At 40.6% G+C, this 71,693-nt stretch overlaps 3 protein-coding genes, 2 long non-coding RNA genes and 1 pseudogene across 7 annotated transcripts in view; 4 read left to right on the top strand and 2 right to left on the bottom strand.

Annotated features, from left to right (window-relative positions):
- LOC133722851 (cyclic nucleotide-gated ion channel 1-like) overlaps positions 1–4,045 on the bottom strand; it is a 4,722-nt gene extending 677 nt beyond the window's left edge. The window contains exons 1-7 of the mRNA XM_062149716.1: positions 3,165–4,045; positions 2,547–3,009; positions 2,180–2,377; positions 1,798–2,096; positions 958–1,069; positions 490–738; position 1 (exon numbers count right to left, since the gene is read on the bottom strand). The exon at position 1 is cut by the window's left edge and continues 677 nt beyond it. Of these exons, the coding sequence (XP_062005700.1) occupies position 1; positions 490–738; positions 958–1,069; positions 1,798–2,096; positions 2,180–2,377; positions 2,547–3,009; positions 3,165–3,208 (1,366 nt within the window). The 5' untranslated portion in view covers positions 3,209–4,045. The remainder of the gene's footprint in view (positions 2–489; positions 739–957; positions 1,070–1,797; positions 2,097–2,179; positions 2,378–2,546; positions 3,010–3,164) is intronic.
- Positions 4,046–4,054: 9 nt separating this feature from the next.
- LOC133722860 (uncharacterized) lies at positions 4,055–7,172 on the top strand. Its single transcript, XR_009852903.1, has 3 exons — positions 4,055–5,013; positions 5,263–6,228; positions 7,087–7,172. It is a non-coding gene; the product is annotated as an uncharacterized LOC133722860 (long non-coding RNA).
- Positions 7,173–33,891: 26,719 nt separating this feature from the next.
- LOC133726687 (uncharacterized) lies at positions 33,892–34,307 on the bottom strand. Its single transcript, XR_009854910.1, has 2 exons — positions 34,167–34,307; positions 33,892–34,078 (listed from the first exon to the last, which is right to left on the bottom strand). It is a non-coding gene; the product is annotated as an uncharacterized LOC133726687 (long non-coding RNA).
- Positions 34,308–44,026: 9,719 nt separating this feature from the next.
- Positions 44,027–49,516, top strand: LOC133722880 (uncharacterized). Its single transcript, XM_062149742.1, has 16 exons — positions 44,027–44,234; positions 44,384–44,507; positions 45,411–45,480; positions 45,660–45,778; positions 45,985–46,023; positions 46,126–46,251; positions 46,334–46,456; positions 46,587–46,893; positions 47,005–47,163; positions 47,391–47,497; positions 47,632–47,722; positions 48,070–48,211; positions 48,320–48,479; positions 48,597–48,713; positions 48,815–48,941; positions 49,066–49,516. Exons 2-16 carry the CDS (start codon positions 44,395–44,397, stop codon positions 49,324–49,326), a joined length of 2,061 nt encoding a protein of 686 aa, XP_062005726.1. The 5' UTR covers positions 44,027–44,234; positions 44,384–44,394; the 3' UTR covers positions 49,327–49,516.
- Positions 49,517–61,841: 12,325 nt separating this feature from the next.
- On the top strand, positions 61,842–69,079 carry LOC133722866 (probable rhamnogalacturonate lyase B). Of its 3 annotated transcripts, XM_062149732.1 has the most exons (17): positions 61,842–61,962; positions 62,066–62,240; positions 62,391–62,577; positions 62,793–62,914; positions 63,138–63,191; positions 63,281–63,409; positions 63,496–63,615; positions 63,702–63,837; positions 64,023–64,193; positions 64,311–64,469; positions 66,496–66,602; positions 66,710–66,800; positions 66,932–67,073; positions 67,373–67,532; positions 67,643–67,762; positions 68,439–68,565; positions 68,669–69,079. In XM_062149732.1, the coding sequence occupies exons 2-17, from the start codon at positions 62,101–62,103 to the stop codon at positions 68,918–68,920; spliced, it is 2,217 nt and encodes a 738-aa protein (XP_062005716.1). In that variant the 5' UTR covers positions 61,842–61,962; positions 62,066–62,100; the 3' UTR covers positions 68,921–69,079. The 3 variants fall into 3 exon arrangements, with proteins under 3 accessions (XP_062005716.1, XP_062005711.1, XP_062005719.1); XM_062149727.1 differs by lacking the exon at positions 61,842–61,962 and having other exon boundaries at positions 61,997–62,240; XM_062149735.1 differs by lacking the exon at positions 61,842–61,962 and having other exon boundaries at positions 61,997–62,240; positions 67,646–67,762.
- A 361-nt stretch (positions 69,080–69,440) lies between these two features.
- LOC133721814 (probable mannitol dehydrogenase) overlaps positions 69,441–71,693 on the top strand; it is a 4,191-nt pseudogene continuing 1,938 nt past the window's right edge.

Raw genomic sequence — 71,693 nt, forward strand, 5'->3', positions numbered from 1 at the left:
CCTACACATGTAGCACCTGATTAGATTATATTAATTATTTGTCATTACATAAGAATAAGTTTCACCTTAACAAAAAATGTTTCATTGAGAAATTCATTCTTGTTCCTTTTTTTTTATTTTTTTTAATCTCCAATGTTTAAAAATTAAGTAACTGGGGAGTTATATATATAGTTTTCATCTTTAACTTCTTCCTTGAGCTTCATTTCAATGGTATGGATCAATATTGTTAAACAGCAACAAGCGTTGCCCGTGACCCACCGTTGTATCGATACTGTCCCAACTTAACCACCTGATAGGTGTTGGGTTTTAATTACAAAAGGTCTCGGTACAATTGGATGAGATCCACCCACTTATAAGTTATATTTTATTTGTCACTTTTCCAATGTGGGATATTTCCTCTCCAACAAATATCATCACTGTTAAATATTGTAATATTCAAATGATCAACAATCAAATTCTAATATAGAAAGAGAGGATAAACATACGTACATTTTTAAGCATTTCCATGCAAATATGTTCCTTCAGGACTTTTCTGGTTTTTCCCGGAAGAATAGAGAATAAATTCTCCATGTCAGCATCTTTGATATCTTCCCAATTTCGTTTTACATGTTCCTTCATTTCCAGCTTCATTTGATCTGTGAAACCGTGTTTGTTCATCCAAACTTGTATACCTAGCTTTTTCATTTTAAGCTTCTTATCTCTCTCCTCCGATTTTTGAGTTCGCATCGAGATAAATGTCTGTTGCATGAACACAATAGCTTGGTCAGCTTCTCAGATATCTAGCTAGCTAGCTAGCTAGCTACAAGGCATATATCATTGAGGAAACAATCTATGTGCCATTTTAGATAAAAAAATCATCTGCACTTTTAGCAAAGCCAAAAGAGAATTTGAGCGATTAATGTCATTATGTCAAACTAGTCCAATTGTAAGTGGATGAATAGGAAGACACGTTATTACATGCACCTTCCCAATAAGATATAGAAATAGTAGCAAGCCAATGACAGAAATAAGAATAGCGAAGCAGTTTTCCCACACGTAAGTACTTGTTTCTAGATTTGTGCCAAAATTACTGTAGAAAAAAAAAGGTAATTAAAGGATATTAGGATATAACATGCATTTGAGATAATAATCAATGGTTAACTAGCAAAATGTTGATTTCCCTTAATTTTGGAGTTGAGTGAATTAAATGCATAATAGATTTAAAACTAAGGTTTCTATAGTTAAAATTTAATTTCTTACACTCAATTCACTCTCCCACGTGTTGTACTTTTATTTTATGCAGTAACATCATCAATCCCCTAGTACTTACCAATTTTTTTTTAGAACAACTGAACAATTCGACCAACGATATAATTGTGGAAATTTGTACTACGTATGGTGTTATACATTAAGATGAAGTCTTTCTAATGAGGATCTCAAATAAAGAATTTAAAAAAAAAATTAATAGTTGAATAAATATTTTAAATATTTTTTATTTTTTTGAATTTTTAAATTTTATTTGATATTTAGCTTTTCAACATAAAATTCATCAAACGATTGATACATTATAAGGTCTTTATTAAAGAGGTCCCCTATAATCAAGATTTGGGGTTTAGGGAAATGTATAAAGATTTGACACTAAATTAATTTTATAAACAATTGAAAATCAAGCATACTGTCATAACTGAACTACATTTTGAATTATCTCTACTAAGCCTAAACAAGTAATGGGTATTAAGGATTTATAGTGCACTCCAATTTCTTTAGTTTGCACTCCTAAATAAAAAAATATACTAAATGAAATGTGTGTGTATATACCTTAGATTTCGTAGACCCCACCAAAAAGAGTACAAAAACTTTTTTCTGAAATCTATTGACCCCGCATTACCGGTCTTAAGGGAATCAAGAAATATTCCAAAATCGAAGGGTGCCGTAGCATTTTCTGGAACATCTACAAGGCAAAATTCATCAAGAGAATTGATGAACGTCATATTTCTTGATGCCGTGTCTTCATCACAATAATAATTACATCTTGTGTTACTATGTTTTATACATGCCCGGTGCCAACATGACGTCTCTCGTTGAATAGAGAAGAAATACCAAAAGGCTCCAAGTACCTAAACCATACAAAGACTAATTAATTGGTGAGAGAAATAAAGACCAAGTAAAATGAAAATGACAATATATAAGAAAAACTTACGTGACTGGCAAGGATGTATAAGAAAAAATTGAAGGCACCTTTAGTCCATATTCCAGTCTTCCTCCTAAGTTCTATAGACGAATGGTGCATTCGGTAGACCCTTGGCAAATATTGAGCTAGAAGAAAGAAATTCAGAGTCTTTTTTTTGTCTATATATTTAGAACTTCTCATTTTGGAAGCAGCAGCTACTATTAGCACCTGGCCAAATAATTAATAATGGGTTAGGAAGTTATTAATAATTAGTAACTTGCACAACCAATTAACCAGCTAATAGTCTAGTAATTAATATTTATCTCCATGAGAATGGATGAGAAAATTTCTTGGTAACTTTGACATAAACTATTAAAGTTCAATATATTCATCTTACCTGAGGAATCGGAAGAACAGCAAAGAAGTCGATTATGATTGAGCGCCATGACAACTTCTGAGCTAATGCCTTGGCAAATGGAACTATCTCGTTCCATTCGCAAACTGACTTTCCACCTGCTTTTTTATCCTTCTTTCCTCTTGTTTGTGCCTCTTTTTTCTTCTTTTGTTCGTCTCTTGATTTCATAGCAGCTTTAATAGCCTTACAAAACTGATATATAATGTTCACTATCAAAGTGACATCCGTGAGTGATCGCAAGACAAGGGCAACCACCTTCAACGTCTTGTCCATTCCAAGGCATTTGTTTTTCTCGTCGATGACTGGGAGGTAGAAGAATAAAGGATCGACTGAAACTGCAATCACACATGAGATTACAAAAATTGGTCGCCAACATGGATATAAAATCACAGGAATTCTCCTTTTTGGCTTAATTGGGTGTGCTGCTGAAGCTCTTGGTGTAAGGCTGAGGAAGAAAAAGAAAAAGAAAAAGAAAAAAGTCATTAGTGACGAGGAAAAAACGGCCAATAGAGAAGTCTTCGGTTAAAAAATTTATCCCAAGAAGTCTTCACCGTATAACATCCACTAAAAACAAAATAATCTCAGGGCAGCAAGAATAACCTTTGTTGAGTTGGATCTTCCAGATTATCTGGATTACTCGTCATTAATGCCCCTTTGCACGTCGGACACTAGGATCTGTTGTCTTAAACTCTCTTACTAGTAGAGTCAACCAAATTCTTTAGGGCATGATTGAGCCCAAAATAAACTCCGAGGCCTACATGTGACCATGAAAAATGAAATATTATGCAAACTGAACATGGTAATAGAAGCCGGAAGGCTTTAGTGCTTGATCTTTAAGTAATATGACAGAGTGACTAACATCTACAGGCTATTCATTAGAGTAACTAACAGTTAAAATGTTAACTTGTTCAGTTAAAAACCTGGGTTTAATTAGTTAATAAAAACCTTACAAACTTGAAAGAAGTTGCATAGAATGCTGGAGATTTCCAGGTGAAGGTAAACATGTGTATTGTAAGAATTTATAGTATTCGAGCATTACAGAAAGTACATGATCACAACAACTTTGCACTACAGAAACATCAGAGTTAATTTGAGACTACGGAGTTCAAGAAGAGGATCTTGACAAAGTATACTTACTTCAAGAACGCATGAACTTCAGAACTTAGTAGCAATATTTGAAATCAAAACTGAAATGGCTTAGTTTTGTAGATCTGCATGGAATTTATAAATTTATTTGGTGTTTGTACGTATTAGATAGTCATTGACTATAAACTTTGATGTGATCCACAAGTCTTTTCCAAATATATATTTTTCTTCCCCAGTTCCTTTATTAATTCCTCACCAACCATTGAACTGGCATACATACAACAACCAATCCTTACCATATATAAAGAAAAGTAGCTAATTGACTATATATAACCTAACGACTCAGACGAGAACTTTTGCTCACCTTTCACTAGGTGACAGATGCAAATTATTGCCTATATCACTACAAGAAATATGGGCTAATACAACGAAGTGATCTGTAAGGACTTGGCAATTCGTTGCATTTAGTTGGATTATATAACGAATTGTACAAGTCTTTGCTTTTGGTTCGAAGGATACGTAAGGAATACAGAAAGTCCTTGCATTAGGTTAGTCAAACTGAGAAAAAATATAAAATCGTTGTATAAACTTTTAATTTCCTTGCATCGACCGAGCGGGATCTTTGGCGCTCACATTATTTGCTTCTTTTAAATTTGTTTTCCTTTTTACTCTCTCTCTCTCTCACTCACTCATTTCCCCATCTCTCCTTAGATCCGCTCACTCTCAAAAATCCAGACCGAAGAACACACCAAACAGTAAACACCAAATAACCAAAATCTGAATCAGACCTCCGCCATCCGTCCCGTCATCCTTCTCTCTCAGCTTCTCAAATCCTGTTTCGCTTCCTTTGAAATCCAATCTGTACCCAAATTCCTAATACCCAAATCATAAACCCTAACACCGCAGCCCCAAACACCTCCTTCAATCTCACATGCTCTCTCTTGATTCTTTAATCCTTTGTCTTCTCTGTTTTTCGATAAGGATTGGGTTAGTTCTATGAGGCTGAGTTAATCATCGGCTCATGACAGATTACCAAAGACTAAATATGGGTTTCCAGATCACCGAGCTGTGCATGACTAGCCATCTCATTCTGGTTACTCTACTTTGCCGTTTTGGATACGTATTATCGGACCTTTTCTGCTTCTCATTGATTTCTTGTCGCTAGTTTGGTATTTTCTGCCTTTTGGTTTACCTATAGTCTATTTTTGGTAAATTGAAGTTAATTTTTTGGTTTTTAATTGTGATTCTGTCAAGAGATTCTATGGGTAGTAGGCTCAGAGCTAATCTGTAGGTTGCAGAGGTCTTTGCTTTGGCTATATTTGCAGGTTTGCCCGTTTGTTGCATTTGTGTTTGGGTCTTAGAGGTACATTTGTTTCTTCTATTTTTTCTTTGCTGGTTTTGTCATTTTCTATACTGTTCGTTACACATTAAGAATACTTTCATATGAGTTGTAATAAACACTAAGATTTGAGCTTGTTGCCTATTAGCTGGAAAAATATAATATGGAATTGATGTTATGATATCACTATGGTGTAGCAATAGATATTTGTTAGTACACAGTAAGTTGATGAAGCTCACAAATGCTAATGCTTTCATATTTGGTCCGGTGCAGGGCCTAGCATACTGGTAATTGATGAGCAGAGAGGAGAGTTTGTTTCCAAGAGTACAAAGTTCGTGGACCGTTTTATTGCATTAGATCCTCTGAAAGAACAAAACAAAGTTATTTATCAAATTTTCAATGTTATTAAGAATGCTCCTCTTTCACTTAAAGCTATAATTTGTTGTATCTTCTTTCACTTTAATGATCGCACACATTAACTTTGCTCAAGGACACATTAGATAAACATACACAGCGTATATTAGTACATGCACTGACTCTTAGTCCAAACTGGCTTTGAGCTTGTTACCTTCATTATGAGCTTTGAATATCTTCTCTTCCTACTTGTTATTTTCAGCGCCTTTGCATGATGGACAAGTGAACTGACCCCAGGTGATGCTATTATGTGCTTGTTGGATTATATGGTAAGGCAATACTAGTAATCCAGTACGTAATACCAAAATTCTCATCCTTACATGTAACCAGTAAGAGTGGGCTAGCACTAAGAAAGTCAATGGAGTTGTCAAGCTGATGAAGCTCTCTACATAGATATGTACCCTAGCTAGATACCTCTTTTTTTTTTCTTTAACTGTTACTGATTCTTTATCTCCTCTGCCTTCTCTCTCCATTAGATCTAATCTTATATAGCTTTTGTTCTTTATATACATGTCTATTTCTTACTATTTTTATCTTTCTAGTTTCTACTCACTGAAAGGATATATGTACATCTGGTGTGTGAGTGCCTTGTCATAGATTTCAACATGCTTGAATTCATATATTTTAAAGAGTATAGCCTTTTTTGTTTGCATCAGATTTTCACTCAGCTATGGTACATGCAAATTTTAACTAGATTATGATGCATGCAGGATAAGTTTTGAGGCAAATTTGTGTTCACTGCAGTAAGCTATAGCTCTGTGAGTGAAGCATCTGCATTAGGCAACTTGGACCCAGATTCCCCTTATTTCTTGATGTTATTTTCAGGTATTCTCTTTTCCTTTACCAAGTTTCTAAATCTTCAATATTTTGTTGTATAACCAGAGTGCTCTCATTCAAAAATGTTATCATAGCTTAGTCCAAGTTTAACATAAGTGCATTCTGTGACTTGTGAAAAATGTATGTTTTGTGGCCGAGCCTACTTTTGATTGAGTTAATTGTAGTTAAGCAGTAAGTTATGTTTTAATGATGTTCCAGTGTGCCATCAGAATGTAAGTAAAGAATGATTCTCTATTAATCCCTTGACCTCGATTTGGCAAAGTAATGATTCTATTGTGCCAAACATGTTCTAGCGCAAATGACAATCAACCATTCCCCTGTACTCGAAGAATATATTCAATCTTCCATTCCTGTTTTTCTCTTTCAACATTTTTTGGAAGTTGACCTCTTGAACAACTAATCTTTCTTTTCTAGTTTAAGAAACTTGTTTTTATGAGTTTTGTATTTGTCCTAACGATTCCTTGTCAAGAATAGCTCCTCACTTTCCTTTTTGAGTACTGAGTCGTGTACAGTTAAGCTCTTGCCTAACTATAACTTGATATGTCGAAAATGAGTATTCTGGAGAAGTTTTCTTACACTTATTTTTATGGCTGATTGTTATGAAGTTAGAACTATAGCTTTAATTCTAAACTGCTGCATATGCACTTTGTTGGTTAGAATATATCAACTTTGGTTTTCTGTTAGCCTGTTATCATGTATACTGTTTCTAATATTAACCAAGTCTATGCCAAACACAAAATAGGTTTGGGTTTCTGATTTTTCTATGATACAAATAGGAACTTGTTTTCTGTGAGGTTGTTATCATGTATACTTCTTTCTAATGCTTGTCATTGCTTGTCTTTGTAGGCTCTATGTCGGACATCCTTTTGTTCACCATTAAATTAGCACTGCTTCAGCTAGAAGTGTTATGTGGTTGTAAACTTGTAAATAAGTCTTTGACATATATCTTTGTGAACGTTTGAGTTATTACTGCTTCGGGAATTTTCCATATGTAATTATTACTCTAATTTATAATAAAAAGTAATTCATTTACTCAAAGCCTCAAATTTTTTTTTACTAGATTTGGTAAGTAATTAATGATAAATTAAATGTAATTAAACTTTAAATAGCATGTTAATTGCTAAAAAGGGCCTTGCATCTACTAAATGCAAGGAATTGTCCTTGTATATTGGTTAACCATAGTTAACCTCAGGTGCTAAATTCTTTGCATTTGAGATTAATAATTCCTTGCATTTGCAAGCTCAAATGCAAGGAATTTTCAAGTTGTTGTATTTGCTCTTTTGCAAGGGCCTCTTTGCAAGGACTCAAATGTAAGGAATTTTCCCTGTATTTGGGTTAATGCAACGAATTTCCATCTTTTTACAAGGAAAAAATTCCTTGCAAAAAGCCTTTTTTCTTGTAGTGTATAGGATAGATTATTAGTATATATTTGACTTGATTCACATTTACGCAAGCGTACGTGTCATTGTCAAGATAGGGAAATATTATGCCCAAAGTTATCGTACCACGGGGATTAGTGGCTAACCCACAATCCTTGGGTGGTCGGAACTAAAGTCACTAAGCAAACAAAAGCAAAAGAAAAAGAAAATAAAATAGAAATGCTAATCTAAGGCACCAATCCTTAGCAATGCTCGGCTTTGGTTTTCACCAAAGCCTAATCAAAACTAAGAGCCTAGCGGTGGATATAAACAAATGAGTCGAAAATTGTAGGAAGTTTTGAATTGTGAATTAACTAAACTAAACGCAACCGAAAAGTAAACTAAACAACTAATTAACGAACTAGAAAATTAAATTTGGGTTTTCAAATTAATGGGAACATGGGAGTGTCGGGTGATTCACACTAACTCTCTTGCAAATATCGATGCCAATTTCACAAATGCATGCATTTCCTATATGTGTCGAGTCCCGTATCTAGTACCGGTTAAGGCTACTAAACCAATTATCCTTTCGGTGTATTGATTATGCCGGTTAAGGCCACAATCAACTGTCTAATTTGGGCATTACGCCGGTTAAGGCCGCAATATCCAAAATTAGAGGCCTAGAGAGCAAGATAATAGAGACCCAAGCAAGCTTAGCTACAATTAAGCTAGCTAATGGTCACCACACTTAAATCCTAGATTCCACAAGACTAATAAGGTGTCAATTTATCAATCTATTCATCACAATTGCCCACAACATAATTTCAAATGTTGACAAAGCCTAGAAACATGCTTCTAAGGACCAATAAATTCGGATTTAAAGCATACACAATGGAAATTGCATTTATTAAAAGTAAAGCATCAAAATTTATACAAGATGAGTTAGGGGTTCACAACCCTAACTCCCAAAATTGAACTACTCACTACCCATAGTCAAATACATCATCAATAGCAAATAAAATTATGGAATAGATAATAAGGAAGAGAGGGGAGAGTTAACGTGGTTACTTCTAGCTATGAGCTAGTATGAACCAAGCAATTTCTTCACCCAACTACCCTAAATAGAGGTGTGGTGCTCTTGATGATGATTCTCTTAAAGCCTTGAGTGAGTCTTTCTAAATTCCCAAAATAAAACTAAAGAAACTAAAGAAAATGAAGAGGGAGTAGGAGAGGATGAGAAAGAGAGCAGCCCAAAGGAGCTGCCTCTGTTTTTGTGGTGCGGCTCTGTTTCCTTCAAGAGGAATAGGGTTGGTTCTATATATACATATCAAGAGAGAGGAGGGAATAGGTTGGATGAGTGGCTGATGTTGGTTCAGAAAAAGGGTAAGGGACACGTGGCTGTGAGAATTGGAAGGATGAAGTCTGGGTTGCGGGGAAAAATAAGAGAGAAGGTAGGGAAAGTGGGTCTGCCACGTTTTACCCTTTAATTGGCTCAAGTTAATAGAACAACTTAATTAAACATACAAACGTGAATATGGCTGTGGGATGTGGCTGACATGATTAATTAATCATGGTTTGATGACTTGATCAATTAATTGAATCAATGATTAATTAATCCAACTTTTTCTTTTCTTCATTTCTCTACCATTTACTCCGATTTTGCATTATTTTCTTCCGATATCTTTGACTCCGCTTATTTTCTACAAAATAAATAAAAATGGATTAATTACATAATAACTGACTTGAGGATTAACTTATTTCTAGTATTTTAGATACAATTACATGCATAAAAATGCGTGTAATCAATATTTAATCTCGCTCAATTGATGCTTTCCTCTTAATCATAAGAAATGCGCTCTCAGCATTCTATATGTACATTGTACCTACATGTACGTTTGCAAAGCATAATTAGCTATAATCAGCCGCGCTCATCGTACCGCCAGAAGTACCAACTCCCACCAAAGTAATGTCCTACGGATAGACAGCCAGGCGGGCTACGGCCTGAACACAGGATCGTCCCCAGATCACCGCCAACGCGCCGCCACACGCTGCACCAAGACAGCATCAGAAGCTACTGAAACTGGAAACTGAAGCACTTCAGTCCCACATCGGAAACAAGGAGAAGATCGGACCTCTCCTCACCTATAAAGGTCCTCTCTTCTCTCTTCATTAAATACGCATTAACTACTCATTTATTATTATGCTGCCTATATGTATCAACTGACTTAGGCATCGGAGAAGTGAAGACCGCCCAACGCGGTCTCCCTCTGACGCCCTGTCTTTCGTTTGGCAGCCAGCAAGGATCATCAAGTATACAGAGTAGCGGTCCGCCCACCGGACCCGCGTTAAACGGAGGTTTGGCTACCGCCAGACTTTGAGCATTAACATTGGCGCCGTCTGTGGGAATCTTTGAGCAAAAGGTCATCCCATCACAACTACCATGACTAGCGGTAGCGGGGGAAACGCCGATGAACAGTCAGACCAATCCGCCATCCCCCAACCATCCAATCCAGCGGTAGGTGTTAACCGCGCACTATTCAACACCCCAACCAACCCCGGCGGTGAGACGAATCCAGGCAGCAGCCGCCCACCAGGCCAGGACCTCGCCGCCATGTACGAGCTGGCACTGGCAGACCTTCACAAGGCAAACAGAGAGCGTGAAGAGGAGCGCAGAGAGAAGACCGAGGCCCAAAAGCAGGTGGCTACGCTGATGTCACGTTTTGATGACCTGAAAAGGACGTTGGAAAGAACCGCCAATCCGGCACAAAGCGAGCATTCGCACAGCACAAGGCGTAGTCTGCCCAACGCTGGTACATTGGTACCAGAACCAGTCGTACAGATGCAGGTTCCGCTGGACCCACCTGAACTATTGGGGATGGGACCACCGCCCATCCCCCAGCTCATGCCGGAGTAGGAGGCAGAGTCGGTACCGCGCACCAACCGCTCGGAAGCTAGGGCAAGAACTGAGGGCGATCCGCCTGCGCCAAGGCGTAGGCAGACCCAGCGGAGTACATACGCCGGATCCGCCGGCGACGCAACAGCCCAAATTCTGGAGAGGATGCAACAGTTGGAACAAAGGTTGGTCCGGGCGGAGTCGGGCGCCACGCCGCCAACTCAAAGTCCACTTTTCACGTCCAGACCAGGGCCCTTCACCGCTGCAATTCTGCAAGCTATCAGGCCTGCGTACGCAAAAACTCCAAAGATGTCGCATTATAGCGGTACATCCGACCCCTTCGTCCACATGGACACCTTCAAGAAGGTCACCAACAACAAGGGATTTGACGACCCCACTCTGTGCCACTTGTTCAGCGAAACGCTGGACGGAGAGGCAATGAATTGGTTCTTCGAATGTCCGCCAGGATCCATTGACTCATTCAACGCACTATCACATACCTTCCTCTCCCGGTTCATCTTATTGTCCGCCGGACATCATAACACGAGTCAGCTGTTCAGCGTCAAGCAGGGAGAAAACGAATCACTAAAGGCATTCGTCACAAGGTGGCGAGCGGCAGCATCTCAGTGCCGCGATCTAGACAAATCGATGGCATCGGCGGCCTTCAAGCAAGGACTCCTCAAGGGGCCGTTCCTCTATCACCTCAACTACAATCATCCAAACGCGGCATATGACCATATCATGAGTGAGGCGGTCATTCACGCCCAGGCGGAATTCATTACATATGGAGAAGCCCCACCGCCACCAGCAACGCCAGCAAAGACAACACAGCCCACCTCCAGTCATCATGAGACCGTTAATAAGGCACCCGCCGCACCGCCGACTGACAAGAAAAGGGAATGGCCACAGGGCCACTACCAGAGCAAGCGGCAGAAGGACCAATACCACAAGGGCAACCGCCCAACCCAGGAGGATAACCGCAACAGGCAAACGGAGTCTTCTCAACGGTATGCAGTGTTTACGGTCCTCACAACCTCGTACGAGGAAATATACAATCAGTGTAAGGATCAAATTCCGCCACCTCCCCCAGCAAAATACCCGAAGACGGGCAAACCTAGAAACACCGGCAGATGGTGCAAGTACCATGAAGACAGCGGCCACAATACCAACAGCTGCAACGCACTGAAAACGGCAATTGAGACCTTGTACCGTGAAGGCAAGATGGAACAGTTCAAGGTGCGCCAACCGCCACCCGTGATTGCCAACGTAGAGACGTTGGGCCGCATCAACACAATCGACGGCGGTGCTCCAATCACGGGCATGTCTCACAGAGCAAGGAAGCGTTACGCACGCATTAATCACCCAAAGGAGGTCTGCCACATCCGTTACGAGAGATCCGCCAAAGTCCCAAAGGTGGGTTGGGAACCTATTACATTCTCGGAGGAGGAGGAGCGCGGGGTGCACCTACCCCATGATGATCCCTTCTTGGTCGACGCCATTCTTGGCAGGTTCTCAGTAGGGAGAATATTGGTAGATAGCGGGTCCGCTGTCAACGTCATCTTTAACGGTTGCTACAGCCACCTCAAGCGGAATAACAAGTTGCTCCAGGACCATGAGCCACTGCTCAGCTTCTCCGGTGACGTCACACAACCGCTCGGTTCTGACTACATGCGGTTGACTATTGGCGCTAGTCCATGTATGGCGGAGGTACATACAGAATTCATAATCGTTGATTGTCTCAGCTCGTATAATGCCATCCTCGGACGACCGGCGCTCAACAAGCTTAAATGCATTATCGCCGGATACATGCTTCTCATGAAGTTCCCCACACCTAATGGCACGGGCAGTGTGAGGGGAAGCCAGCAGTTGGCACGCGAGTGTTATTCAACGACTATGGCACGGTCAACACACCGCCATGATATCCTCACAGTGGGAAACCAGGCACCACCACCAAATATCTTCGAGGACCCTAGGGATGAGGAGGAGATGTATGTAAGGAAGGAGCCGATCAACCCGGACACATCCTTGAAAGTCGTCTGCATCTCAGACGAGCACCCTGAGCGGACAGTCCGCATAGGCGCCCAACTAGACCCAGAAGTAGAGGCAGAACTCATTCAATTCCTACGTCATAACGCCTCCGTCTTTGCATGGTCCTACGCGGACATGCCAGGTATCTCCCCTGAAATTATCACTCATAAACTGACCATCAAACCCTCCTTTTATCCCATCAAGCAGAAGCGGAGGGCCTTCGATGAGGAAAAATACCGGGCAATCGGAGAAGAGGTCGCCAAACTCCAGGACATTGGATTCATCCGCCAAGTCATCTATCCCCAGTGGATCTCAAATTTGGTAATGGTCAAAAAGCCCAGCGGCAAGTGGCGGATGTGTGTTGACTTCAAAAATCTCAACAAGGCATGCCCAAAGGATAGTTTCCCGCTACCCCGTATCGATCAGTTGGTCGATTCAACTGCCGGACATGAGCTCCTCAGCATGATGGACGCTTTCTCCGGATACAATCAGATCAAAATGCACCCCAGCGACCAGGAATGCACCACCTTCACCACCGACAAAGGCCTCTACTGCTACAATGTCATGCCTTTCGGTCTGAAGAACGCCGGTGCAACTTACCAGCGGTTGATGAACGCCATGTTCGCTGAGCATCTGGGAAAAATCATCGAGGTCTACGTGGACGACATGCTAGTTAAGAGCATAAAGGCCGACAGACATGTGACAAACCTCAGGATCATAGTAACCATTCTCTTGGCCTATGGTATGCGCCTCAACCCGGAAAAATGTTTCTTTGCAGTCACCGCTAGCAAATTCCTGGGATACATTGTCAGCGAGCGGGGCATCGAGGCTAACCCAGACAAGGTCCAGGCCATCCTTGACCTGGCGGACCCTGAGTATAAGGTACACGTCCAGTGCCTCCAGGGTAAGTTAACCGCCCTTTCTCGGTTCATCTCTCGACTCACTGATAAGTGTGCCCCATTCTGCAAACTCCTCAAAACAACGCACAAGAAGGTCATCGACTGGAATCCAGAATGTCAGGCGGCGTTCCAGGGCCTCAAGGAGTACCTGGCGGCAGTCCCTCTCCTCTCTGTCCCTGTCCAAGGAGAAACCCTATTCATATACCTAGCGGTATCCGCATCGGCGGTGAGTTGCGCAATTGTCCGAAGGGAAGGCCAAGATGAGCTCCCAGTTTTCTACGCCGGCAGAGGCATGAACGGAGCAGAAACAAGGTATCCTCCCTTGGAGCAACTGGCCCTCGCACTTATCGTTGCCGCCAGGCGCCTCCGCCAATACTTCCAGGCTCACACGATCCATGTGTTAACCAATCAACCGCTGAGCCAAGTAATGCAGAACCCTGAACACTCGGGGCGCCTCAGCAAGTGGGCCATTGAGCTCAGCGAGTTCGACATAGAATACAAACCAAGAACCGCCATGAAGGGCCAGGCAGTGGCAGACTTCATCGCTGAACTCACCGAACGACAACCTGAACCCGGTATAGAGATAGTGCCCGGAGCGGAAGTGGTAACCGTGGTGGAGGCAAGTCACCCCCAGTCAGATTGGAATCTACATGTGGACGGATCCGCCAGCGCCAAGGCCAGCGGCGCCGGAGTCATCTTAACAGGACCCGGGGGACTGAACGCGGAGTACGCGTTGAAATTCAACTTCAAAGCTTCAAACAATGTGGCGGAGTACGAGGCACTTATCACCGGTCTGCTCCTCGCCATTGACTCAGGGGCTGACAGCGTCAACATATTCAGCGACTCTCAATTAGTCGTTAACCAGGTCAACGACAGCTTCCAAGCCAAGGACCAGCAGTTAGCGGCATACTTGGGATACGTCAAAACGTTGCTAAAAAAGTTCAACTTTCACACCATCACACAAATTCCCAGGGAGAAGAACGCCAAGGCTGATTCACTGGCGAGACTGGCAACCGCCCAGCCGCATCAAGGTCCAGCGGACACAAAGGTGGAATGCCTTGACAAGCCAAGCATCACAAAGACCCTAGCAGAGATCTTCAACATTGAAATCAACCCCAGCTGGATGGACGAGATCACTGCATACAAGCGCAGCGGCACATTACCAGAGGATAAGGTCAAGGCACGCCAAATTCAGCGGAGAGCAACCCGCTACAATATCCAGAATGGCAAGCTTTACCGCCAGGGGTTCACTCACCCCAACCTCCGCTGTTTAACCCCGGAGGAGGGAAAGGTCGTGTTGGCAGGAATCCACGGCGGGGAATGCGGAAACCACTCGGGCGCCAGATCCCTGGCCAATCGCACAATGCGACAGGGCTACTTTTGGCCTACGCTTGGTGAGGACGCCCGGCAGGTGTCAAGATCCTGCCACAAATGCCAGCAGTTCGCTGATCTCCCACATGCACCGGCGGAACCACTTTCAATCATCATCGGTCCATGGGTCCACTCTACATGGGGCCTCGATTTAATGGGAAAATTCCCAACCGCTAAAGGACAGTTCAAGTACATCATTGTTGCTATCGACTACAACAGCAAGTGGATAGAGGCAGAGCCACTGACGGCCATCACTACCGCCAAGGTCATTTACTTCCTCTGGAAAAACATTTACTGCCGCTATGGTGTCCCACATACAATCATTACAGACAACGGCACACAGTTCAACAACGAGGAGCTCATTTCATTCACCGCCAATCTGGGCACCAAGATGAGCTTCGCATCTGTCGCCCACCCCCAAACCAACGGCCAGGTCGAAGCAGCAAACAAGATAATCAAGAAGCTGCTAAAAAAGAAGCTCGACACTGCCAAGGGCTTGTGGGCGGAAAAGCTTCCAGAAGTGCTATGGGCCATCAGGACGACTCCATCCTCCGCCACTGGTGAAACCCCCTTTTGTATGACGTTCGGAACTGAGGCTGTTCTCCCTGTCGAGGTAACTCAACCCACCGCCCGGGTCGAGTGCTACCGCCCAGAGACCAACGGCGATGGCATCAACCTGGACTTGGACCTCCTAGAGGAAAAACGACACAAGGCCCATTTGCAAAACCTACAAAACAAGCAACGAGTATCGCGTTTCTACAACGCCAGAGTCAAGGCCCGGAACCTCCAACTGGGGGACTGGGTAATGAAGGAAGTCATTCCACCACCAACAAAACTCCGCCCAACTTGGGAAGGTCCATACAAAATAGTAGAAGTCGTTAGCCCAGGCACCTTCTACTTAATGGGCAAGGATGGCGTCACTACGACCCACCCTTGGAATACCGAACACCTTCGGTATTACTACAAATAGTCATGTCGCTACCCAGGAGCATCTTGACTTAGCTAAATTTTTGTTCAATATTTAGCTAAGGGAAGCTACCCAACGGGTACATCCCCACTTTTGTTAACACTGACCAGTCAGTTATCAATGAAACGAGGAATTATTCAAACCATTGTTACCAAGTCTAGCACTGAGGGCAGCTGGCAACGCCAGTAATCGTCAGCGGACCACATCCGCTACGTTGTGCACTTGGGCCAATCTTAATTCCTTTAATATTTCATTGATTGCAAAACAAAATCCTAAGTCAAAACTCTAGCGGTATAGACATGTCATCACAAAACGTCAAAAATTCCATACTTCATATATTCAGGGCTGGGACTCCACACCCAAAAATGTTCCTTACATTCAAAAAAAAAAAAAAAAAAAAAGTACATATATCTTCGGCCTCAGCGGCTACACAATCATAGACGGCAAGTCCGGCATCTCAGGGGTTGGCCCCGGCGTCGCCTACTTCAGACTGCGGCGGCTGTACGCCGCTTACTTGGTCAGTCCCTCGAGCGGTGGGACTTGGCGTCTCTATGGTCCCATCCGCCGGAGTCTGGTACCCACTGCCTGAGCTGCCGCCTCCTGCTGGGGGACTGGGTACTGGCGGGAGTTTCTTCGTCGGCGCTACATTTTTTGCTTGCGGCACCTTGGGCAGGGACGCCTTCGCCCAGTCAATGGCACCCTTCGCTTGCAGCATCTCCACGTTCGCTAAGGCGCCGGCCTTCGCCGATTCATTCATCGCGTTTTTGTATTCCGCCGACTGCTTGAATTTCTCCACAGCGACGGCGGCGGCTCGTCTTCCCTCGTCCCTCAGCCGGGTCACCTCACCCTCCAGTCTCTTCACCTCCCCTTGCCTGGCGGCAGACTCCCGCTGCAGGATATCAATTTTCTTATCCTTGGCGGCCACCCGCTCTTGCAGCAAGGCCATGTCCTGCTCCAGCTTGGAGACATGATCATTTCGTTCTATGTCCCGCTGGATAGCCACGTCTAGCTTGCCACGAGCGTCCGCAGCATCACAGTCCGCCTTCATCAGGCGTCGCTCCACAGCCGCCAGCCTGTCCTTGGCATCCGCCAGCTCCCTCTCAAGCCTCTTAACCTCCTCCCGTAGCTGTCCCTCAATTCGGGGTTGCTTGGAGGCCGCCAAGAACATTTCGTTCAGCCCAACCGCCAGGTGCCCAAAGGCTGAGCTAAAAGGCGACTGCTCGATCGCCGTTGGCCGCGTCATCCCTGCTAGACCGCCGAACCCCAACCGCTCGCATAGGTGATAGAGAAACTCCTGCTCACTGTCGGTCATGAACTCGGTAAAGGCGGCAAACGAGTCCAGATCGCTCACAGGTCTCTCTCTCTCGGCCGTCACGGGGGCCTTCAACTGGTCCTGTCGGGCCTTCTTCTGCATGTGGACCTCGAGGGTCTCGTCCTCATCCTCCTCCCCGGCCGAGTCGTTTTGGCGCCGCTTCCGCAGGATCCCCCGTGTCTCTCCAGTGGGCGCAGCCCTGGACCCCTTGTGCGGTTGTCTCCCCACCGCAGTAGTGGCAGCCCCCGCCGGCGCCACAACTCTTTCTTTCTGTGGCCCACGTCGAGTGGCGACCACTCTGTCCTTCTGCGGCACGGTAGAGGACCCCTTTTTTCCCCCGCCCGCATTTCCATCCGCCTGCACGCTAGGCAGACCGTCGGCCCCTAGGTGGGAGTGGTGCGGCATGGGCAGCACCACCGGAACCTCGGATGCGCTCACCTCCAGAGTCTCCGGGTTCACCACTGTCCTTTGGGCCGCCTCCCCTGACGCATACATCGCCTCCAAGAAATTGTCGATCTCCGCACGATCCATGGCTTTGTCAAAGGCGTCGCGGCTCGCTTTGTTGCCTGGCGGAGTATCTGAGAATATGCAAACACCCGTCAGCATTAACCAAGTTATCGAGCGATACAATGTGGCGGAGATCTCTTACCAATAGCGCGCGTTAATTGTAGATCGACCAACAACTCCCAGCCGGTGAGGAGACGGAAGTCCAGCAAATTGCGATTCTTCCAACAGCCTTTGATACGCGCAACGCGACACTCTTCCTCACGCGTCAGGTTATAACGCAGTCCAGCTACAAAAACAAGAGGCAAGGCATCAGTATAACGATTGCAATACATATACAATAAACCGCCGACTATGTTCAGCGGAGATCGACGGACAACCTCGGATTGGCTGAAACTCCGACTTAATCCTAAACGTCGGCTCCCCCTCGTTGGACTCCGCTTGATACTCCCACCCCTTCGTTGCCACGCAAAACGTCCCCCGCTAGTAGGACATCGAATCCCTCAAATTCTCTATCAGCTTGGGCGCTCCCTGCCGGCGGCTCAAGTTCACTTGCCCTCTGCAACCTTGGTGATTTACGTACACCAATTCGTAGAAGTGCAGTACCTCCGCCACAGTCGGCCCCTCGCACCCGGACAGCCGCCACAGTGAGTTCATCGCCAGCATCAACCGCCACATGTTGGGACAGATCTGCCCAAAGGCGACGCCGAACTCGCACACCAAGATCTGCAGGTTGGGTACAAGCGGCATTGTCACTCCTTTGCGGAATATTGCCTCGTGAACGGCGGCGAACCCCACTGGAAGAATTGAGGCCTTCTCATCCGCCATCGGTTGGCGAAGTTTCACCACTCCCGGCAGCCGGTATATCCGCTTCATCCGGTTGACAGCGGCGGCAGTCATCCGCCCTCCCGCCTCGTCAACGGGGATCCCATCCTGGAGAACCCACGCCGACTCTGTTTCCTCCCCCGTCACATTTCCCCCGTCAGCGGAACCACTGGCGGCGCTGTTACTTGCTAGCCGCTCCTCACTCCTATTCTGCGTAGCAGCATCCTCACCCGCCCTAGAACTCTCCGGACGCGACGTACGGCCCATGACTACTTCCCAGGGTATGGTTTGTAGCGGCTCGATGTCTAGCGGCTCCGGCAGTGAGGTTCCTACACGGGCAGACGGACGCAACTAGTCAATAAAAACCCTATCCGCCGCACTGATTGACACGTCAGACCCGGAGTCCTCACTGCTCGAGATCTCTATGACGTTGGCCATCCCAAACCCTAAAACCCAAATCAGTTAGCCCACAGAAAGATCTAACCTATCCCTACATCAGGTATAGCAAAGAACACCACGAACAGCTACGTACCCAGAAAATACCAAAATATGAACAAACCCCCTCAACCCAGATTCAACCATCTAGCAAAACCCTAACTGACAACTCTCTGTCAAACACCATAACCAACCCCCAAATCTCACCCTACACCCCCGACGAACATCAAGAAAACCAGTTCACACACCAATCCCAGAAACAACCAGCAAACCCATAAATCGACAAAAACACGAATCCGACAAGAAGGATAACCAGAACACTAACCTCAGTCGTGAACTCTCTGGCGTACTGATGCTCGCTATGCCCCGACGACGGAAGTTTTTCGTCTCTCCGACCACGAGAACTCCACCAACGCGCGACACTCTCTCTCTGCAATCTGGGATGGGCAGCGCTTGAAGACGACTAAGGTTCGAATGGTTTTTGTGACGTCCCTTCTCGATGCGTTCCCCCCCTTTTATGTCCACATCAGAGGCTTTTGGGCCGTCCGCTAGAAAACGACATCCCCCCCCAGCCGTACGCGTGTCACCTGCTCGCACTAACCCTCCGGGTTAACCGAGGCGTCGCCTCGGTTACGAAATCCATCATTACTCGCATTAATGGCGAGAAGACGGCCAGACTGAGGAGACGCGTCTCCGCACGCTAACCCTCTAGTTATTTGCCACGTGTCAACCGCCGTCAGACGAGGCGTCTCATGGAAGCAATCACAAATACACCCTTCTCCAAGTGACGGTCTCCGCTGAGCGAAACCCCGCCAGCGGAACTTCTCACTTGTCCTCTCCAAGTGACGGTCTCCGCTGAGCGAAACCCCGCCAGCGGAACTTCTCACTTGTCATCTCCAAGTGACTGTCTCCGCTAAGCGGAACCCCGCCAGCGGAACTTTTCACTGGCTGTTATTCACGAAGTCTCCCAGGAGCGGAACTTCTCCCTTGTCATCATGCAAACGGGGCGCCTTCCGCTACACACCTCTAGCGGAAACCTCTTTTCTCTGACAAGTCGCGTACTTTATTCAGCGCGGTACCGCTCAATAGAGTAACACCAAGCACGTCCACTGGACGCTGTTTACTGCTGTAAACCAGCGGGGGGACACCCGCCAGTGGCGGATCCCGAGGCCACGCCTCATTCTGACAAACGACCGCCACGCGGCGTTACAGTCAGATTGTCCCTACGGGACACGGGGACTAGTCAACAGTCTACGACGGCCCTGATCAGGTACGTTGACCCCCGTCACTCGGGTACTAAAGATTGGGCTCGCTACCCAACACCCTCTGCTCCGTGCAGCTCCCCCTCACCAAACAAATTTTGCGACCATCCGGAGGTCCATCTTAGCCGGGGAGTGGGGGACTCCCTGGGGGGCCTAGCAGGGGCCCGCCCGAAAGGGTATAAAGCGTTTGCTCAGTAATATCCCTGGCTGACAACGCACTGACGCTAATTATGCTTTTGCAAAGTCTAGCGGAAGAAAACGCTTCAAACCGCCGATCAACTCCCCAACCAAGATTGCCCTCCTTGACTGGGGACTTGGGGGACTTGTACCTACATGTACGTTTGCAAAGCATAATTAGCTATAATCAGCCACGCTCATCGTACTGCCAGAAGTACCAACTCCCACCAAAGTAATGTCCTACGGATAGACAGCCAGGCGGGCTACGGCCTGAACACAGGATCGTCCCCAGATCACCGCCAACGCGCCGCCACACGCTGCACCAAGACAGCATCAGAAGCTACTGAAACTGGGAACTGAAGCACTTCAGTCCCACATCGGAAACAAGGAGAAGATCGGACCTCTCCTCACCTATAAAGGTCCTCTCTTCTCTCTTCATTAAATACGCATTAACTACTCATTTATTATTATGCTGCCTATATGTATCAACTGACTTAGGCATCGGAGAAGTGAAGACCGCCCAACGCGGTCTCCCTCTGACGCCCTGTCTTTCGTTTGGCAGCCAGCAAGGATCATCAAGTATACAGAGTAGCGGTCCGCCCACCGGACCCGCGTTAAACGGAGGTTTGGCTACCGCCAGACTTTGAGCATTAACATACATCGATCTCTTAACAATGATTGAAATGTTCTAAAAGGTATTTAAAATTAACGCAAGCGCTTGTAGCAGCGCTCTAGTAGCAAATTAAGAACATTTTCTACAGCAAGGTTCTTGGAATCTGACGATGACCTGTAGCAACGCCGGGGGAATAGCTTTTTTATATAATATAATGGACCAGATTTTGATGCGGATTCAATCTACGTTCGTTATTATTGGACAGATGTGGGTCTTATCACTCGCACGTACTTCCTTTATCACAATATCCTCTTTCGTTGAACAAATAAACCAAAAGTATTATTAATGAAAATTCATTGGGAATCCCAAAACTCGAGTTTCACCTTCGAACTAAATCCCCCCCCCCCCCCAAAACTTCAAGAGTTACAAAAACTCAATAACTCTAATAACTGATCCAAGAACAACGATCATCAAATGGTCAAATCACCTCGGTCGAATTGAAAATCAAAAAATGGTCAATGAACTGAATCTTACAAAACCAATAATGCTGACATGTTTGTAACACTATGCTATACCCAAACGGATAAAAATACATGACAAGAGGAGGCAGCACGCGTTTCCACACGTTGCCACCCAAATCCCAAATCAGGGGTAGAGGATTTGGAGTTGATTGAGACATATGCAAACTCTTCATCACAACTAGGGGAGAAACTTTTCTACACTAGAATTGGCCTCAAAGGTTTGGTATAGTCTAAATCTTCAATTCCAAATTCCTTTCTTGTCAAGATGAATCGAATTGCAAGGCTTGGTAGGTTTGAAAGAGGAGGAAGAGAGCTTCCAACACAACTGGTTTCATGCTCAGAGATTGCTAGAGGAGGGAGAAATTGTTTGATCCACCGCCATGAGTAGTTCTTGAAGCAAATCGAGGCCAGGGATTTTAAGGGCTTAAAGAGGCGCTTCTTTAGTACCGGTGCGGCCGGCGGCCTGAGACAACCTAAGAACAGAGATAGCATCAATTAGGATTTGGGTTGGTGAAGAAAAACGGGTCAAGAGTATGGCAACTTCGCTACTGAGATTGTTGGTAAAGTTGCGCGAAAGGGAAACCCCTACTTGTAGCAACTTTATATAAATAGTAACTCTATTTTCTCATGTCATAACTCGCTCATAAGAACTTTGAGTTTCGTGTTCTTCGCATCGACGAATTCGGTTTAACGAGCTTTACAATTTTCATGAAGCAAGTCTTCCTTAAAGTTGCACCGAAGAAAAAAATTGTTCTTATGGCCTCCTAACAGTGCTAATGAAAGTTAAAAGTGAAAGTTATTGTCGTTTACCGTTTAAATGTTTAGTAAACAGGTAAGTCTTAGTTCGGGACATAATTTTTGAGTAGTAATTAAGTCAACGTTGAAGGGTACGGACTACGCAACTTTAGTGTATTGCTCAAGTTGGCTTACTCATTTGAGTGTGTAAGACTTTTTACCAGTACCATACCGGTCTCTACTGTTGTTTTATAGGTAACCGCAACCACTTACCAATTACAATATTATTAATATTTTGCTTTAATTTGACTATATAAGAGCAACTCCAACAACTTTCCCATATTTTGATTTTTCTCTATTTTAGGGAAAAATGAGCCTCTTTTGCTCCAACAGATTTCCTATAACTATCCATATTTTAGAGATAATGAGGAAAGAGAAAACCAAATTCCCTAAATTTACAGCAATCTCTAAAATTTAAGGAAGAATTATGGAGATTTTAGAGATTGCTGTAAAATAAAGAATCTATTGGAATTGAAGAAGAAAAAAAAGACTAAAACTTCAATTTTTGCTTCCGTATAATATAGAAATTATAGGGAACCTGTTGGAGTTGCTCTAAGAATATAAGATGTATTGATAGAATCTCTCTCACTCTCTCTCTCTCTCTTATGATTTTCTTTTCTTTCTTTAATTAAATTTGAGATCTCAACCATTATTGAAGGGAGAAATATCATTGGAGAAATATCATTGGACCAATGATATTTCGATTGTAATATTTTACTAATTTTTTTTACTAGGTGACAGTTGCTTATCAAAAACTGGATTGATGAAGTACATAAAGAAATGGAAGAATTATGGTTGAAACTGTCGTTCATCTTGTCGAATTTACACTGGGACTTGACTTTTTGATTGTGGAAATTGTTGTTCATCTTGTTGAATTTACACAAGGACTTGACTTTTTGATGGTGAAATTTATTAAAGCCCACAAAATGGGTGCCATAGAAATTTGGATGTTGATCACCAAAAAGAAAAGAGACTGACTAGCCAGAAAAAAAAAAACGAAAAAGAAAGAGAAAGACTGGGGTTAGATTTAATATTGTAATGTACCAATCAAACCTGAACGTGCTGTTTTTGTTTTGTACTATTTTATTTTCACTTGGAGTTTTGTTGAAGACTAGACTAGCTCCACAAGCAAAGCCTTTTCCTAATAAGACCAAAATATTATCATACTCATGTACAACAAATAGAATCAATTTTTAAACTTGAATGTAAATGAATCGTAAACTTCATGTAAAAATATTGATATACCATCAACTATAGGGCATCCAGGTGAAACTTGGACCAAAATACATGCATTGCTTTTCATTTTTCCCTTGAGAAAAATTGAATTACAAAGGCATCTGAAGGAAAAAAAAAAGTCAATTACTATGCAAATTAAGAAGTTTAGCATCGGCATGTTGCTACATGTACCGTATTTAACTATATTATAAACGTCCGACCGATTGCACTCTTGACTATTTAGTACTTGACTTTTGGTCACTTTGGAAAATGTGTTTTCATGAGGAATTTGCATGTGCATTAAATCTAGTTTTGATATGATTATAAATTAATACAATTAAAACATAGACAAAATTAATTCATAATACTACAGTTTCTTGACCCAAAGCACCAAAATTAGCCAAAATTATCTCACTCACCCCAGCAACAGATTTTTATTCTCACTTACCGAATTTAAAATAAAATGATAATTTTGCCCTTCATATGATGATTAAGAAATTGCATAGATGCCACTCTTTCCTCTCTCTCCTCTTCCTCCACGCCGCCGGCTCCCTCTCTCTCCCCGATCTCCACTTCCGGTTTCTCTCTCTCCCTCTTTGATCTCCACCTCCGATCCCCGACCTCTCTGGCTCCCTCGCCGACCTCAAGGAGCTTAATATGAGGGTTTGCTCAGAAAATTCGGAGAGGAAAGCTTTTCCGGCGACAAAGGGCTCTGCGACTCATCTCTGTAACCGCCTTGCTCCTACATCAGAGATAACCCACCCTCAGCGGCCTCGTCGGAAACGGTGCCGTCTAATCCTAGCTCGTGTCGTCTAACCTTCCCGACCTCTCCAGCTCCCTCGCTGACCTCCGAGTCCCGAAGCAATTGTAGCAATTGTGATAGCGAATTGCGTGGCCATTCTTGTTAACACTTGGTTGCCGGAGTCGGTCTGAGTTCTAGATGCAAACCTCTAAAGCTCAAGGAGGTTGTGGAGGGTGCCCAGGAGGTTGGTGTAGACGCCATGTTCTTCAGGGGTATCTTCAGGTCCATGTTTTACCACACTAACAAAAGCAAAAGCGCAACTGGAAATGTAAAGAGGATTATGGATGAGAGTTGATTATGTAAAGAGGTTTCTAGCTCTGAGGCTTTTGAAGTGGATTGTGATGAGAGTTTATTGGATGGTCTGTGAATAAATTTGAAGTGGCATGGTGTTAGTGTTTGGATCAATGAGGTTTGCTCTTTGTTGGAATCTGCATGCTTAACATTTGTAAGGGAGGGAACTCAGGAGGTGCAACCTATGCTTATATTTCAATTGCTGTCATTAGTTTAGAAGGACACATAAAGCAAGTACAGGTTCAAAAGTTGTACCATTTAACCAAAATGACACAAAGCAAGTACAGGTTCAAATGTATATTCAAAATTTCTTCTCTTTGTATTTTTAAAAATTTCAGCAGCAAGTAGTTGGTAAAGTATGTAAATTTTGTTAGTTTGCTATTAACCCAATAGACGTCTATTGGGGGGCAATAAATGTTTTGAATTGATGTAATCTCTTCGTTTTTTTTTCTTTAATCAAAGTTTTATTTGTCTAATTTTACGGAGATTAATTCCGATTCCGGCAACCGAAAGTTCTATTGGGAGGCAATAAACGTCTATTGGGGGGCAATAGACGTTTGTTACCCCTCTATTGGGGGGCAATAGATGTCTATTAGGCCCCAATAGATCTCTATTGCTCCTCTATTGGGGGTAATAAACCTTTCTAGCGACCTATGAGATCTTCGACGACCTCTTTGGAGACCTCCGGTGATGTTTTCAGAAAAGTCCGGTGGGGGGCAGCCGGTGACTGGGCTCCTGCGAAGTCCCCTATGGTTTCTCTCTCTTCCATTCTCTCTCTCTCTCTCTCTAAGTAACAAATGGGTGAGGTTAAAATAGTCTCAAAAAAAAAAACTTAATGGGGTATTAAGGAAGATTTCCTTAGAGTATTTTGGGTAAGGGGAAATTAAAAAAAAAACTTAATGGGATAAGTGGGAAAAAAATCCCTAAAAATGGGGTAAATGGACAAAATCCCTAATACTTAAAGAGTCTCAAACCCTAAACTCTTATGTGAAGTTGTATTTTGCATTCAACATTCTCAATTAATTGTTTGTACTTTACGCATATACTTTATGATGAATTGAAATTTCTTGGAGGCTAAATTTTTTCTTAGAATATTTACATTGCAAAAGATTCTTTCCTTTTAATCATAATAAAAAATTGTAAATGTGGAATGTTTTATCAACGTTGTGTTTAGACGATATAATAAAAAAAATATAATTATATGCGCGCACTGATAGAATCTCTCTCTCTCTCTCTCTCATGATTGGTTTGTACTTTCTCAAGAGCGTGACCCACTATTATTGTCCTAACTTAACCACTCGTTGGATGTTGGAGTGTGAGTCACACACTTATAAGTTATATTTATATTTATAACTTATCTAATATGAGTTCATTCCTCTCCAACACGCCCACTAACCTAACTCTAGGGCTGGACATGCAATTGATTAACAAATCAAATTCCAATATTGGAAATTGGGGCACAAACTCCTAAATAGGAGACTTGGCGAATCAATTAACATTTCAAATTCCCACATCGGAGACTTGCTCAATTAAGTGACAATCTAATCCAAATATTTTGGATAGGTCCATGACAATAGGAGACGTGATTTTAGATGGACGCACTCTGGTACCATATATGTCAAACAGTAACAAACGTAGCCTTTGACCCATCATTGTATGATATTGACCCAACTTTACCACCCGTTAGTTGTTGAGTTTTAACTCAATAGGCCTCGGTACAATTGATTGTGAGTCACCCATAAAGTTATATTTTTATTTGTAACTGTTTCCTGGATCCGAAAGAGAGTACTTGGGTTCTCCCAATAACTAAAAAGTGTATCATACCTGAATCTAACTGGGGTTCGCGGTGGTGGAGGAACTGGATCGGAAAAAAGAGGAATTCTAGTTGTAAGCTATCTAATGAAACCGTCATTGGAATTGAGATCTCATTCAAAGAGAATGATATCAAATATCTTTCAGTGTGGGATCTTTCCTCTCATATAGATCTCGATTGTAATACATTTCATTTAGTGTTAACTTGCTTAATTAATTCATTACTTAGATGTACTCAACCACATTTTTATTTAAATCAAATGGTCGAGAATAATGAGAAAATTACAGCGAGTATATCTGCCTCATCATTCTTCATTATTGTATAGAAATCTAGACAAATGACCTTTATCATGAGAGCAACGCCGTTCTTCTCTAACCCTAGCCCCCTAGGCTGGGCTATCTATTTCCGGCCATCAATAGCCGATCTCTAAGGCAGCCATGGATCTGGCCATCACAAAGTCCGGTAAACAAAGGATGGAGGGGGGTGCGGGTTCTGACTCAACACCAAGCTTTATTTGATTTGGGGAACTCATCTTTCTCCGGCGAAGAATGGAGAGTAATCAATCCACCCCAAACCGAGGCACTCCTCGTCAATCTGCTGGTGTTGGCGACGCGAGCTGCTGGTGGCGAAGGGACGCGGGTGCATAACTGGATCTGGGTGTCCAAATCAGGGTGGAAGGCGTTGTGCCTCTTTTGGGCCCCTATCCGTGCCCAGTTCTCGGTGGCGTGGACGGTGGAGACTGCGGACTTTCCGTCGACTATGTCAATGTGGCTGTTTGAACGGCCGTCGGCGACTATGGTGGCGGGGAACACATGCTGGTGGGTCCTGGGGCTTCTTGGGCCGCTGGTTGCGATTGCAGCACAGAAATCAAGTGTTGGGACGGGATCTCTTGAGTCCAGCATGAGCATTGGGTCTTTGTACCCATTTTTTAATTAGTTTTGTTTTAACTAGCCTATTACTATGCGAGATTAGTTCATAGTTATAGGCACACTTTAAATAAGTAAGCAATAAGTTCAAATATAGTTGGTCTATCCTATGTATCACTGTGGCTCCTCCACGAATTCTTGTCTGGCCATTATTATGTGTCAGCGGATGGGTATGTAATGACCTTCTTGGCATGCGCTATTATCAATGAAATTTCATTAATTCAAAAAATTGTATAGAAATCTAATGACAATTGAGCACAAAAGTAAGAGAAATCGAGTATGTATATACAGATTTGCTCACCTAAGGCCTGTATGTATATATGACCGTGGTTATAATTTCTTCATTATATATTTCTATAGTTTAAATGTTTCCTCCTCTCATATCATTGCCCAAAAAAAAAATTTGTAAACATATTTATTGCCAACAGATACGAATTGCAAACCAAAATTAGTGGGGGGGGGTGGGTCCCAAATTTGTTCAAACAACAAATAATTTTTTTCCTTGAAAGAAAGAAACATATAATTTGTACCATTTATGCTATTGATGGGGGGGGGGGGGGGGGGGGTTCCAAATTTGTTCAACCACAAATAATTTTTTTCCTTGAAAGAAAGAAACATATAATTGTACCATTTATGCTATTGATATTTGTCTAATGCAATTAGTTGATTTGATTAAAAAAGTTATTGCGTATGAAATTGACCACCATAAAACAGAAGATAAATGCTAGGAACCTTATTAGGGAATACTAACGGAAAAAGAAGAAAACAATTTTGATATTATGATCAGATTGCACAAAATGTATTAATTATGAATGAAGTCTTTTTTTTGTAGATTATTATGGGGAACTAACAGAAAAAGAAGAAAACAATTTTGATAATATGATCAGATTGCACAAAATGTATTAATTATGAATGAAGTCGTTTTTTTTTAGATTATGGGGAAGGGGGGGTTGTCCATTAATACATTTGAGGGCAAATAGGCTATGGGGGGGGGGGGGGGGGGTCCGGACCCTCCCGGGCCTTCATGTAGTTCCGCTCCTAAGACAACAAATATACAGATTGTGCATTCTTGTGGGTTGCTGCATCTGCTCTTACAGTGTTGAATTTTTATTTGGACAAGGTAACATACAATTTTGGGTTCTTAAAGGAATTCTATTGATCTATTGATATATTCATTAGTTTCAGACTGCAAATCCCTGGTACGTAAATTTATGAGCACATTGCTGCATATTTTCTTCGTTTTCTATGGATTGATAAAATTTGCTTGCTATTAGATTCATTTGCTTCATTGTTTTGAAGTCTCTGCTTAGCACATATTCAAACCAAAAAACAGAGTGTTATACCCATTAATGACAACGGTTCTGGGTGAAGGCTGTAATTGCCAAAGTGTCTGAAATCCACAGCACCTGTGGGAATACTGGTAATTACATAGACGACGCCCTTAGGTCAAATAAGATTGGATCATGAACCCTACCTGGCATCAAAACCTAATGATGTAAGAACGAAATGTCGAAATCCAAACATAGTCAAACAAGTCAAATTATGATTTGGCATTTGATACAATCTTATCTTATTTAAAAAATATATATGTTAAAATTTAAGATAGAAATGAAATATAATACAAGGGTTAGTTGATTTAAGTCTCCCAATAATTTGAGATCCTTCTCCGTTTTGGAGATCCTTTTAGGTTTCGGCCTACTCTTTCTTGGCCTTGCCAGGTTTACTGGTGGAGGTGAGGTTTTGATTTTTGATGCTACGGCGATGGTGGGTGTTGTTCGTGATGTCTCGGTTTGTTGGCCGGGAAAGCTCGAGGAGGAGGGGCGATCTCGGGGTGAGAGGGTGTGTGGTGCTGGGCCAGGTCATTCGGTGGTGGTGCTGAGAAATGATCCGTCTACGGGTCAGATTTCTGAGGCAGTGGCGGGGTCTAGGAAGCTTGGTAAGGATGCATTTGATGGGTTGGTGGCTGGGCCTCTGAAATCTTCCTCCAGAGACGGTGTTGGGTGGCAAAGATCCAGGTGACAATGGTCGTGCAGGTGGCGGCGGTGCTCAGGTACAATTGGAGGTTTTTTCAGCTTTGGTTCTGGATGATACAGTCGGCGCCTGGTGGTGGGTTTGCTAGTATGGCGACGGAGATGCTTTCATCTCCGACGATGGAAATTGGAGGACAGTGGTGGAGGCTTTCTTCTCAAAGTCGACATCAGTTGCGGCCAGCAAAGGTGGAAGCGTAGTCGGCATCCTCCGGCGAGCGGCGAATGGTGGTGGCGGCAGAACTGCCTTCTCACTTAGGGTTTGTCCTAGGTGGTTGGGTTGGTTTTGGAATTGGGCTATTAGGGTTCTGTTTTGGGCCTGGGCAGTTGCTTTATTTTTGTTTGTTATTTTAATTTTGATTCTTCATCTTTTTCTTTTAAAAGATGATGGGTCTGTTTATTTCTTGCTTTGAGTGGGAAAGATCGCAAAGAAAAGAGATACCCGTTGAGCCCTTGGAGGCGTTATTTTTATTCCTCGGGATTCTACTTTTCTTTGTTTGGGCTTAATCCTAGAAGGTGGGTGTGCTAGGAGATTACTAGTTTAGTTTGCTCTGGTTAGGGGTGGATTTGTAGTAGTTTCTACGGAACTGTTCTTTCTGTCGCCCCCATAGGGGAGATCATTTTTGTACTGCTTGCTGAGCTGCATAATGGATGACCTTTTCAAATCAAAAAAAAAAAAAAGTCTCCCATTAATAAATGGGAGGTTCGAATATGATTTATGAATGAACAATTATGGTTTATTCAGAATCAATCTGGTATATATTCTAACAATTGAACCAAACCAATAATTTTGTATTTTTTTTTATCCCTAGCTCTAGGGTTTCGAGAACGATGGCAGCGCTCACGCCGACCATGTCAGGCGTTGGCCTCGGCCAGGCGTGTTAGGTTGGTCTTCCGACTAGGGAGACAGGCGAGCAGTGATAGGATCTCACTTCGATCTCGTTTCGATGCTCGATCTCCATTGGGTGCTCGATTTTCGAATTATGGTGAGGTTGATCGACGCTATTTTCCGGTGGGTTGGTGGAATCGGTGGCTATGACTTACAATTGGAATAAGAGGACAAGGCTAATTGGTGGGAAGCCGGTGTTGGTACTAGTGGTGCGGGGCCCACGCTGGTGGTGGGTCAGGTGCGTTCGCGCCGTGATGCAGACGATGACGAAGGTTCTGATGGTGATGGCTTTGTCGGCGTCGGAGGTGTGGCCGGGGCAGGCGGTGGTCAACTGCACCTGGGTGCCCAGAGTCGGGTTGTCCAGATAAGGAGGGTGTCCAAAGCAGGGTGTGGACTAGCTTTGGGCCCAAAGTAGAGCCCAGTTTTTGGGCTTGATCTCTCCAATAATTTGGATTTGGGACCCCAGAGGCATTTTGTTGGATACTTTGCTCGATTCAGTTCTTTTTTTGGGCATGTTGTTTCTATGTTGGGGTAGATTGATCATTTCTACATTCTATAAAGAGTCTCAGTGTTATCTCACTGTGAGTACCACAATTGCGTGCCTGGCGAACAGTGTTATTTGTGCTGGGACGAATATAGTTTTGATTGGTTTACCAATCTCTTGCATGCCTGGATTGCAAATTCTGATGGTTTGATCTCCAAATCTCATGGTCGTGGCAATGGTTTCATTGTTGGTAATTATCTTGAGGAGGCTGGGAACTTACCTTTAGTTTTTTGCTAGTTTCTCTATAAGTGATTCAGAGCAGTATTTTATTGTACATGAACAACCTGTTGGTATAGTACACCTTCTAGTTTGTTCTAGCTTAGCTCTAGTTTCAAGTCGTCTGTAGCTTATGTTTGCTCCCAAGATTTTTCGGGATGTCATTCTAAACGATTGTAATCTTTAAAAGTTTCAATGAATTCACTTTTCAAAAAAAAAAAAGATTTTGTATTTTTTGAAATTTATATGCTCAAAATGAATTACCACTAGACCATGTCAAGCAAAAGTTCAGCACCCCCATCTTAAGAAGAAATTTTACTTTTTCTTCGGGAGAATTTTTCGAACAGTACATGAACTAAATGTCACTGTGAATTAAGGTTCCTAACTTTACACTAATTACATTTTGGTACCTGGACTATAAATCCCGACTACATTTAAATACTCGACGTTAATAACACCGTTAACCTTATGTCATTATTTAATTTTTAAAGGGTAGTTTGGTATTTTCACTCACTCACACACTCTCTCTCTCTCTCTCTCTCTCTCTCTCTCTCACGCACACACACACCCCATCCACGCCATACCAGCAACCCAGAAAACAAAACAGGAATTCAAACGAAGAATTAAATGCAAAACAGAACTACATATTAAGCCATATATATTTCATGAATTCGGCAAACAAGATTTAGATGCAAAATCACATATTTCATGAATTCAGATTGAAAAAGATATTGCAATCAACAAACCAAAGATCAAATGAGAATTAAGAATGAAAGAGAGAAATGGAGAACCCAAAACACGGTCTCTCTTAATCTAAGCTCCAATCCAAGCAGAAATAGCTTGTGCTCATCCTCCTTCCATGAAACTCTTGATCAAGCAAATTCACAGCAAAAATCCAAATTCCAAATTCCATAGACCTTCTTCTTCGTCTTCTTCTTCTGCACATTTTCTTAAACACACAAAATTGCAACAACAAGGTATGATTGGATTGGGATTAAACAATCCCAGCCCTCGTTCCAGACCCAAATCTGGATCCTGAGGGGAAGCAGATCCGTTACAAACCCCCTTCATCGGTCGAACTCCTCGAGTCTCAGACCAATTCTCCGCCCTCCGATCTCACTCAAATGCTCAAACGTCCAGCCAGATGGAGCATCGACTCCCTCTCCGACAAGCTTTACAAGTACTGGAGCCTCCTCCTCGTCTCTGTCCATGTCTTCTCCTTTGATCGCGACCTCAATCTGCTCCCCACCGGCAAAGATCTCGAGCTCTTCCTTCAGACCAAGCCGAGGCCGCAGTTCCCAAAGATCTTCGATCCATGGTTTCCTGACCCAGAAAACCAACTCCAAGAAATTTTCTTCTCCTGTTTATTTAAAAAAAAAAAAAAAGACTTTCTAAGGGTAGATCTACGGTCAAGATCGCACCACCAATTTTCTTTTTCTTTTTATTAAAAAAAAATTGACTTTCTAAAGGTGGATAGTCAAGAGACAAGTTTGCCCTTGAAAATGCCAACTAACGGTGTTATTAACGTCGTGTATTTAAATGTAGTCGGGATTTATAGTCCAGGTACCAAAATGTAATTAGTGTAAAGTTAGGAACCTTAATTCACAGTGACCTTTAGTTCATATACTGTTCGAAAAATTCTCCCTTTTTCTTCTAGCAGATCCTCGGGCCCTATATTGAGTAACCTTTTCTTTTTCTTTTTTGGTATAATGGGGGCTAAAAGCCCAGAGTAACGTATTCGAAAAGAAAGACCCAACAGGCCAACATTTCAATTTGGTTCATTTTAGCTTCCGACATAGAGAAAGAAAGAAAAAAAAATCATTTCAAATATCTGTTTTTTTTTTAAGATTTTTTTTATCTAAATATTTTGTTACTAAAAGGCTAAAAGCACAGTTTTACCCCTGGTCGATTCCCAAATTCCAAATTTAGGGTTCTTGACATTTCCAAGTCCAATTTGCTGACATGACCAGTGTAAGACAAATAGTCCATGCATCTTGCATCAGTCTCTTGATACGTTGCACACCCATAGTTTCACGGACTCGAACTCCCCCATTCGGCCATTCCTTCCTTTCCGTGATTGTTTCCTAGGAAAGCTATGTCATCTACCTCGGTATAAAAACCCTAAAACCCATCCCTGTCCTCTACTCCTCTTCTTGCAGATAGATTCTTGTGCAGCGCATTGGGTTCTCTTAGTTTTATAATTACTTGAGCAGTGGGTTAGTTAACGAACTCTGAAGCTTTAGTAAAGAAACAGGTTCGACCTTCGAACCACGAAATGATAAAGACAGGGAATAATATTGTTTTAGGATGTCAAAAATTTAATAGTGCTTTTGGGTTTGGTACTTTGGTTTGTGGACTGTTTATGAAACTATTTTGGTGACCTAGAAATGCAGAAGCACTTGGCGTGGGGTTGGGATTGTCTTGTTGTTTAACTAACTATAAAGCGATTTTAAAAAAAAATTTAAGAAGGCCTAGAAGAGTCGTAGAAGGTTTAGCATAAACGATAATATTAACTACTAAGAAACGCCATTAGGTGTACAATGATACAAAATTACAAAGCGATTGTAGAAAGATTCAAAAGAGCTATCTAGGGTGAGAAGAAACATAGCCAAGACAAAATGAGTTGTTGGTCAAGCTAGGTTGTTAAATCAGGACTATTTTAGTAGGTGAGTAGTAAATAATCAATGTTGTTTTAATTAGTGGGAGTTAATTCAAGTAGCAAGGAAGGTGACTGGTGAATCTTTAGTTAATTTTATTCACTGTGTTCTAGTCACTTTGTTTGTTTGTTCGTATTCTCTAAATAAAATGATGATAAATTGTTTGATAAAATATCTGATAGAAACTGAATTATACAACTTAATTGGACTTACTTTTCGATTGGTATCACCTGCCACGAGCCTTGCATGCGTCAATATTCCACCACATACTACTTGTGACCATCTTCTCATGTCTTTATTCCATCATATACACTAGAAAGATTTGCCCGCGCTTTGCTGCGGGATTTCATTTGTTTACATTGTATTCCATAATATTTTGTATAAAGGGTTTGGTTTGTACAAAATGTAAATGTTCTGATTACAATGAATAAACTGGTGTGAAACTTGGTGTATCAGAAGTCTTTGACGGCTTCTATGCCTTGGAGGCATTATCGAATGCTGCAAAAGATAGTGTTTATTAGAGGATTTCAGTAATAAAAGTAGTGTTAAGAAACCAAGTAATCAATTTGGGAAGATATAGTTTTACCTGTTATTGGAATAGGGGTGTTTATTATGATAATATTGATGATGAGTAGAATCACTCCTGTCTTCGAGGTATTCGAATTGTATTGCCGCCTATATACAGAACAAAGAAAAGAATAGATCATTAAAATCTACTTATCAGAGAGTGACCTAAAGATCGAAGCCGGCCAAGGTTGTTAGAACATGGCCATGTCGGCAGCCGATCTTTTACGAACAAATACCATAGAATTGGGTCCGGGATCCAATACCAGTAAAGCACAAGAACCCCATTCCAATGAGAAAAACAAACAGCCCACAGAAGATAATGGGTTACAGTCCAAGCCCAACATCCACCCAGATCCCAGATCCGAACTCGAAACCATTTGCCACCCGGATCCCAAATTCGGATCCAAAACTGTGGAGACCCAAAAACAGCAGCTCTGCTCCACCCATTGCAGGTCCGACCCAAGCCCAAGACGCCTTGAGCCCAGAGCCCACTGGATTGTCTCCCAGCACCCACTACATCTGGCCACCCGACCCCGCCGCCGGTGATGCACCCAATCACTGGCAAGCCACCAATCGATAGATCGCCGTCTACCATACCACCTTGGCTTCGAAGAACGTCGGGGACCCAAACCCGGTCACCAACACCACAAAGCAAAGCTCTACTAGTGGGGCACGCCACCCACAACGACACACAATCTGGCCAGAGGAAGACCCCATATCGCACCCACCGAATCGCCACCGCATTAGCAGCCCCGCCGGGAAGAGACAACCCATTGAGAAAACCGTAGCATCTACCCAGATCCCACTCCTCCCAGAAATAGCGGCCTACCTCCGATCCCGAACCAAAAGAAGATTGGCCCACCGAAACCTCCCCAGCAGCGCCAAAACTCCTCTCCAAAGAGGCACTGCCCCCGAAGACAACGCAGGCAAAGATGAAGAGGCCGAAGCCTGAAAATTTCTCCATGGATGGAGTAGGTATAGGTCACGACGAACAAAAGAGCCGCCGCACCACAAACCCTAGCAGAGCGCTCTGCTAGGTCTAATATTTTCTTTACAGCTAAGACTTTTAACAGTATCAGTATATAATAGTTCTTTGAAGCAGCAGGTTTTGCTTTTTTTTTTTTTTTTTCTGTTTTCTTTTTTTTTTGGCTAGCTTTCTTTTTTGCTTGTATTGACTTTTCTTTTCATTGAATACAATAATTCTTTATGATGTCACATAAAGATGCTACATAAACCAATGTATAATATTTATATGTACATGTTATAATACATAATACATTCATAGATCTTCATAGATATTGACAAATACATTATAGATACATTATACGTTATATATACATCTATAACGATATCTTTGTAAACTATGCTTTTAAAATACCTAGTTAATATTTTGATTGAAATATATCAAATTTTTAGCTATGAAAATTAATTATTTATTTCATAAATTTTTTAATACATCTCTGTAAACTATGTTTTTCGTATATCTATTTGGTATATCGTTATTATTATTTATTAATATTTTTAGTCCATTTCTCGATGTAACTCTTGAAAGTGCAACATACAATTGTCCATGTGTAAAAACTGGTTCTGGTAAATATATACCAACATAATTTAGTGATTGACCTTGGCTTTTATTAATAGTCATCGCATAACAGGGTCTTACTGGAAATTGCCGCCTTTTAAAAATAAACGGCCATTTATTTTCAGTTGCAATGAGAACAATTCTAGGTATAAAATATTTTTTACCTGCATTATTTCCTATTAAGATTTTTGCTTCAATTATGTGTGTGTGTAGGATATGTATTTATCTTAATTGCAAATATATCGTCGCGAGGATTTCAAACTGCTCGCGTCCATGAACCCTTAATTGCATGGGAAGTATGATTGTTTGCTTAATATTGGCAGTGAACAGTTGATGGGCCATCCTCCCTTAATTGTGCAATATGAGAGTAGCCTTGATTCTTGCATGTATATCCGCACCTTGATTCACGTCCACCTTAATTGCTTGATTGCATGGGAAACCATAATTGCCATAATTGAATCCTTAATTAATTGGTCCATGTCCATGCCACCTTTAATTGCAATATGTGTAGCTTGGATAACTACCATGCATGCATCACGTCCTTCCTCTTTCCTTAATTGATTAAAGCCATGACACGCACGTAACCAGGACTCCTTGTTGATCTTTTGTCAAATAAGTCCATTAGAATCCTAGCCAAATACAACCACGAGGCCATCTTTAATGCAAAGATCCTTCCGTATGCTCCGTCTTCGTAGCCAAGCAAACCACCATTAATTATCAAATATCTTGATAATTACTAGTAAACCAATAAGATCACGATTTGTCTTAAGATTACTTGATCTCCAAGTAGGCTTTATTTAGCCTCTAAACAATATTTTCCGAACTTGTCGAAAATATATAACTTGGGCCACGGATATTGGCCTGGTTTTCTTCGAGTCCCCTTCGTCGGGAAAAATATTCATTTTGGGTTCAAACATTGCCCCCCAGACCTCGAAGTCAAAGTTCCCCGTCTTGACTGAAGAGGTCTTGAGTCAGCACTAATCTTGCAATAACGTCGCCTTAAAAAGCCACTTGCCCTGGCTTAAATGAAAACTGATAATTCAACGAACCTCAATTGCTAGGTCGTGAAACTTGAATGACATTAAGTCATCTTGACGAACAGTGAGGTAGCTTCAAAGAACGACACTTACCATGTAATAACATGAGTACCTAGTATTCACAGATGATGTAATGAAACCTGATGAGGATTTGATAGACAGAGAAGTAATTCTTGCTCCAGTTTCTTGAATACAGGCACCAAAGAAGTATTCTTTGTGGACATATCTCTCAAAGCCACAGGTTTTGGCCCTGAGTGGATTGCTCGATCACCAAACCTTGATTGCATATGTATTTTACTATCATGTTCCACAACGTACTACTACATGTCTAAAATGATCAATATTTGAATAAAAAGGCCACAAGTATTGGCCTCGACACTTTAATGATCAAACTCATGTAATTTGGATAATTAGCTTGATCACACCATAGGAACTTAGGAAGGCAACCAGCTATGCCCCCCAGTATTAGGAAACATATATATATATATCCATGAATCATGATGACCTCACAGAACTTTTTCCTCTATGCCACGAACTGATGGCTTGGATTAAAACTTTTCAGCCACTAACTTGGCTAGCCGACACAACCCACAGGTGAGCCACATATTGAGCACATTAAGCCAATAAGCCAAAAATCACCTCTTCACTACATATGCACATCCCTTTGACAAAGAAGAAACATCAATCAATCATGCTTTCCTCCCCTGCAACTTGTTTCCTCCATGTGAACAGTTCTCCATCATGTTCATTGAATATATATATATAATTCACATGCACTCAGAGTTGATCAGCTTTCATATTCATATGGGTAATATGATTGAGTTTCGTGTTGAATTACTTTTCCTTTCTTTCACTCACCGACTTGGATAATAATCATAATATGAAGGCATAGGCTTTGCAGGTAGCAGAAGAACCTTAAAGACTTTAGGCTAAAGCTGCTCAGACCAGTGCTTACTACCGGTTAAAAAGTCGACGTTGTGGCATGGCATCCATGTTTCAGTTTTGACTAAGCATCTGAAGCCCTCTTCGCTGTCACTGCTGTATATATGAATCTCAAGATATGATCATAATCATTCTGCTCTAGCCGATTGTTTATTCTTCCATTGCCATCTGAATTAGTTCAGCAAAATGAATTCTTTTTCAACTCCAAGGAGCTCAATTGGTTCCAGCTCTTCATTCTCACAGCAGACTCTTCTTGAAGTTCCAGAAATCAGCTTGTTCTTCCTCCCACACTTACTGCACATGACTCTTTTGAATAAATATTCAAAATAATTCAACTGCTGCCAAGAACTCCTATCAACTTCTTCTTTGCTCAGTAGATGGCGATTTGCTCTGGTATTTCTTGGAACCACAGAGTAGGCTTTCATCTATTTTGAACAATTTATTTAAGGCCACAGGGATTGGCCCTAGGCAATATTAAGACACTTCAAGTCTTAATCTCGTCAACTTTGGTGTTGAGAATACTGCAGAACACTGCCACACAAAGACAAGTTGAAAATACCAGTCCCCCAGTCTTGACGTCTGTGGAATGGAGCATGTCAAGTGTGCCCCCCAGTGTGAACCGGGCAAATATGCATAAGCCTCTGTTCTTCGCACCTAACCAATTAGGATTGAATTCTCTTGTATTCTCTCAGAGACACATTAACCTGAGGATTGATAGTTCTGCCCCCCAAGTTTGCACATGTCAGTCTCTCTCAGGCATTCCATCGAACACCTTGTGTGCATATTTGATGTTCTCAGACTTGTGATGAAAGCTCACCAGAATAGCCCACAGAAGGTCAATTTACCAGCGCAGAAGACAACCAACGACTATTGCCCAGAAATTGACTTGATCTTCGCAGCAGCAGTGGAAGACTAACCTGGACAGGATGCATCATCTCCTGCAATTTGATTTAGCTGCCTCAACGTCTGCCACTGTGATTGGCATACATCCACTAAAGACCATTCAACAGCCCTTAGATCGCCTTCGCTTCAGAGTGAATCTTGTTGGAGAATTTCTGGTGAAGCTCTCTGGCAGGGCTTAGGCGATGTATATTCAGCGAGCTCTGTTTCACGCGATCGTTGCTCGCTAGAAAAGCGTTCGCGAAAATGTTTATCACGAATAGTCGCGGTCGCGCGGCCTCCTTCGCGAGCACTCGCTTCGCGGTCATTTCCTTCGCGGCCACCTCCTCGCGGCCGTTCGCTCGCGAGGCCACTAGAAGCTTCGAGGGTATTTGCGTCCCTCGCGGCGCTTTAATAACTGTGACGCCCATTCCTTCGCGATGGCATGTAATTAAACGCCACTTTGCTGGCTTTAAGAAACAATTCTCAGCCCTCCATTTTCGCCACAACTACTGGCAAAAAATATTGTTGATACCATATTAGGCATATAATATGCCTCATGTATATGTGCCCAGGTCAAAACCAATAGCCTCTAAGTATATCAAAAAGTTCAAGCCACTGTTAGGCAAGAACACAATTTTTGCATCCTCCGCGACGCACAAACTTGAAACTCTTTTTTTTTAATTTTTTTTTTCTATATATATATATATATATTTTTTTTTACTAACTAATAAAAAGAAAGATGCAAACTGAAAATTGATAGAGAATTAAAAGCAAAGAAAGAAGCTAGCAGCAGTGCGTTTGGCTAACCTCTAGAAGGCCACGGGGGAGGCCACCTATGCTTCACTCCAAGCTTCGATGCATCAAAATTTATGGCATGAAAATCCCTCTTGCGGGAGCTTGTAGGAAAATACCAAAGATACTTTGCGTCGAAGACTTCGACGCAATTTAGCTCGTAGGAGGAGTAATCTTGCCCCCCAAGTATCTTTGTTAGTTGACGAAGCATGATCTTCAATTGCAATTTTGGAGATGATGGTGTCCCAAGATCGGCTTTGTCGCCAACTACCATGTCATAGAACATGGTGTCTTCAGAATAAGCCACAGATTGGCTATTGTATTGGACCACTTGTTGGTCTGAATCCTCATGATCAAGAGCCTCAAAGAACTTGTACTCCTGCATATGATTTTTGGAACCAATAATCAAATTGTAATTATCATCATACTCATCATATATTGGCTCTGCATCAAGATCATATTTAGAATCACCGAAATTTGATGAATTGATCTCCTTTGCAAAAATAGGCATATCAAACAATTGTTTGCCTCTATTTTCTTTCCAGGCATCATATTGAGACGCCTCTATGGACTGTATAGTATCATCATAGATACATTTCTTTTGCAAGAAATTTGAAATTGAATAATTGTAGGACATAATAAACTTATCCTGATGATATTTGAGCTCACAACCATGTATGATAAGATGGCCAATCGAATATTGATTTTGGCCGCTCTTGCAATTTGGGTTGTAAACATATCCATATATTTCAAAGCCACCGCTTGGCTGTTGAACATACATGACGAGCTTTTGCTGGTATCGATCAATAAAGCCACATATTGGCTGACCATGACCATAACTTAATTGATAATTAAGGTGACCATGACTTTGGTCATCTCCATGATAACGTCCAATCCCAAGACAGCAACTTGATTGAAAATTGAGTGGACCATGATTTTGATCACCTCTTTGACCATGATGATGTCCGGTAGCATCATGACTATCACCTTCTGGAATAAAGCCATCTGGTATCCCTTCTTTCTTATAATTAAGAGAATACTTGGTAGGGAGGGCATACTTGGCTGGGAGGACAAAAACCGTGTCACCGATCCACTTGATTTGGCCGGTACTCTCAATAACCACCTCATTAAGCGAGGAATCTTTATAGGCATCATGTTGAGACGCCTCTAATGTTTGCTCAGTTTCACCATAGCCAAATTTCCAGGAGTTTTTTAGCTCCATGAGTTAGGCATTCTCTGACTTTCCTTGGACAAGGATTTCTCTCCGGCTTCCCAATGGACACAAAGAGACTCTAGTGGTCCCACTGGGCGTGCCAAAATGTTTGGCTCCCAAAATCAGTCTGGTACAAACTGTCTCTTTTGAATGCGCGAGCGTGCCAGCACCGTGGGGTGTAGTCGTCGGGGCGTCCCTTGACCTGACTTCTTCTCAAACGATGTGGACGAGGAGAGCACCAACCTCGTCACAAGGTTCTTTTCTATGCCTTTCAGAAAAGGACTTTTTGCCTTACTGGTAAGGGCTTTAGTTGTGGTCTCTTTGCGTTCACCGAATCGATACCGAACGTTTTAGGTTGAGCAGAGCAATCACCGGGAAGTCTGGAGAAGCACGGGTTTTTCTAAAGCGTGACTTTAGCTTCGCTGGGTTGCTAGGGCGTTACCCTTGTTTCGCTGGAAGTAACGGTGGCGGTTGCGCTCGCAGTCGGCTCCTGAGGAGACTGGGACTGGAAGTACGGTCGCCGGGTTGGTTTGGTGGCACTGACAGTCGGCTCTTGAAGAGACTGGGACTGGAGTGTGGTCACCAGTAAGAGAGGCTGCTCCGGGGAGTCTTGGGCAATCGTAGAGATTGGTTGAAGAGTTGTTCGTTCATTGTTGTATCGTTAAAGCCTCTATATATAGGCTCTGCAGCTTCTTCTTCCTAATAGGAATGAAATACTATATTTTAGGCCACAGATATTGGCCTTGAATCAAATCAAAACTCTTAATAGTTAAGATATATATCGTAGTCAATGAAAGATTAACTCTGTTGTAGCAATCTTCTAGGCAAGGTTAATTACCTTTTAGAGTCCTGGATGTAATCTTCTTGGCTGCGAGTAGTAGGATATGTATTTATCTTAATTGCAAATATATCGTCGCGAGGATTTCAAACTGCTCGCGTCCATGAACCCTTAATTGCATGGGAAGTATGATTGTTTGCTTAATATTGGCAGTGAACAGTTGATGGGCCATCCTCCCTTAATTGTGCAATATGAGAGTAGCCTTGATTCTTGCATGTATATCCGCACCTTGATTCACGTCCACCTTAATTGCTTGATTGCATGGGAAACCATAATTGCCATAATTGAATCCTTAATGAATTGGTCCATGTCCATGCCACCTTTAATTGCAATATGTGTAGCTTGGATAACTACCATGCATGCATCATGTCCTTCCTCTTTCCTTAATTGATTAAAGCCATGACACGCATGTAACCAGGACTCCTTGTTGATCTTTTGCCAAATAAGTCCATTAGAATCCTAGCCAAATACAACCACGAGGCCATCTTTAATGCAAAGATCCTTCCGTATGCTCCATCTTCGTAGCCAAGCAAACCACCATTAATTATCAAATATCTTGATAATTACTAGTAAATCAATAAGATCACGATTTGTCTTAAGATTACTTGATCTCCAAGTAGGCTTTATTTAGCCTCTAAACAATATTTTCCGAACTTGTCGAAAATATATAACTTGGGCCACGGATATTGGCCTGGTTTTCTTCGAGTCCCTTTCGTCGGGAAAAATATTCATTTTGGGTTCAAACAGGAGTGTGGGAGCGAGAAACTCAGGAATGTGTATGTGGCTCCCATGTCCGATGTGGTTTGGAGTCACATGACGAGGGTATAGCTAGCCTGATGGATTCTTTATCTAGATTTGTTCTTCTTGAATATGAACACTACTAATTAATTCTCCCATTTGGAATTTTTATTTTCCATGACGTGTGGAATATACTGTTGTTGGATTTTGGTCCCAAAATAGTGATTTAAGAAGGCGGGTATTGGAGAAAGTCTTGTATAGGGTTACCTTAAATGTCAAATAGTTGATAGGGCACACTCTAATTGTAGGGAGTCACATCTGTTATCGGTTCTACTACGAAATGAAATTTTTTCTACAAATCACTCTTATTTTCTCACGCTAGGTTTAAAATTTGAGTTAACAATACTTCCATTTCATGATTGTTATACTTTAAACCTTGTCGTGATGAGTATTTTTTAAATGAAATTGTCAAAATTTTCTTAAAACTCTTAGTTATCATGTAGTATACTAAGGTTAATAATTTTAAATGAAGTTAAAAACATGTTTACTAAGCTGAGAAGGGCACTTCCGTAGATGGTATGTGAAGAATGTAAAAGGGTAACAATTAAAATAGAGGGTAATTAATTACCTATAGTATTCTTCAACCGAGGGAAACGTGAAAGAAGAATTACGAATAAACTAGCTATGAGGTTTGTAAAAACCTAAGATTGAAGGAACTGTTAGGTAGCAGTCTTACATTAGATGAATATGGAGTGTACAAGAAATCGCTCTGGCAAGGGACACTTTCTAGCCTTATATTCCAAAGTGTAGTGTAAAATTGAGTCCATGCTTTTCTAGCTATAGAATCTATATCTGTCCAAGTTGAATTCAAGCTATCTTGGATTAGTTCAATAGTGGGTTTAAAACTGAAAGTAGCGAAAGACATAAACATTGACCAACTCCCCTAATGGTTTAGAGACTCAATTCAAAGATGGGTGAATCCAGTATGTTTGAAAACAGAAAGGGTCATGCAATTTTTGCTTTTGGCGAAACTTCATGCACACATAGAATGATTTAGGAATCATTGAATCAATGAATGTCCACATTGATAATATTTTAGATTGTGTATATGAACGTACTATATAATTAATATTTTTTCCGTCACTTCTCCAGTCCTTTTAATGATTTGATTTAAATTACCTAATACATTATGGAGGGGGTTTCCTATTTAGGATTTCATGGAGTGGGTAGTTTAGATCAAGAGCATCAAGGTGAATGATGATGTTGTGGTGATCTTTCCTAAAATACATTATACATTTTCTTAATTTTTTTTTTCAAAATTAAGACACGTAGTTCATCCATTTAGTTTTCTCTCTTCGGTTGTACCATCACCACATTTTAATTGTTAACTACTTAGTTATAAAAAAAAGTTAGGCACGCGCCAACCCTCTTGCCATTTTCTTTTTACTAGTTCTACTCTAGAAGTTCAACCTATTGAAGCCCCTTACTATACGTATAATATTTCATTTTCAATACTTCATTTTCAATACGGTATGCCGGTTCTAAAAGGTTTTGTGAAAATTTGTTGTTTTTTGGTCAAAATTTGGTATAACAGCACAAACCTCTCTGAAAAATTACTCCCAAATCCAAACATTTCAACCCTTTTAGTTTGTTAACTAATTTTTGAAAAATCGTCAAAGTTTGGCCCAAAATTGTCAAAAATTTCAGTTTCCTCTGCCCATGTCATATTTTCTGCAGGACAAAATTGCCCTCTTCACTTATTACATAACACAAAATTCAAGCAGGTGATTACAGGGATTTCAGAAACATAGTATATAAAATTTATTTTTCAACAAGAATGTAACACCATACAGGAAGCAGAGAACTGATCGGCTGCAGTTATATATATAACGTTCATATTTATATATGTCTGCACGTTTCAGAAGCCTTACGCATCCAAAAAGGAATTTATTGATGATCGAAAAAAGTACACATTCTAATAATATTTACTCTGTTTCTTTGTCCCCCTCTTTAAGCTTTCTTTTGCCTCCAAAAATTCAAGATCCTTTACAGGGAAACTTAAGGTATATTAGCCATTTTCTTTGGGAGCTTTGGCTGCTGAGATTTCAATGAAGTAATCCATACACCATGCTTAATTATCTTGTTCTATTAAATGCATGTTCTTTCTGTATATTTATATGAACATTAAGGAGCTTTTGTTTTGAATTTGCAGGGTGGACGAAAATGGAGAAGATGAGGAAATGGGGTTGGCTTCTGGGGTCATTAGCATCAATGCTTCTTCTGGTTTTGTTCTTGGCTGGTCATGGAACTTACGACGAGACGACGAGCCAAGTAAGGTTGGTCATCTGCTCTCCTTCTTCTCTTGCATACTTCCTCTGTTTCCTATGTTTCTGTCTTTCTTTTATCTCATGGTGATTGGTGAGGCAAAGCATGAGAAGAAAGAGAGAGATGGAGATAGAGAGAGAGGGCATTGTGTCTTTAATGGTGAAGGTGAAAATCTATGTTACTTTAGCCTGGAGTAATAATCCTGAGTTCTTTAACTGCTAGAAGAAGCAGAGTATTAATGAGCAGAGTCCCTCTCAAACATATTTCCTTTTTCTAGAATTGGAAAGTATTATTCCAATCTTACATGGGAAGTTAGGAACATCAATTAATTACATTTACCGGTGTTTTTTCATAGATATTTGATTTTCCATGATCTTGATAACTGAGAATATAGATGCATGCTCTGAATTTCACATATAATTCTGGGGTGCTTTTAATTTTTACTAGGTCTTCAGGTCTTCATCAACTTAATTATTCTGGTTCTTATTCAAGCTATCATTGCACCTATCTCTCTTGTTTTTTTCTGTCTCGTGAACCATAACTTTTAAGAGTTTGTAATTCTCTCTCTCTCTCTCTCATGTTGTGTTATTACTTCAATATTTGCATCACATAGGTTTGCTTTTGCCTTTTACTTTCTTGCACTCTTCCCAGAGGTCACGGTTAGTACTAACAATTCACTGTATTCACATGACTACAGATGAATAATTGAAAAAAAAAAAAAAAAAAAAAAAACTACAAGAAAACATGTGCTCATGAAGACATGGATGAGGGGACATTCATGCTTCTATGGTTAAGTTGATTTATAATTTAGATTGACCAATATACAATAACAGGATATAAGCGAAATTTTTCGATGTATGCAACATGCTGAATTGACTGGCTTAACGAAATATGTACTCAATTTTTGATTGCAGACGATCACTAAGGAGCATAATTCCTCGGCGACAACAGGGGGTCAATTTACTAACAAGGGACCCCAAGAGGGTAAACTATTATCCTGGTTTTAGTAATTTCCTTTTTTTTTTTTTTCCAATATTAAAAAGAGTTGTCTAACTAATATCCTGGTTAGAGCTATGACTTTTACAGTTTTGAGTAGCATTTATGAGTTGGAATAGAACCATGAGTATTGATTAGCTATTTAATTTGTGGGTTTCACTTTTTAGGTTGTTTTGGATAATGGCATTGTCAAAGTCATTTTCTCTAATCCGGGCGGATACGTTATTGGTATACAGTACAGAGGCCTTGACATACTTGAAATGGGGAATGAAGAAAATAATAGAGGGTAAGCCAACTACTTCCATGGTTATGGACCTTGTCCTTGACAATTGCGGATTTTTGTTTGATGAAATGCTCCAAAGAGTTTAGCAAGGCAACATGAGGGTTTTTTTTTTTTTTTTCCAAGACTATTTGAAAGCATATGATGCACATCTCGTTCCAATTATTAAGAAATCCAAGTTTTTCTTTGACATATATGAAAACTTGCTGCAGGTACTGGGATGTGGTCTGGAAAAAGAATATAACTGACAAGTAAGCAATCAATTAATCCTTTTACTTCTCCACCTGAAATTAATTAAAACAATGTATTTACTTAGTTTTAGCAACAAAATTAATAACATGGTTCAAGTGCAGACTAGAAGCAACAAAATTTAGGGTTATTACCGCGAGGCCAGACCAAGCAGAAATTTCCTTCCTAAGAACATATGATGTTTCCCTTGGTAACGGCACGAACACAATTCCCTTGACCGTAGATAAAAGGTGTGGTCTTAACACTTCTGAATCTAAATGGCAACAAAATCTGTAGTGTACAGTTAATCTTAACTATACTTTTTGGTTCCAGGTACATACTGCAGCGGGGTGGTTCTGGTTTCTATGCATATGGAATATTCGAGCGCCTTGATGGGTGGCCGGCAGTACAGGATATGGATCAAATTAGAATGGTTTACAAGCTTGAACAAGCCAAGTAAGTAGAAAACGCAAACATTATTAAGTACCCGACAGTTTTTAGAGTTCGACACAGTGAGTATCTAAAAATTGCTTTTGAAATGAAACTCAATCACTTGTGTTTTACATTTCTTATTATCAATGGTCAGATTTCATTATATGGCGTTATCAGACACCAGGCAAAGAAGCATGCCAACAGCAGCAGACCGTGGTCGTGGTCAGAAACTTGCGTATAAAGAAGCTTGTCTTTTGACTAATCCAAGCAATCCTGACTTTAGAGGAGAGGTAGATGACAAGTACCAGTACTCAATCGAGGACAAAGATAACAAAGTTCATGGTTGGATTAGTACTGATGAATCTGTGGGATTCTGGATGATCACACCCAGCGACGAATTTCGTACAGGAGGCCCCTTTAAGCAGGACCTCACCTCCCATGTTGGTCCAACCACCCTCTCTGTAAGTACTAAGTACACCGGTCTAGCTAGTTTCTTTCATCGTGTTCCTTTGTGATTCTGATCCAAATCAGTTGCTAAATCTTAGATTTTTCTCATATGCACATTGATACAGATGTTTGTTAGTACTCATTATGCTGGGAAGGAACTTCAGATCAAATTTGAAGAAGGTGAGGCATGGAAAAAGGTTTTTGGGCCTGTCTTTGTGTATCTTAATTCGGCTCCAATCTCAAAGAATTCCATCCGTATACTTTGGAATGATGCTAAAAAGCAGGTAATAATAACAATCTTAGAACATCTCGTTCATGTTTAATTTATCATTATGTTGAAGTTCAACTATACTGTCCAGTATCATTTGATTTGGTGATATTAGTCTCTCCTCTATAAGTAGAAAGTTCTGAGTTCGACATACAAACTAAATGTTTTGTACCGTCAGTTGTTTATAAATAATAAAAAAAAATTTAAATAGACAAATGACCATACCCTAAAAATTCTTATTAGATGCTTAAAGAAGTCAAGAACTGGCCGTATAATTTCACTCAATCCGAGGACTTTCCTTCTTCCCATCAACGAGGATCAGTTTTGGGCCAATTACTAATACATGATCGGTATGTAACTCTAATGCTATAGACATAGTGCATTTACGCTCATATCCAAGTTCAATTTCTCAATCAAATTTATTCGATTAACACGTAAAGTAAATCTACATATACGATAAAGTTTTTTTATTTTTTTATTTTAGGTACATCAATGAGAGCCTTTTCCCAGCAAGTTCTGCTCATGTGGGATTGGCTGCACCCGGAGAAGGGGGATCATGGCAAAGGGAAAACAAGGTAATTTCTTACACCAGAATCCATTTGATAATGTGCATTTTGGTTATTTGATCTTGTTTGATCATATCTAAAAGTATCAAAAGAAAAGAAGAATGAAATTCACACTCCCAAATTTGGAATCTATACTCATATTTTCCTCTTTTAGAATGAAATTCACTCTCTCAAATATTTGTCTTCACAAAAAGACAAAATTTAAGATATTAGATAAGGAAACATGGAGTATGAACTGTGAAATAGAATGTGGATTTCACTCCCCAAATGAAAAGGAAAAAAGTAGATTATACCTAAAAGCATCAAGATGGAATATATTATAAATTTTTTATTTATTTGCTACATTGAATTTTCAGGGTTATCAATTTTGGAATCAAGCTAACGAAGAAGGTAGATTCATTATAAAAAATGTTCGACCCGGAAACTATAGTTTTTATGCATGGGTTCCTGGCATTGTTGGGGATTACAAATATGAGGCTGATATTACAATTACTCCAGGTAATTACGCGATCTTTTTGGCTTAACATTTTTTTTAAGAATAAAAGAAACAAGATAGTCCTGCTACCAAAAAAACTAATTAGTAATTAACATCTGTACTTACTCTAGGGTCTAATATCAAATTGGACAATCTTACTTACGAACCTCCAAGAAATGGTCCTACTTTGTGGGAAATTGGCATCCCTGATCGCACTGCTGCCGAATTCTACGTACCAGATCCTTATCCGACTCTTTTGAACAATTTATACACCCAGAATCACTCAGAAAAGTAAGTTCTCATATACCTAACAATCGGTGCACTAAACTGTTTTAGTGTTAATCTATGAGCTATATTTCTCATTCTGCTACAACTAATTGCTTACTGTAAATGGACTATCACAAATAGTTTTAGGCAATACGGGTTGTGGGCACGTTATGGAGAGCGATACCCTCATAATGATCTTGTGTACACCGTAGCTATCAACAATTACCATGATGATTGGTTCTATGCTCAAGTGACCAGGTACTTGCTTTACCTATAATCTTGCAACATTGCCTTTACATAATTAGTTATGTACTTATGTATTATCAAGTTAGTGTAATTTACTAATATGTATCTTGCAGAAATACTGGAAATGAAACCTATGTAGGCACAACGTGGCAAATTCTATTTGAACTTCATAATGTCACAAATCCAGGAAATTATACACTCCAATTGGCATTGGCCTCAGCAAACAATGCAGAATTGCAGGTAATGTATACTTGTATTAACCAAGTATTCGATATTTAATCGTATTATATAAGTCTGACCAAATTTACTCTTTTCAATTAATACTAAAATTTCCAACTAATTATTGACATCGACTTTTAATTAGGTTCGAATTAACAACAAGAGCGATGAGCAACCTCATTTTTCATCAAAGTTAATAGGAGGGGACAATGCGATAGCAAGACATGGAATTCATGGTTTGTACTGGTTGTTTAGTGTTGAGATACCAAGCTCGCTACTAAAAGAAGGAATCAACACCGTCTACCTTACGCAAGCGAGAGGTGGTGAAACTTTCCAAGGAGTCATGTATGACTACATCAGACTAGAAGCACCTTCATCACACACTGATTCACAAGTAGTGATATAGTGATATAGATGTTTCTTACACAGAATTCGACAACTCCATTATACAGTAGTTAGTCATATAAAAATTAACCATATATTTCTTATATGATAAAACGATGAATACAAAATTGTTGAAGGAATTAATTCTTCTTCAAAACATGATATTGTATAAGATTCTCCATTCTAACAAAGTGGAATTCAAAAAAGCTCCTTAGCCCCCTTAGAGATTTCAATAAGTAGAACACTGTATTAACATCAATTTTCTTAAAATCGCTATTGGTAGGCAAGCAGCGAAGAAAAACCAAGCGCCTACGTGGATGTGGATGTTTTATTTTATTTTATTTTTATTATACAACATACAAATAAGTGAAAGTGTGAAACTAAAACCTAAAACTAATATCCTTTTCCTTTTCTTTTGAATTTATATTACCTAGTTCTTTAATTTCACTTTTGTATAGAACGGCTTATACGTCATATTTGTAAAAACCGGAGTTCATGTCGACTCTCTCCCCGAGTCTGTCATGAAAGAGTTTTCACTCGCGACTATCTAAAGATAATGACGGCGCTATACCTACGACTAGAAAGGAGGGATCTTCCTTCTTCTCTGATCGTCTTTAGGGTGACGGTGGTGGTTTTCGTCTTCGTTGTTCTGTTTTGCCTTCTGGTGTGGATTGGAGGCGATCTTTTTCTATGGTACAATGATGGTTCTTCTGTACCCGATCTGAGTTTGGATCGGTCTTGGCTTCTTGGGGTTCCGGATCGGCTTCGAGCTTCTGCCTCGGACGACGATTTTGGAAGCCAGAGGATGGTGGAGGCGGAGCTGTGGGAGTGTCGGGCCGCAGCGGTGGTGGTCTTGCCTCTGTGGGTCGGTCGTGGGCTCCTACTCGTGGCGGCAGCAACGATGATGAAGGCTGGCGTGGTTTTCTGCAGATTCTGATGAGTGGAGTGCAATCTGTTGGCTTTAGTGGCGGTGGAGGTGGTGCTGCTTGTCTATCTTCTTTCGTCGACGTGGGCACGACGGTACGTGGGATCATGGTTGCGGTGGCGATTCTGCTGTGGAGGTGGCCAACATCCCACTTAGGCTTTGTCTAAGTTGGGCTTCTTGGCTTTGGTTACTCTGTCCTGGGCTTATGAGCAAGGTTTGTTCTGGGCTTTTTGGGCTTGGGTCTTTAAGGCTCTTAGGTTTTTATCTTTTTATTATTGTAATCTTGGTCAAAATTTCTTTTTGTTGACAGGAATTATAACAATTTTTTTTTTTTTTTGAGAGAATAGGGCGCAAAGAAACCAGAAGGTTTGTTATCAATTTTTTTAGTCCTCTTCGGGACTTCTAGGTTTCTTTGTCTGGCTAATCTAAAAAAGTGGGTGTGATAGGGGTGTGTTGAGTAGTGTTGTCATCATCCTTCAGACGAAGAGGATCATTTTTAGGATAAGACAACGGACGATCATGGGTGTGTTTGAAGGTTTGACCTTGTCAAAATGCTTAAGCATTCATCAACACGATGCTTAAGTTCCAAACCGAGACATAATCGTGTTCTCCCAAGATTCTTCATCTCAAACTCAGATTTCAAGTGTTCAGCGGTTTCCCTTAACTCTTTGAGGGCTTCTAATGAAGATCATGTCACTAATATGAACCATGATAGAATCCGGAACTTGTTATGAAAACGCGCGGGTATTTACATATTCCTTTCCCAATCAAGTAGTCACTTAGTGAGCATTTCAACCTCATTGCAAACGCTCTCCATGGTCTAGAGCCTCTTGACTTGGGTAAATGAAGTTCACCATGAAACTTCATGTATATTCCATATCTGGATCCCATAAAGATACGTAGTGACCACATTCGTAAGCTGCATGTTCAGTTATTCGAAAATTACCAAACTGACAGGGTAGTAGAGTGTAATGACATCTATTACGAGAGAATATATCTCATCGTAGTCGATTCCAGGGCATTTTGTGAGAAGCTTTGGGCCATAAGGCGAGATTACCGGTCATCTCCTTTTCTCATCACGCTTTCTAATAAAAACTCATTAGTCAACATGTTTTATGTAGGAGGTGTTGGCATCAGTGGCTCGAAAAACCTTCCTCTTCGTTACAGAATCCAACTTAAGCTGGATCACATCTTTCCATTTAGGTCAAATTTCTCTACGTTGGCATTCATTCATCAACGGAGCGTGGTTTGATATCATCAGACTCAATAAACTCATGCGCGACTACATCACCAATCATGATGGAGTTTCTATCCTACGTCTCATGTATACTAGTGTAATTATCAGAGAGTTCTATATTCTCAATAATAGGTTCTGACGTTGAGGCGTCCCCTAACGATAACCATAATCTGGAAGGTTCTCATGAGACGGATTTTGAGTGTCGATGATCAAAGATTGAGTTATGCCAAAGTATCCTTCGAACCCACGGGCCTCCCACGCATCCTAGCTGGGGCCGTGGTCTGTAACGCTAGAGTATCACTCTCTTTGGCGTTGGCGCCATGCCTACCTCCGTGTAGGGTGGCGCTACGTCCTCTCCTAGGGACGCCCATCCTTGCAGGCATATTTGCAGCAGATATGTGTGATTTCGTCACTTTAGCGGGAATTGAGATGAGACATAGTGGGGACAGACCACGACAATTCTTGTCGTTCCTGTTGAACATCCATGTTCTTATCTCCTCCTAACGACAGGAAGACTGTCTTATCAAAGTGACAATCCACAAGACATGCGGTAAAGAGATCGCCTAGCAAGGGTATTAAGTGGCGAACGATTGTTGGAGTCTCATATCCAACGCATTTGCCCATTCGTCTTTGAGGACCCATCATCGTGCGCTATGGTGGCGCAATTGGCACATAAATGACACACTCAAATATGCGTAAGTACGAGATACTTGTACCTAGTCACTAGCTGTAACGCAAAGATTGTTTGAGTGGCGGTGGGCTGCAGATGAATTAGCATAGCTGCATGCGATATTGCATCACCCCAAGCGGATATAGGGAGATTGGTGCGTACTACCAATGTCCGGGCTACCATCGTAGTTGTTTCCGCGAGACCATTTGGGTGTGTACATGAGAATATGACATGCAATAATCATTGAAAATCTTCGATGTAAAATCTCTAGCATTGTCAAGTCTGATTGACTGAATGGGATGATCCAGGGAGTGAGCCCGTTGTCATATGATATGTGCTAGGAGTGTAGTATAAGTAGCATGACAAGTGGACAATGACACAACACGTGACCAACATTTTTGCTTATCAACCAACGTCATGAAATATTTAAACGTCCGCAAGTTGGTTGAATCAGTCCACATAATCCCATTGGATTGTTTGTTATTCTTTGTAAGAACAAAATGAGTATTTTCGTATCCATTGCATAGGACGGTCTCGATCCTAATTTCCATAAGGAACAGGCTTTGCAAAATGAGCGAGGGGCATTGGAAGCAACCAATGAGGATTTTGGTAGGGCCTCAGCGTTTGAAGTGCTATTTAAAGCAAATTTTGTGACTACATCACCCATCATGGCGTCATAACCATGGGAAGTGGCATCCATGATGTCATGGCCATGGGAATTGGCATCCATGGCGTCATGGCCATGGGTGGTGCCTACTATGGTGTCATTAAGGGGGACGGTGGCGGACCAAGGCAGGCAGTGGACGGCTGCGGCAGCTGTCACACTTAATCCGGGAATCAATCTTTGATTCTTGCTCCGTTTCGCTCGAAAGAATGGATGTCCGTGTGAAGTCTTTAGTAGACAGATCATCATATCATGACTAAGATGACCTATCCTGTCGTGACAAAGCCAATATGTGTCTAAATCCAAGAGATATTTTCTCATAACTTTATTGGATTTAATAGCTCTAATAGTGGTGACATAAAATCCACTAGAGAGACACATACGTTTCTCTAAGATGCGTATTTCGTAATGATTAGAGGTAGTGCAAAAGAACTCTTTTCCGTTTTCTTCATGAGTTTTGCATGGAATCCGTTGAATCGAATAGCTCAATAGGGTTCGATTTGAGCTAGGAGCGTAGAGAGTTTATGTGACAGTAATCAAGATGACATTTGGCAAGCAGAATTTGGGCTATTCCATGTCCTTGAAATAATCCTGATGGCCCAGCCATCGTAATCACAAAGTAACATGCTCAGAATTAAAATGGAGTCATAATGAAAAGAACTCGAAATTTTATTCATAAGCCAAGGGAGTACATCATTATTCTTAACCATTAAGAGAGTCTAATCCAAGTACTAGCTAATGCAAAACAATGATAGTCGTTTTACTTCTTTCGGTAACTCCAACATAAATATGACCAGGTGAGTAGAGCGATGTCAGAGGAACAAAGCTCGCTTAAGTACCACTTATCTCAAAACCTTCTTAGACATCATACTCATTTTGGATGAGTCTATGTGAAGAAAAACTAAACCAATTGCATTTACTACAAAGTATATGGCAATTGCCTATTACATCTCTTGAAAAAATAAAGACTTAGACAGAATTGGCGATCTATTGATCCCAGCCAAATTTGTAGTCTTCAACCTTTCACTCTAGATCACCTTCTTGATCTTCTTGTTCCATATAGTGAGCTTTTCTTGCTTCACAATATGCTTTATAGGCAGTGACAACATCTTCACGAGCTCTACAAATGTGTGCCCAATGACCGAATAATCCACATTGAGAACATACATCTCTGTGCTCAGACTCCATTGATTGAGGCGCTTTGAAAGCGTTATTTGGATGGCTCTTAGTGTTGGTGGCCCAGCAACTTGGCCAGAAGCGTTGCCTCCCTCTCTCTTTCCACGTTGACCTCTTCGGTTTCGTGTTCGCCTATTTTGGCTGTTACCTTCCTCATTAGAGTGAGAATATGGACCAAAACGTCCAGAAATGTCCCTAGATTTAGGGTTTCACTCTTGGCGCCCACCATTAGGGGCGCGACTATAATTGGACTCCGGAATATGTTATGTTCCCATGGGCCTCGAATTATAGTTCTTCACAAGGATGTTGTCATACTTTTTAGCAACATTCATAGCTCCAATGAGCTCATGAAATCTTGTGATCCGTCCTGCAGTAACATCAATTCGATAGTTCTTAGCAACCATCAAAGTGGAGACGGAGAAGGTAGAGAGAGTCATCTCGATCAACATCACATCTGTGATAACTTTTCCACAGAATTCCATCAAGGATTTAATGCGAAGTTCTTTCGAGTTGTAGCCAAGAACAGTCTTGAAATCACATAAGCGGAGGCTATGCCATCTCACTTCTAGGTCAGGAAGCAGGGAGTCATGGACGTTGCCAAATCTTTTTTCGAGTGAGACCCACAGCCTTCTGGGGTCTTCTTCATTCATATACTCGTACTGGAGCGAATCATCCATATGAAGAGTCATTAGGATGATGGCTTTCGCCTTTTTTGCCTCCAAGGCTGCTCTATTTGCTTCCAAAGCTTGAGCTTGCTCAATAGTTAGCACGTCTTGGCTAGGCTCAAGAATCGTATCCAGGATTCCTTCGGCCTTAAGATGCTGGCGGACATCACGAACCCACTTGTTATATCCAGAGCCAGTTGTTCCCAAGAGGTACTGAATTAGATCGAAACAATGACGTAAGTGGTTGATTATAAGTTCTCTACAAACTCTAAGTTTGGAGATCTCAACAAGCTCCAAGCTTGGAGATAGCACGAACCCCCATAGTTCGGCTTAATTAGGTCTCCCCTATGAAGAAGAAAACGGGGTAGAAGAAGGGAGGTTGCTATCTCCCCTATGGAGATAGCACAAACCCCCACGGTTCGGCTTAATTAGGTCTCCCCTATGACGAAGAAAACGAGGTACAAGAAGGGAGGTTGCAAGTCCCCGAAGAAAAAGAAGAGAAAAGGAACAAAAACTCTAAAAACGGGAACTTTAAAACGTACCTCCAATTAGGGTTTCCGGTGTGGCAGTGGTGTGGCCTGGTGTGGCACGCTGTGGCAGCAGTTTGGCACGGTGTGGCAACAGCGTGGCAACGAGCAGTGGCGCGCGGGATGGTGGGGCGGTGGTGGGACGAGGTGACGCACAACAGGAAGAAGGCTAGCGCGGGCTAGGTGCGGCGATCTAGGGATTTAGGATTTTTGGTTTTTGAGATTTCAGGGTTAGGGCATCGTGCTGATAACGTATTTTCGGAAAACTGAAATTGGGAGAGAATTGAGTCGTGCTTTCATTGATAATAAGGGTCTCTTTATATAGAGGATTACAAGCATAGAATCAGAGTTGTACATAGAAAGGTAATCGTACAATGATTGGATATCTATGAATATCTCCGAGAATATCTCTAACATAAACCCTATTACAACTTGCACAAGTAACCTAGAGTTTGGCCCAGACACATATTATTGATTTACTTGAAAAGTTACTAGCCTAATTGATCAAAAAAATAGAAAAAATTAAGTATATAATGAGTATTTATTAATTAAACAGTCATTTTTAAGTATTTAACCAAATAAGAAAGATCTTTTGAACACTTTTTAAAACCCAACTTGCTTAGGCGTTGTCGAGAAATTCTTCATTGGTCCTGTCAGTCCACATGGCAATCTGACATGGTTTGATGTTGCAATTAAATATTGACACGTGGATTTGCTAAAATTAATTAAAACATAAACTCAACTTTTCCATTTTTTTGTGAAGTAACCTTTATGGGTCTTCTTTGCCATGAGAAGCTGTTTGGGACTTCTCTCTCTCTCTCTCTCTCTCTCTCTCTCTCTCTCTCTCCCCGTATAAAAGACCAACTTTTTTATTTTTATTTTTTTATCATATATGGGCATCTGGACCATTCAGTTTTTAGGTCTACTATGTAAATTTTAAGCCAAATTGATCATTGTTAAGACATTCAAAACTGTGATTTACAATTACAAACATGAACGGTTCAAGTTGGACAGATTTTGTTCGTCCATTGATTTGATCTAGTTCAGTACCTTAACGATTATCAATTTGGCTGAAAATTTGAGATGTGATCTATACATGGAGTTTTAAGAACTGAACGGTCAAGATCTCAATATATATAACATATTTATATGACACACACCCATACACCAAAATGCGTGAGATTCTTCATATTCAGGGAGGCCAATGCGTCAACCAGATTGGAGCCAAGGTCTGGGAGGTTGTCTACGCCAAACACGACATTAACCCCACCGAACGCAACACCAACGACTCCAGCTCCAACTTTAGAGAGTCAACGTCTACTACAACAAAACCAGTGGCGGACGGTATGGTCCACGTGTCGTCATCTTGGATATGGAGCCAGGAACCATGGACAATGTTTGATCACGGTCAGATCTTTTGTCCTGATAACTTCGTCTTCGATCAGTATGGTGCAGGAAACAACTGAGCGAAAGATCACTACATTGAATGTGGTGTGCACGGGGGTAGAGAACGACCATTGCCAATAGGGGTTGTCAAGTGCCAATTCTGCCCTACCTTTGCCATTAGAATGAAAATTGAGTGGTTGATCGAATCATTAGATCATAGGGTTGGGAAGTAATAGTATTAGAGTGGAAGGATCTGGTGATGAGGAAGAAGCGAGAAATAAAGTAACACAAAACCCAAAATGGTCTTTTGACAAATAGCTGAAATAATTCAAGTTTAGCAAATCCACATGTCAATATTTAATTGCAGCGTCAAAGCATGTCAGATTGCCATGTAGACTTACGAAACACTAAAAAATTTATCAGCGGCACCTAGGGCCTAAACGGGCCTAGACAACCTACAGTTAATTTTTAGAACATTGATTAACAGTATTATCAACATGAAAATCATGAAAATTATCTAAACAAACAGTCATAATAAAACAGACCCCTATGTTATACATAAGAACCAGCTGTTCACCTGAAGATCGTGGACAATCAATTGCGCAAACTCTACTAAGGCATATGATTAACTAAAAGCGCTCGTCTGCAAAAACAACCTCCAGCTAAAAAGCTTTTCTTAGAATATTGGCCTCCTCCTCTAACAACTCATACTATTCAAATACCAATGTCCTTTACAAGACCTCCTCTTTTAAGTTGTAACAACTGTTCTAATTTTATTTATGTTTTTTAAATAACATACAAGACAGACTACTATTCAGGTCTGGATGCTGTACTTGTGCTCGCTATCTTTAGTGGCGCTTATCATATTCCTTATGTCAAGGCCTATATATATGCTCCTTGGAGCTTTGTTCTAAGTGGGGTTCTCCCACTACTGCACTCAATGATGCAACAAGGGATTGTGTACCATTTGGGTGCCTGTCCCTTCGATCACTTGGTGGGTCTCACCTTTCTCTCTCTTCAACTGGTCTCTATGGTTGATTTCTTGGCAGAAGATGTTCTTTGTGTTTGAGGTGGTTTGAGTTCTAAGATTATTGTTTTTGTATATATCTGAAACTTTAGTAGCTGGGTACATCGGAATCACCATCAGCCTCTTCAACGATCATTTGATCTGGTTGGATCTTGTTATTGATTGCTCTGTTCTTCACGGCGGCAGAGCAGTTTTCTTGTTAATGTTGTTGGTTTCTGTTTGGTTGACACTTTAAAATGACCTCGTTTATCATTAGCCCTTATTAATTTTATGTCATAAAATAATTAAAAAGTTAAATAAATTGAAACTGACTAGTTCCCACCTAGGCTTCCGCTTAGGACCGTACGCCCTTTCCGCCTAGGACTGTACGCGCTAGTCCCTGGGTCACCACCCGACTAGTGTCTAGCATTTTTTAGAACCTTAAAAATACATTTTACAATGGGCTAATGATAAAAGAGGTCATTTTAAAGTGCCTTATTATAATTCAGTTAACACAAATGTCTCCATGATAATTCAGGTCACCTCTTAATAACCTGCCACTACAATTAAGCATAATTACTAAAGATGCCACTGGCTCCTCTCCCTCTCTCCCGTTATCTAATCCCATCTGAACCTGTCTCTCTCTCTCTCTAAATTTCTCTCCCAATTTGATAATGTGATTGCAATCGCCGCTATCTGAGTCAATGTTTCTGAATTCGTTGGGGTTTGATCGGACTAGGAGTTTATGACATCGCAGTGGCGATGGAGGAGAGGCTAGGTTAGGGTTTGAGTTTTCGGGAGCTATCTGCTCGAAATCGGTGACAATGGCGCCGAGACTCGGTTTCAGCGATGCATCCGACTTCAAGTTCCTTCTCTTTCTAGTTGAGATTTACGACCTCATCGCGGTGCTTGTCCACTTGATTGTTCTTTAATCTCGCCGTGAGATTCACGCTTTGGTTTTCAGATCGACGCATGATAGATTTCCGATTCATTCTTTTCACGATTCGGAAAATTTTTTCGCCATATAAGTAGTGGTGAGAGAAATGAACGGCGGCGGAGAGGGGCTCGCGGCTCCGGTGATGTTTGAAGTGGCGATGTTAGTGTTTGCTACTTATCCATTATCTAGAGGATCTCTATAGTACTGTAGCTACTTGATTTCACCAAGAAAATCAAAACGTTTGATTAAGAAATCGAGGTCACCGCGCTCTCACACTCAACACCAGAAACCAGTACTACTATCCTTTTCTTCTATATTTATGTTATTCACTTTGTTTTCTCTCTCTCATCGAGTTGATCTATTGATCGCCGGAACCACCGCCATCTCGAAATATTGAATTGCTGATATTCTGAGAGAGAGACAAAGAAAAATCCCGAAGCAAAATAGTTTGCTTCAGATCTTCGTCGTGTTGAGAGAGGTCAACCTTCGCTTAGAAACATCCAGCGCCTAGACCGCCTGAGCAGTTGCCGAGAAGTAAATGCCTAGACCAATTGCCTAGCCCAAAATCGTATAGGTGACCCAGCTCCTAGGCAGCCGCTTAGACCGTTTTTTAGGGTCTATCTGCGCAATATTTGAGGTAACATTTGGGGTAAAAAAAAAAAACATAAGTAAAAAAAAAAAAAATTACAATAGTTCAGGTACCATTTGGAGTTTTTATTGAAAAAGACTATACCACGTAGGCGACTTTAACATAAAAGTTGACGGGAAATACTATATTTGGTAATAACACAATACTTTAGGTACCATTTGGGGTAAAAAAAAAAGGGTAAGGATCAATGGACACACTATTTGACACAATTTTTTACACGTTATGTTAACCCTTAGATATTAACACATTCAATGGTCAAGATTAGTTATGGAAAATGACATGGTATTAAATTTCCTCCCAACAAAAACATAAAATTTGTTAAAAATTCTTTTCTAAAATAAAATAATAAGTCTAACAAGATATTAGAAAACAGAAAAACACGTTCAAAAAAAAAAATGAAAGATCAAAAGAGCAAGAACTCATTTTTTGAACAAGAATGCCATTTTCCATTCATTCTTTGGCAAAGTTATAAAAATGAAACAAATGGGAATTTCCTAAATATTGCGAACACAAGTTCTTCACAATTTTTTCTTTTTTATAAGAATTCTTTTGACAATCCATATTTTGGTACATGAAATTTTAATCGTTCCATTACAAAATTGGTTTGTTGATCTTCTCCCAAATGTTGTTTATATCTGTGTGTATGTGTTCTCTGACTATTTACAATTCACAAAGCCCAAGAACAATTAAACGCAATCTCAAAACTTGAATCATGCATTAAAGAGAAACCTACAACCATAATTTTGATGGATATGGTTTTCTAATTGTTCTCTAACCTGTAACTGAGAATCAAAATTGTGGTGATCAATCATCTTCTTTCTCCCTCTCTACTTATTGTGGTTTTCTTGGCTTTATGTTCAATGCGAGATTCCTCCATGAATGTTTTTGGGTTATTCTTTATTTTCTTTTGATGTACTAAACAACTGGTTTATCAATCTTCCACTTAACAAGAATCTGAGATCGTGTTATGTTGTTCTTGTTTTTTTTTTCTTTGTTCTTTTTGATTGTATTCTCAGTTCTTAATCATTTTTTGTTAAACCTTTTATTTTATTTTTGTTTTTACAAAAGTGTTGCGTTATTTTATTTTATTTTATTTTTTGTTAAGAATAAATTTTATGCCAAGTCATTTGTCATAATTAATCATGACCATTAAATGTCTTTATATCTGAGGGCTCAAATGAAGTGTCAAAAAGTGTGTCAAATAATGTGTCCATTAATCCTGACCCAAAAAAAATATGTATGTATCAAAAAATACTTTTTGCAATAGTTCAAGGTTCAAGTACCATTTGGAGTTTTTACCCTCGATCTCTATAATATAAGTTTTTTTTTTTTTTTTTTTTGAAGGAATGACGACAAGCTATATTAAGTGAAACTGAGGAGTACATGGAGCGATGCACAAAACATCGAAAGAAAGCAATAAACCATAACGAGATGCACAGACGCATCTATAATAAAGAAAAAATAATAAAGCATAACTAGATGCACAATCGCATCGAGAAGGAAAGGTAACCAGGTAACCATGTGACTTGATGCCGACTGGCATCGCTGCACTGCATATGTCACTAGAGCAGTGTAAATGTAATAGTAACCGTAGTAGTAACCGTAACCAGGATCGTAACCATAGCTTGGGAGATACACCTCAAGAGAGCAAGGTGAGGCTCCCGAGAGGACGAAGGCGACCAAGGGTGTCAAAAACTCGGACGTTAGCAATCAAACTCTCAAGAACAAGAACCATGAAACCGAGGCTCCAATCCAAAATTGAACTAGAGCCCAGATTAAGCAGCACCAATCCCCTGGGTCCCAAACACGAGCCCAAGAGTGCGTAGGCCTAGAGAAAACCCACACTTGTAGAGCCCCACAAAGAAGCCCAGACCCAGGCCCAATTAAACCTACTGTGGGCACCCAAGCTTCCCAAACCCAGGATCCCAGTCTTTCGCCGGCGCCACCCGACCCGCGCTGCTGAATCGCTGGAGGAAGCAAGACGTCCACCATTAGAAGAATGAGCGGCCCTCCGGAATGAAACAGCACACCATGCCGATGCCAATCGCCGAAGTCCACGAGCCCAGACAAACCCAGTAAGCCGGATCAGATCCAGCCTCCCGCCAACGACGAAAGCCTTCAGACGCCGTCCTCCTCCGTCTCCGGCACCAACAGGGCAACTCTTTTTGCCCCGAAAAAGAGAATAGGCAGGTCCAGGGTCCCAAAGGCGAATCGCCTCACACAACCCCATATCTGAGAAAAGCCTCCTCCGGCGAGCGATTTTCAAGCCCATACCAGACTCCCCTCGACCACCGCCGCAAATCGAAAAGCAATTCAACATGGAACGAATGCCCCAACCCATAGGTTGAACCGAGAGGAAGAACGACCCTGAGGAGGGCGACATACATGCTTCACGAGGAGTAGGAATCTCATCGGAGGCATTAAGATTCAACGAGCCAAACCCTAGACCTAGAGTTTGCCGTCGCCAGGCGAGAGAGAGGAGAACTCTCGTCATTTGTAGTAAATTGATAAAAATTATAATATAAGTTCTTGTTGCTTGTCAAAAAAGAAAACAACAACTACTATTGAGGTCTTTCCTTTTTTAAATATCCACCAATTTAAACAAAACCTCCTCTCTGTAGGTTTGTAAATACAGTTCAGATTTTATGCCTTCTTATAGATATCCAGTGCACCTTCTAATAGGAGTAACCACCTCTCCCTTGTTGTACGTACGTAGTAGCTCTGTTCTCTATTTTCCCGCCGTCAAATAAAATACCATCTGCTCTGTGGTGGCGTCCATTCCAAGCTTTCTTTATCACCACCCTTTCTAATCTCCGGTAGTAAAGATATTATAGCCCTCTCGATTGGATTTTAGTTAGTTTTTTGCTTTAACCTACAAATACATGCTTTTATTTGCGTAATGTTGTACGCTCTCCTCAGGTGTTATCATTTTACGTATCTTGAGGTGGTTGGAAATGGAGAAGGCGGATCGTCGGAGCTTGAGGCATTGGGGTTTGCTTGTTGGGACATTAGCAGCAATGCTTGTTCTGGTTGTTTGCCTGGTTGGTGAAAAAAAATACGAGAAGACCACCCCGAAGACCACCCTACAATTAAGGTTTGTCATCTGCTCTCTTTCTTCCCTTGCAAACTGGCCAAAACATTTTTTCAAATTGGCTTTCTGACTAATAATTGTGAATATATACCTGACTAGTAGACATATATACCTGAACTAATTAACAAAATATTTATGAAACGTGAAATTCAGAAAATTACTTCGGAGAGATCCTAGAACACTATGCCAGGGCATGAACATTCTGAAAATCCCTAGTAGCCGGAGGAACATTGCTAGACCACCAAATCCAGGGTTCAACGTGGTAACAGAGAATAGTGGGCGGAGGATTGTTGCAAGAACACAATATCGGATAGTCACCATGCTAAAGACTCCTAGGCAGGTAAAATGCATCCCTTCTTTTTCCTTTAATCTATGAATTAATATCTGCCGACAGTTGGGTCTTAACACCATTACAAAGATACGTATCTTAATATCTGAAACTGAGAATATGTGCATTATTCTGCCAATAGAGATGTGACCATGCATGGATTTAATTGGACCATAACTCTACAAGCATCAATATTTTAATCCTTTAATTTTATGGGTGCCTTTCAGATTACGCTGGATAATGGCCTCATCCAACTCATAGTTTCTCGTCCCAGCGGAGATGTCGTTGGAATAAAATACAAACGAAGCGACAACTTGCTTGAACCCAATAATCTACGAAATAATAGAGGGTAAGCACACTTCCTCCAATCGCCGCATATGCATGGTGCCGATTGCGATCTGCTGAAGAAGACATCCTAAGGAAGCAAAATTTTGGAAAAAGGAGACACATGCTCCTAAAATTTCTCAACTAAAAATAGATTATTGTCGAATATAAAAGAAAAGATATATTGAAGAGACACATTTTTCCTATATAGTTTCCACATTGATTGAGGTGTATTAACCATCATGCAGGTACTGGGATGTGGTCTGGAACAAACCGGGAGATAATATATATTATGTTGATAAGTAAATACATCCTCTCCTTCTCTATATTCCTATAATTGGAAAACAAATCTATTTGATTCTTATTATTTACGAATCATGTACATGTGCAGACTACAAGCAACAAGATCTAGAGTTATTATGGCAACGGAAGACCAAGTTGAAATTTCTTTTGTCAAAACATATAATGTTGTTTCCCAGCAGCTTGGTGCCCCCGAAGTTCCTTTGAATGTAGATAAAAGGTGTTTTCTTAACCCTCCATAATTGGACAACTTAAACTTTGATGAATTCTCTCAATAACTATACCTCAAACTTGATCATTTTGTAGGTACATAATGCGACGCGGTCGTTCAGGGTTCTATGCGTATGCCATATTCGAGTGCCTTGAAGGGTGGCCGGAAGTGAAGATTGATCAAGTTAGAATGGTTTACAAGCTTCAAAAAGACAAGTAGAAAAAATGCAAACATTATTGTGTATTTAAAACTTGCTTCTAGAAAATGAGAACTCAATTGCATTATTTCTTGTCATTGCCAGATTTCAGTATATGGCTTTATCAGACACTAGGCAAACATTCATGCCAAGAGCCAACGACCGTAAACGTGGTCAGCAACTTGCCTATCCTGAAGCCGTTCGTTTAACCAAACCAAGTAATCAGGCCCTTAAAGGACAGGTTAGCCCTCTATAAATTTCCCTAGACTAGTAGAAAACTCTTGCATCATTATAATGCTACAATAAACTATTTTATACACCTGCGTGGTTCACTACTATTATATTCGACACTTTTTCAATAAAACTCCATACCTACTGCGAGAGCTTCAGTTTTTCTAAGTTCTGCGACATATAATTGGGTTGCAGGTCGATGACAAGTACCAGTACTCAATGGAGGACAAAGATAACAAGGTCCATGGATGGATTTCTACAGACCATTCGGTGGGATTCTGGATGATCACACCCAGTGATGAATTTCGTTCCGCTGGACCCATGAAGCAGGGCCTAACATCCCATGTTGGTCCAACTACCCTCTCGGTAAGTACTAAGTACCATCCGGCTTTGTTTCTCTCGATCATCAATATGTGACCGACTGACAGGCACATTCTGATGGGCGACTATGTTTAATCTTTGTTAAATTCATATGACGTACAGATGTTTGTTAGTACTCATTATGCTGGGAAGCGAGCGGGGATAGAATTGAAAAAAGGTGAGGCATGGAAAAAGGTTTTTGGGCCTGTCTTTGTGTATCTTAATTCCGCTCCAAGATCAAAAAATACCACCGGTACACTCTGGAATGATGCGAAGGAGCAGGTAATAATATATTAAAACTTAACATTTTATTTTATTTAAGATTAATTACAAAATACCTTTCAAACTACAAAGTTATTTTCATTTTCATACCCAATTATTAAATTTTTGTATTTGCATTCCTTAAATTTCATTCTATTAGTATTTTGATACTGTTAGTATAGGCTTGATGTATGTTGGCATTCCCAATACAAAATCTAGAATCATAGGTCTAAGCTAGAGTTGTGTCTTAATTCAAATGAAGCTTCTATTAGTTGAAATGGGAATTCAATGCACTCAATGCTTCAGTTGACTCCCCGAGATACTTCACAGGTAATTGCATATGCATTTCATACGTTTTATGTCTCCATGCATATTAGGATTGGTGCATGTTTTGCAATCCTACTTAGGTCAGAATATGTGAGATGGTTCATGTTCGTCTCTTTTAATTCGAGGGTCTTTGGGCATTTATTGCTGTCATTCATTAAGTCGTAAAAGAATATTTCTTCTATTTGATTTGTTAAGTTAAGTCTATCTTTTTTATTAGGGATAAAATCATGTTTACTTGTTGAATATCTTTTTAGGAAATGTCCCTTCCATATACGGAGTCAATTAGGTTTTGGTGTCTTTATTGTCCAAGGTTTTAGGGGGAGTCTATGCTCTATATATAGTAAGAAAATGCATTCATTTGAAGAGACCTTTGAGCGAATAAGAATTTGTGCATCCATTGAGTTAAATGTTTTTCATTCGTCTGTGAAAAACCCTATGCTTCATTATGAGTCCATGGACTACTTGTTCCATGCTTAAGTAGATCATTGAGTCAAACACTTTCATCATTCATTATATCGTTTCATATCAAAGTACTTTCAAGGTCAGTTGGAGTCATTGATGTGCAAGCAAGGTTGAAGGTTGAGGTCAGTACTTGTCAATCAGAGAAGACAGTTCAAAGGTGGAGAAGATCAACTAGGACGTGTTCAGACAATCTACTAGGTGTGTCTAGTAAGTTAGCCGAGGTCAGCTCTATTCATTGTTTGTAAAAAACTCGTATCTTTCCACTTAGTGAATTGGTTTTCACTAGGGTTTTAGAGAGTAAGGCCCCGCAGTTGTTTTCCTAATTTTGAGGTTTTCTACTGTGCAAACAATTCTGGTCTCTTGGTTACTGTGTGATTGTGTTTACCTTTCTTTTCTACACTCTATCTACATTGCTGTATTTTGGGATTTATATGTGTGTTTCAATCCTTTAACGTATTCTGTTGGGTTTTAGAAATAAAGAAAAGTTCTGGTTTTTGTGGGAACAACCTATTCACCCCCTCCCCCTGCGGATTTTTAGTTTCATCCTAGTATTTTCAGATACCCTAACCCACTAACACCGTTAAAATTTGCTAATATTCAAGAACATTTCCATCGATCAATTCATCAACTTTGTAATTAAAATTAAAATTTCTTCATTGAATTTTTTATTAAAATTAAAAAAATTTCATTAGGATTGTTTATGGAGTTGTTCAAACCCGAGAACGCTTGTTCACTAATGCACACTAAAACCAATGAGTTGTTGTGATTGAATTATTTCTTATTGGCTTCTAATTTATTTAATTATTTTATTTTTGTTCTTTTTTTTTTTTTTAGCTAAACCCTATATACATATATTCTTCTAGTCATTTATCATCCATAATAGTATATGTTTCAAAAAATATAGTGAAGTGTAATTTTAATTCATTGAATATTTTGACAAACTACTAATATTTGGTAATTTTTTTTTTTTTAAAAAAAAAAAAATATATATATATATATATATATATATATATTGTTAAAGTAAATATCAAAAAACATAAATTCATTGAAGTGACATAAATGCCCTTGATTTTTAACGATATTAGTGGTCAGGGTATCAAAATGTTAACGGAAGGAAACATAAGGTATGTAAGCGCAAAAATTTGATAGTTGAGTATGAGAAAGAAGACAGTCTCATAGTTCGGGAGATATTTTGTAATTAATATTTTTTGCTATAAGCACACTCAATTATATTTAACTTACGATCCTTAATTCATAGATGATTGAAGAAGTCAAAAGATGGCCATACAATTTCACTCAATCCAAAGACCTTCCTTCTTCAGATCAACGGGGATCGATTTGTGGTCGACTAATAGTACATGATCGGTAAGTAACTCAGATTCTATAGAGCAGTAGTCTGGTTAGTCACTGATCGTTTCGTTCTTTGTCATTACTTTTACATCAGATCACTGAATAGTACGTTATTGTCTTAGGTACATGAATGAGAGCCTTCTTTCGAAAAGTTCTGCATATGTGGGATTAGCTGCACCTGGAGAAGTGGGATCCTGGCAAACAGAAAGTAAGGTATGTAAATTCTTTCACCAAGTTTGCTCGATCCATAAAGGTTTTGTCATTTGTGTTGAACAATCAAGGCTACCTAAAGAGAAAATGTAGTGTGAATTATTGTTTTAATTTTTCTTCTACATTGTCTATAGGGTTACCAATTCTGGATTCAGGCTGACAAACTAGGTTATTTTCTCATTAAAGATGTTCGACCTGGGAACTATAGTCTGTATGCTTGGGTCCCAGGCATTGTTGGAGATTACAAATATGAGGCTGATATTACCATTAAACCAGGTATTTAAGATATCTATGCAATCCGCATGACTTAACATTTCAAGGAACATAAAAGCATTGCTAGCTACCAGGACAACCATTAAGTAATTGGCTAGTTTTTTATGCACCAACTTGAGGGGGAGTGTTGACATGAGCTATATCAATTAACTTTATTATGTCTAATAGTTGACTTATATTAGGATTGATTACTTTCCTTTGTGTATATGAATGTAATACTATATAAACCTCCTTGAGAGATGAATATAATTAACACATTATTCCCCTATACTTCTGACAGATTATATATAAACCATGTGCAGGAAGTAAAATCAAATTGGGTAATCTTACTTATGAGCCTCCAAGAAATGGTCCTACCTTGTGGGAAATCGGTATCCCCGATCGAAGTGCTGCTGAGTTCTATGTACCGGATCCACATCCAACTCTCATGAACAAATTGTACAAAAACAATCACTCGGACAAGTTAGTTATCATATTACCAACCACTTTGTTAGAGTAATTTATTTATATACGTAGACACTAATCTATTTGTTTATATGCTTAAACTTTTGCATTTGCTTAATTTTCTGAAGCAGGTTTAGACAATACGGGTTGTGGAAACGTTATGAAGAGCTATACCCCCACCATGATCTTATCTACACCATTGGCATTAACGATTATCGTTATGATTGGTTCTATGCTCATGTGACCAGGTACTTGCTTTATCTACAATATACCGCCGGCCTCAAGGGGTGCTACTTGAAGCAGCTGCCCCATGCCACCAATCTCCGGCGGCTCTTGGGGCCTGATTTATATATAAATTGCCTTCTTTTGTACTGTTCTCATTGTCTTTAAAAAAAAAAAAAAAAAAAAAATTAGATTCACACTTTTTAATCTTTGATTACAACATTCCAATGAAGAAAAGCAAAACTAGTATTGCTTCATCATGTTATTCAGTTGAAGGTAACAACTTAATTTAAATGACAAAACAAAATTTTATACTTTTAGTTTATATGATTCTTTATTTTTTGTGTTTGCAATGAGTAATGAAAATATATATATTTTTTGCAGAGATAATCTATACATTAGTAGCTAAAAACTGAACGGTCGAGATGTGAAAATGCGACCGAAAAATGACCCTAAACCCTAACCTCGCATCGCTCTGGATAGGATCTAATATATATATATATATATATATATATATATATATATATATATATATATATATATATATATATATATATTCATCTAAATTAAAGTTGCTAGCTATTTCATATGAGGCCACAATTTTATTGTTCGTCTTAGTCGTCCAAAGCATCAGGCTATATAGGAATATTACCTTTACGACACTATTTTTTGCATCTAATGTTCTCTAATCTCGCATTGCAGGAATATTGGAAAGCAAAAGTATGTGGGAACCACCTGGCAAATTCGATTTAAACTTAACAATGTCATAAGTCAAGGAAATTATACACTCCAATTAGCATTGGCGTCAGCTACTTCTTCAGAAATACAGGTATTGTTCTAGACTTATTAGATTATGTGTTTAGATAGTTTCCCACTTGAGCTATGTTTTCTGTGAAGTCTAACAACTAAAATACTTTGCCACTTGTGTTTAGGTTCGATTTAACAACCGGAGTATTGCGCCACCTCATTTTTCGACGGGGCTAATAGGAGGGGACAATGCCATAGCAAGACATGGAATTCATGGTTTGTATTGGTTCTTCAGTATTAATGTACCAAGTTCTCTGCTACATGAAGGAAACAACATAATCTATCTTACTCAGTCCAGAGGGGGAGCACCTTTTCGAGGAGTCATGTATGACTATATTAGACTAGAAGGACCTTCCATTAGACATGCAGACACATAGATCTTTCTCTGTTTTTCCAACAACAAATTCTAAAAATCTTCAATGTACTGGGCTTGAATTTTTAGAATTGATTCTTGACCCTAACGTTATCAACTCCCATAGCCTAGGCCGCAGTGATAAGATATGTAATATATACATGAAAGACCAGTCGCATCTGTATCTTTTCCAGAGAGCAAACTAAAACACAGTATCTGTCCATATTCGTGTATATGTTTCAACAATCGCAGAAGACTCACAAGCTCGATCTAGTAGAGAAGAAGTCCATAAATATTAGCTCATCGATCACGTCAAGTCCATAAATATTAGCTCATCGATCACGTCAGCAATGCAAATAATCATGCCCAGACATAACACACTCCATAATTCCATATGAGTCTGCCTCCCCCATTCTATTTACACCAAAAATTTTGCGCCGAAAGGGTTTATCTTGGGCCTAGAAAGCATTTGGGTTCCTCTTGACAAAGTCAAAAAAATAAAAAAAAACTTTTGCTCGAGTTTCATAAGCTTTCCTTCACGGGGCTTCACCTTCTTCATTGCCTCCACCTTTTTGAAGCATTATCAGTGAACACTCCATCGCCAATTACTCTGATGGTGATCATGACACTGGAAACAGAGCACCCTGTGAAGGCCTTTGGCTGGGCTGCTAGAGACCCATCTGGGCATCTCTCTCCCTTTAACTTCTCCAGAAGGTAACCAAGTTATTCAACTACTTCAGTCATTTTCAGATTCTTTACATATTTTCTTTTTCTTAGTTTGTTAATATTAATTGTGGTAAAATTGATGCTTCATCACAGAGAAACAGGTGATGAAGACGTGAGGTTTAAGGTGCTGTACTGTGGGATATGATGCACGGAAAAGCCAAATTCCCTTCGTTTCCCGTATCGATCTGGGAAACGGGTACGAAACGCATATCCGGATTTGGATACGGTTTGGAAACGCGTATCCGGATTTAGATACGGTTTGGAAACGCGTATCCTGATTTGGATACGCAAATAAATAGAAAACGTGGGGGTAATACTGACTTTTTACTCTGAAAAAAAAAAAAAAACAAAACAAAATGCTTAATACAAACTGACCCAGATCGAAGAAAGAGAGAGAAAAGGAAATGAAGCTGAGAAAGAGAGAGAGAGAGAGAGAGAGACGAGTTGACCCAGATCGAAGAAAGAGAGAGAGAAGGAAACGAAGCTCAGAAAGAGAGTGAGAGGCGAGCTGACCCAGATCGAAGAAAGAGAGAGAGACGAGGAGAAGCTGACCCAGATCGAGGAGGACACAATCTATTCTGGATTTCTGGTCTTCTGCTCATTGTTTCCCACCTCCTCCTCAGAGAAGAGAAAAGACTGGATCTTTGTCTCCCCAACAACATCAGAAACCTCTCCTCCCCCTCTCCCATCTTTCTTTTGTTTATGTTTCATATTTTTTTCTTCTAATTATATATATCTAATTATATATATATATACAGGGCTTCTTGGGTGCGGACGGTACGGATTTCCCGTTTTCCCCCACTTTCCGGCCACATTTTCACATCTTAACCGTTCAGTTTTTAGGTCATAATGTATAGATCACCTCTACAAAACTTCAGCCAATTTGGTGATCGTTAAGGCATCCAAAATTGCAATTTACCATTATAAATACGAACGGTTCCGGTTCGACAGATTCGGTCCGTTCGTGTAAATTGCAATTTTGGATGCCTTAACGATCACCAAATTGGCTGAAATTTTGCAGAGGTGATCTATACATTAGGGCCTAAAAACTGAACGGTTAAGATGTAAAAATGTGGCCTGAAAGTGGTCGAAAACAGGAAATCCGTACCGAAATTTCGGTACGGACGTCCGCACCTGAGAAATATCCTATATATATATATATATATTTAATTGCGTTTCCTTCACGTACCCGTATCCTATTATATTTAAGATTTGCCGTTTCCACGTATCCGACCGTATCGTATCCGGGTACTCATACCCTTATCGGTGCTTCTTACATATGCCACACTGACCTTAGCAACCTCAAGAATGAATGGGGATTATCAAAGTACCCTATAGTTCCAGGGTATGGCTCTCAAGCTTTGATATATTTTTTATCTCCAACAATCAAGAGTTAAATTATAGCCCTTTAATTATTTTGTTATTTAAATTATGCTAATTAATATTAATTATACTTCTATTCATATTCTTTTTTTGAAGGGACTTCTATTCATATTCTAAGTAAAATTAATTTTGGGATGAAAACAATTTTTCAACAAAGTTATATAATTTTTGTTGTAAAATTATAAAGAGAAGTGAAATCTGCACTTCTTATTTTACAATGCACACTCTATGTTTCTTTTTTTGGTAACTTAAATTTTATCTCTAGTGACTTGAATTTTGTATCCTTATCAAAATTTCAAATAAAAAAGGAAAGAAAGAGTGTAGATTAATTGTAAAATAGGGAGTGTGAATTTCACTCTCCAAATATAAACATAATTTTTTTAGGTAACACTTTCTGAAAAAAGAAATAAAAAAAATTACAACAATTAAGAACAATACTAGCCATAATTACTGAACCTTAATTATCTCTATAATTATTCACATGTGCGATTAGCATAAATTCATGGCCTTCAACTTGTACATGCATGTGGCATTCTACGCCTTCTCTCCACTCTGTGGTGTCATTATCATTGGAGACCTGGGCTATCCATAGGGCTGAACTTGGCACTCCCCATGGCTCTTTGACCCTCAAATTAACCCTCTAGCTCTCTTGTGGACCTTTAATGGAGATGAAATTAAGGTTAAATAAT

Source organism: Rosa rugosa, chromosome 1, assembly GCF_958449725.1.
Source record: "Rosa rugosa chromosome 1, drRosRugo1.1, whole genome shotgun sequence".
NCBI lineage: Eukaryota > Viridiplantae > Streptophyta > Magnoliopsida > Rosales > Rosaceae > Rosa > Rosa rugosa.

What these genes read in the sequence shown, in the direction of transcription:
- LOC133722880 (XM_062149742.1), top strand. Translation starts at nt 44,395, where the DNA reads ATGGAGAAGATGAGGAAATGGGGTTGGCTTCTGGGGTCATTAGCATCA. An exon ending in CCCTTGACCGTAGATAAAAG is followed by an intron (nt 46,252 to 46,333) that starts GTGTGGTCTTAA and finishes TTTTGGTTCCAG; the next exon opens with GTACATACTGCAGCGGGGTG. An exon ending in CATGGCAAAGGGAAAACAAG is followed by an intron (nt 47,723 to 48,069) that starts GTAATTTCTTAC and finishes TTGAATTTTCAG; the next exon opens with GGTTATCAATTTTGGAATCA.
- LOC133722866 (XM_062149732.1), top strand. Translation starts at nt 62,101, where the DNA reads ATGGAGAAGGCGGATCGTCGGAGCTTGAGGCATTGGGGTTTGCTTGTT. An exon ending in ATCAGGCCCTTAAAGGACAG is followed by an intron (nt 63,838 to 64,022) that starts GTTAGCCCTCTA and finishes ATTGGGTTGCAG; the next exon opens with GTCGATGACAAGTACCAGTA. An exon ending in TTGGTCCAACTACCCTCTCG is followed by an intron (nt 64,194 to 64,310) that starts GTAAGTACTAAG and finishes TATGACGTACAG; the next exon opens with ATGTTTGTTAGTACTCATTA.